This window comes from Lotus japonicus, chromosome 1 (assembly GCF_012489685.1).
Source record: "Lotus japonicus ecotype B-129 chromosome 1, LjGifu_v1.2".
Classification (NCBI taxonomy): Eukaryota; Viridiplantae; Streptophyta; class Magnoliopsida; order Fabales; family Fabaceae; genus Lotus; species Lotus japonicus.
The window spans coordinates 29807433-29878848 of record NC_080041.1 but is presented as its reverse complement, the minus strand read 5'-3'; the positions used below and the strand labels follow the sequence as shown (position 1 = coordinate 29878848).

The 71416-nt window shown below is 40.5% G+C and overlaps 5 protein-coding genes across 5 annotated transcripts; 2 read left to right on the top strand and 3 right to left on the bottom strand.

Moving 5' to 3' along the window:
- Positions 1-3792: 3792 nt before the first annotated feature.
- Positions 3793-6035, top strand: LOC130732262 (uncharacterized). Its single transcript, XM_057584353.1, has 9 exons — positions 3793-3853; positions 3993-4519; positions 4630-4736; positions 4848-5031; positions 5121-5210; positions 5297-5434; positions 5534-5658; positions 5741-5837; positions 5898-6035. Exons 1-9 carry the CDS (start codon positions 3793-3795, stop codon positions 6033-6035), a joined length of 1467 nt encoding a protein of 488 aa, XP_057440336.1.
- A 5924-nt stretch (positions 6036-11959) lies between these two features.
- On the bottom strand, positions 11960-12703 carry LOC130732252 (uncharacterized). The gene has a single exon (XM_057584345.1). The coding sequence runs from the start codon at positions 12701-12703 to the stop codon at positions 11960-11962; it is 744 nt and encodes a 247-aa protein (XP_057440328.1).
- A 35383-nt stretch (positions 12704-48086) lies between these two features.
- Positions 48087-50000, bottom strand: LOC130734357 (polygalacturonase-like). Its single transcript, XM_057586723.1, has 4 exons — positions 49809-50000; positions 49309-49620; positions 48692-49210; positions 48087-48526 (listed from the first exon to the last, which is right to left on the bottom strand). Exons 1-4 carry the CDS (start codon positions 49932-49934, stop codon positions 48299-48301), a joined length of 1185 nt encoding a protein of 394 aa, XP_057442706.1. The 5' UTR covers positions 49935-50000; the 3' UTR covers positions 48087-48298.
- Positions 50001-58125: 8125 nt separating this feature from the next.
- On the top strand, positions 58126-61788 carry LOC130734356 (WAT1-related protein At4g08290-like). Its single transcript, XM_057586722.1, has 7 exons — positions 58126-58417; positions 59070-59132; positions 59336-59452; positions 60150-60384; positions 60629-60790; positions 60922-61073; positions 61378-61788. The coding sequence occupies exons 1-7, from the start codon at positions 58206-58208 to the stop codon at positions 61604-61606; spliced, it is 1170 nt and encodes a 389-aa protein (XP_057442705.1). The 5' UTR covers positions 58126-58205; the 3' UTR covers positions 61607-61788.
- Positions 61789-65262: 3474 nt separating this feature from the next.
- Positions 65263-67311, bottom strand: LOC130734355 (uncharacterized). The gene has a single exon (XM_057586721.1). It carries the CDS (start codon positions 66704-66706, stop codon positions 65402-65404), a length of 1305 nt encoding a protein of 434 aa, XP_057442704.1. The 5' UTR covers positions 66707-67311; the 3' UTR covers positions 65263-65401.
- Between the last annotated feature and the right edge of the window lie 4105 nt (positions 67312-71416).

The following is a 71416-nucleotide window of genomic DNA, read 5'->3' as shown; positions in this document are numbered from 1 at the left end:
TGCATCCCTAATCTCACTCTCTTAGGGCTACCTTCCACCAAGGCTAACCTTTAGTGACTGATTAGGGTACCCGATGGCGTAGGTGGACCGAATCGAGTGTGCATCCGTGAGTTCTTATACTTAGGTCAAGAGCGGCGTGCATCCCTAATCTCACTCTCTTAGGGCTAACCTTTAGTGACTGATAGGGTACCCGATGGCGTAGGTGGACCGAATCGAGTGTGCATCCGTGAGTTCTTATACTTAGGTCAAGAGCGGCGTGCATCCCTAATCTCACTCTCTTAGGGCTACCTTCCACCAAGGCTAACCTTTAGTGACTGATTAGGGTACCCGATGGCGTAGGTGGACCGAATCGAGTGTGCATCCGTGAGTTCTTATACTTAGGTCGAGAGGGGCGTGCATCCCTAATCTCACTCTCTTAGGGTACCTTCCACCAAGGCTAACCTTTAGTGACTGATTAGGGTACCCGATGGCGTAGGTGGACCGAATCGAGTGTGCATCCGTGAGTTCTTATACTTAGGTCAAGAGCGGCGTGCATCCCTAATCTCACTCTCTTAGGGCTAACCTTTAGTGACTGATTAGGGTACCCGATGGCGTAGGTGGACCGAATCGAGTGTGCATCCGTGAGTTCTTATACTTAGGTCGAGAGGGGCGTGCATCCCTAATCTCACTCTCTTAGGGCTACCTTCCACCAAGGCTAACCTTTAGTGACTGATTAGGGTACCCGATGGCGTAGGTGGACCGAATCGAGTGTGCATCCGTGAGTTCTTATACTTAGGTCAAGAGCGGCGTGCATCCCTAATCTCACTCTCTTAGGGCTAACCTTTAGTGACTGATTAGGGTACCCGATGGCGTAGGTGGACCGAATCGAGTGTGCATCCGTGAGTTCTTATACTTAGGTCAAGAGCGGCGTGCATCCCTAATCTCACTCTCTTAGGGCTACCTTCCACCAAGGCTAACCTTTAGTGACTGATTATGGTTCCCGATGGGGTAGGTGGACCGAATCGAGTGTGCATCCGTGAGTTCTTATACTTAGGTCAAGAGCGGCGTGCATCCCTAATCTCACTCTCTTAGGGCTACTTTCCACCAAGGCTAACCTTTAGTGACTGATTAGGGTTCCCGATGGCGTAGGTGGACCGAATCGAGTGTGCATCTGTGAGTTCTTATACTTAGGTCGAGAGGGGCGTGCATCCCTAATCTCACTCTCTTAGGGCTACCTTACACCAAGGCTAACCTTTAGTGACTAATTAGGGTTCTCGATGGCGTAGGTGGACCGAATCGAGTGTGCATCCGTGAGTTCTTATACTTAGGTCAAGAGCGGCGTGCATCCCTAATCTCACTCTCTTAGGGCTACCTTCCACCAAGGCTAACCTTTAGTGACTGATTAGGGTTCCCGATGGCGTAGGTGGACCGAATCGAGTGTGCATCCGTGAGTTCTTATACTTAGGTCGAGAGGGGCGTGCATCCCTAATCTCACTCTCTTAGGGCTACCTTCCACCAAGGCTAACCTTTAGTGACTGATTAGGGTACCCGATGGCGTAGGTGGACCGAATCGAGTGTGCATCCGTGAGTTCTTATACTTAGGTCAAGAGCGGCGTGCATCCCTAATCTCACTCTCTTAGGGCTACCTTCCACCAAGGCTAACCTTTAGTGACTGATTAGGGTTCCCGATGGGGTAGGTGGACCGAATCGAGTGTGCATCCGTGAGTTCTTATACTTAGGTCAAGAGCGGTGTGCATCCCTAATCTCACTCTCTTAGGGCTACCTTCCACCAAGGCTAACCTTTAGTGACTAATTAGGGTTCCCGATGGCGTAGGTGGACCGAATCGAGTGTGCATCCGTGAGTTCTTATACTTAGGTCGAGAGCGGCGTGCATCCCTAATCTCATTCTCTTAGGGCTACCTTCCACCAAGGCTAACCTTTAGTGACTGATTAGGGTTCCCGATGGCGTAGGTGGACCGAATCGAGTGTGCATTCATTTATTTTTTTAAATTTGAACAAATTTACATATTCAATTCATTTATTTTATGGGTATTGAAAATTCAGTGCATTAATATTTTACTAGTTTACAAATTTTGTATTTTTTTTATTTTTAAAAATCAAAAGTTGTATTTACGTTTTATGCATTATGTATACTTTCAAAATACTCTTTAGTATTTAGTATTAATATCGAAATTTTTTAATATATTTAAGTGGGTTTTTAAATCAAATAATTGAGGCAGAGATTTTTTATATAATCAAGTGGGATTTTAAACCATTTAAGTGATGCACAGATTTTGCAGCCCTAATTAAGTGGGTTTTTAAATCAATTTTGGAAGAAATCACATTTTGAAGACAAAAATTATTTAAAAAAGAAAAGTGTAAAGGTCATTATGAGCTGTTCAAACGTGACCCTCGAATCACGAGTATACCCCTATTATTTCACGCAGGTGGGCGATTTCGCCCCTATTAAATGGCCTATTATAACGAGTATGCCCCTACTTTTTTGTCCCAGAATATCCATTATGCCCCTATATCAACACCGGAAATGACCAGTTTGCCCCTACTTTTGGCTAAAAATGTCAGATTCAATGTGTTGGAACGCGGGAAGTCATGAGTGCAACAGGCGGCATAGGGTACAATCAAATCAATCAGAAGAAGAAGTGGAAAGGTTTATGGAGTTGGAGTTTATTTTCAATTTTCAATAGCAATTTACACTTGACCCACTTCATTTTAGTGAGAAATCATCAGCCAAGCCGTCGTTTGGCCTCAACCATGCCAGCTAGCGTGATGAGGCTATATAAAGCTTCTCTAGACTCGAGTCTAGACGTTTTGACACCCAATCCTCACCGCAAAACCCACCGGAAAACCCACCACCACAAAACCCATCATCGCCGGCGAAGACATGACTGGAAGAGGAAAAACCCCTCGGAGAATGACCACGAGGAAGAGAAGGACTCGAGATGTTGACTCGATCACCTCTCCTTTGAAGTCTCGCACCCACCCAACCCTTTCCATCCATTCTGTCAGGCCAAGGAAGATACCGTCCATCATCACCATATCTTCCAGGTTTGTTCGCTACTAAGGTGGTTTTGTTTTCTTTGAAATACATCGTCATGTGATAGTGGATTCTAACTTGTATTTTTTTTTTCTTTTTGCATGACATGGTTCGTGAAGCCGTCATGAGGTGAAAGGAAAAGGTATCGACCATGATGAACACCCACTGCTTAGGCCTGAGGTCTGTACAGGGAAGGAAAGCCCCAATGAAAAGGTATGTTCAAGTTTAGATTTGTAGGATTTCTGTTGTTATGGTTTTTTAGGGTTTCGGTTGAGGTTTTTGGCACAAATATTTTCCTTATTTCTGATTCTGATTTTGTCATAAACCAACAAATCTACGACAAATCTGCCATATCTTTTCATTATCTTCTTCCACTGAAGTTGACAAATGTATTTTACTATTAAGTCAAATGCGAAGTCAAAATGGTTTTTTTTTTATTCAAGGTCAAAAGGGGGGTTTATTTAGGGTTTTGAAAGTGATTGTTGGTATAGAAGGAAACTCCCATGTGAAAGTGATTTTGTAGGGTTTCGGGTTTGTTTGTTTGTTTTTTCCTATAAAGTGATTGTTGGTATAAAAGGAAAAGGAAAAGGAAGGCCTAAAAGGAAACTCCCATGTGTGTGCAGTATCTGACTTTGGTTTAAAAGGACCCTACCTGGCTTATTTGTTCTTTATCATGTGATGTGTCTTGTTTGTCATTTACTTGTGAAGAAGATTCTTCTTCCTGACTTTTCTGTCTTCACATTTTTTGTCATATACAAATGACTTCCTTTTCACAGTACTTGGAAACCTTTATGGCACCAACCTCTATTACCTTACCATGTGTTTAGTGTTTAATTTAATTATTTGTCCTTTGCTGACAACTTCAAAAAAACCTTCTGTGATAAAGAGTGAGTGAGAGAGAATGAAAGTGGTGGCATTTCTTTCTCATAATGATGTCTGACTGTGACTCTGATTTCAGTTTTAACTTTTCTCATTATTTATGCCCACCTTGCAATAACTTTTCTCATTATTTCTGACAACCCTGTGCAGGATGTTCTAAATACAGTGACTGGATTGAAGGAAGATGTCAACAAGCTCATGCATGTTGTTGGGTTCTTAGCAAATGCTTGGTGCAGCCAAAACACCATAAGTTCTCATACAGCCACACCAGAGAAACCAATTTCAGTAGGAACTGAATATGTTATCACCCCAAAGTACTCTCTCCGAACTGCAGCTACTGAAGAAATCCTTCACAAATTCTTGAAGACCAACCCAACAAATGAGAAAGCTAAACCCACAGATGTAAGTGGACTGGTGAAGAAGCTGTTCTCTCCATCTGAGTTTCAAACCATACACCCTGTTCCACTAGGCACCAAGACAGCTACCCCTTCCTTTAAGCCAAATGACATGGATCCCACCAAGACAGCAACTCCTTCATCAAAACCAAATGACAACACTCCTTTGTGCACTCCAGTCCCTCCAATTGATCCATTATATATTCCCTCTGTAAGTTCTTTATGACTCTCTCCATATGTGAATGACTATTATTTATTTTAATTTTAGCATTTTAGCAGACATTGACTACTTTATTTATAATTTATTTGTGTTTGAATCAGTGGCTGCTTAGCTTGTTTGGACCTGCTGTGACAGAGTCCCTAAGCTACATGGAGGCTGCTGTGGCTTGCTATATCTTTAAGAGGTGTACTGCTGGAAGTGCAGACAGGTAGATAGTAGATTAGTTTAATAATTTTTCTTATACAATATATATCTACAATATATATCTTTTAGTATTTTATTTTTAATAATTATTAATCTTTATTATTGTTAAACACAGCAAGGAGACAATCATCAAACCAATCCTGAATAATGTTGATGGTACTCGCCGCATTATGCAATTCCTGAAGCCCAAAAAGAGTGTTGACCAAGAAATCATAAACTTGACTGCCTGCATGTTGACATACACTGAAAGAGCCTTCAACAAGAATCAAACCACTTGGTTCTTGCCTACTTACTTCTCAGTAAGTTTTCCCTCTGTAGTAGAAATATGTTAGTTAGTTAATGTTATATTATTCCATGCATTAATTGTCTGCCTTTTCTTATTTGACAGCAATACATCCTTGGTTGGACAACCCATCCCCGAAGCATGACTATCCATCAGCAAAGAAGCTTCATGGGAAAGATAGAAGTCTTGACAAAAGTTTGTTACCTATGACTTCTATCTACCTATGTCAATGTAAATAAAACTCTAACTATCAATGTATGCATTTTTTGACATTATGTTAGGTGTTTGTGCCGATGAATGACAACAACGAGCACTGGTACTTGATTGTGTTTGACTTTGAGAATCAAGAAGTAGTCCTATTAGACTCGTTCCCTCAATCTGATAGGCTACAGTATAGGATAACAGATGCAAAGCTAGTTGTAAGTCTTCACATCTATTTTTTTTTTGTCTTATCCGCTGTGGTTCAGCTACATGTGTTTATCATTAAAGCTACACTAATTCACTCTGCATTCATTCAGGCACTCTACATGGAGGTCATGCTCAGGGACAGCACATTCTACCAGCTTGAAACAACTCCAAGGCCATGTTGCTCCCAGTTTAGGGTTGTCATACCCCAGGGATTACCAGCGCAGAGAGCTAATTCGTAAGTGCCTCTCACTTCTAACTTTTTGTTTCATTTTAACCACTTCTAACTTTTTGTATCACTTTCATGATGAATTTTGTAGAAATGATTGTGGCATTTGGGTCGCATCTTGGATGAAGGACAGTAGAAGATGTGGTTACAATCTTCAGTTTTCTTACTTTTCTGAAACTTTAACAATTGTGCTCTGAGACTTTATGAACTGGGTACAGAACTGTGATCAATGTATGTATTTTTTGCAGGTTAACAATGGGACTCGTTTGACACTGGCATTGCAGCTTGCTCTCCACCCGTTCAACGAAATGCAGGATGTGTTGATAAGGAAGTCCTTTGACAATTATGGGACCCTGGTGAAGTCCATGTTCACTAGGAAGAATTGAACCTGCCTTTGCAAAGCTTAGCATGTTTTGAGGATGGGGAGAAAGCTGCGGTTTAGCTTTTGTGCATGTTGTTTGGAATTCTGTCTAAAATGCCCGCCCCCATGATTTTGTGCATGTTTAATTATTAATCTTGCTCTTGGACAACGTTGGCCTGTGTGCCATTATTTTCTGATCTGATCTTTGCTTGGATGTTGGAATCCTTTAACTTTATTTTCGGACAAATCTGATCTTGATCTTGCCATTTGGTTTTGGTGTCTATTTGATTTTACTTAATTAGATGCATTAATCCACTAATGATCTCGCAATGAGTTGTTTTTGGCTCATGCGTATACATTTCATTCGTATACATTTCATGTTTCATGTTTCCATACTAAACTTCATGATAGAATAATCATGCGTATACATAATCATACTTACTTCACTTCTTTTTTCAAAAAAAAAAACATAACATTTCATGTTTCATGTTTCCATACTAAACTTCATGATAGCATAAATTATGGTTCTGGGCCAAATGTAGATCATTACATAAAGACATATAAGCTACGTAGAAACATGGAACCAAAAGCTATTGCAACAAAACATATAAGTTTCAAGTCTTAAATACGTACTACATTTCAGACACTTAAACTTAACCCATTTTGCTTGCAAAAGCTATTGCAACAATCACAAGCACAATACAAACCAAAACAAACACCCAAGTGCCCCTAATAACCTGCTCATAAGCTTCCTCCCTCCTCCTTGCATCAGCTAGCAAAACTTTAAAAGTGGCTTCCTCAATCTGAGCAGCAGTGGTCTCCTTGTTACTTTGTGAATTACTCACAGTAGAATGGTTCATTTGAGGTACTTCATCCACAGCTTGAGTAGGACCTTCAGCCCAATCAAAATAATTGCACCCCTATACATTGAACTTAAACTAAGATCAAGAATTAGGAATAACACAGTATATTTCACACCAATTAGTTTAGGTTTAGTTTATTTACCCCAGTAGGGCATTGATAAAAAGTGCGCCCATAGTTGAACTTAGTCCATGACGTCTTAAGGGTCGGATAAACACCACACTTGCAACGCCTTCCATCATTAACAAAATTTCCAGATCTAGGGGAAGTAAATGATTGGGAGGCCATTTCTTAAACTACAAAACAAATACTAAGCATAAGCATAAGCAGTAAAATATAAAACTTATTTTAAGCGCAGTGCAATAGAAAACATCATTTGTCCTCAACATGAAATCATGGCCACACAACTACTAATCTAATTGCCATTGGCACCATTGCCATTATGGCGCTCAATCCTAACATGCAGAATGTTATTGGACCCATTAACAGTTCTGAAAAACAGCCGGTCGTGTTCGGCTAAAGAGTTGTCAGTGACAAACTTGTAAAACCCATCGCCAAGATGGCAATCAGTAATTCTTCCATTCCTCTTCCTCCAACAGAGCTTGCAAATGTACCACTCTTCATCCCCTTCATTCTTCAATAAAACAGATTGCCAGTTCTCTCTAAGGTGGCCACGGACATATGACCGTGGCAATGCCTGAAAAAAATAAAGTAAAAAGTTGCATTAGAGAGACATATACATATACTACAAGCATCTATCTAAAAAATACAAACATCGATGCTTACCACAGTCTGACCACCACCAGCAAGAGAACTAGTCACATTCTTCTCAAAGGTTTGAATTCCATTTTGAGGTTGGCCAGGTGCAGCAACTTCTTCCGCAGCCACAACCTCTTCAGCAGCCACAACCTCTTCAGCAGCCACAACCTCTTCCTCAGCCATAACCTCCTCCTCATGAACAAGCTCTTCCTCAGCCACAGCCACATCCTCTTCATCATTGTCAGAACTCAAGTATATAACCTCTGGGGTTGGGGGTTTTGGAGAAGGGGAATGGGTTGGTGTTTTGTTCTTCCCTTTTTCACTATGATTTGGATACGGGAAATGCTTTTTATTTTCATCATAAATTTCAACTTTGAACCTATTCCCCCCTTCATGTATGAAAACCATATCATGATCTTTTTGAAGACCATAAAATGAAACCAATATAGGAATAGCCTCAAAAAGAATCCCTTCAGACGGCCCCACCAAAACTTTCAACTTCAAACAGTTTCCCATAGGATCAGTCAGCTGCACCTCATTCTTAATTTCGTTTTTCTTACTTTCATAAAAAACCTTTGGCAATCTCATGTTAAAATCTCCCAGAATTATAGGGATTGAAAACTTTGGGGCATTTCTACGAGAGGAAGAACCACAGGGATCCATTGCTTCACAATAAAAAAATTTAGGTAGATTAAATCACCTAAAAAATTATGAATCAAAAAATTATCCACAAGCATATGTCATACACATTACCATTGAGCCACATATGTCATAACTGTAAACAACATCTACAACAGAGAAAAACCTCAACCAAAAAACAACAGAGAAAACTCAAAGAGATTACCAACCACAAACCCTATCCCAGATCAAACCCCATATCAACAAAGATTGGATTAACCCAATAATCGAAAAACAAAACCTCAAACACTAAACCCATGGCCAAACACCGCAACAATATCAACATGCAACAAAAGGATCGTCAGATAATGAAAGAGAAGCGACAAAAGGATCGTGCTTTACCACCCTTCACGAACAAGACACGAACACGCACCAAAGCATGTAAACAAAACAAAAAACCAAACGATTAAAACGACAAGTAAATGGAAACCGACATCAGAGACAAAACGGAAAACTTAAACTGAAACTGAAAAACGTAACGACAAAGGAGGAAGAGAGGGGAAAGGGAAAGAGTGAGACAAAACACTAAGCGGTACCTTGAAGTTCAGAGGAGAAAGGACCGGCGGAGTTGCACTGAGCTTGGTCTTTGTTTGGGAATAGTAAAGCTTCTCCGGGAAGATAAAGCTGATGCAAGGGAAGATAATTTTGGGAAGGTGAAAAGTGGAGTAGTCATTCAACTCTGACTACCTGCCACCTTGGGTTAACTTCGGTTAACTAAGGTTAACTTTAATTTCTTTTTCCCTTTTTCGGTTATTAAAAATTGAAATAACTTAAAATAAATTCCTTGCCACCTGCACCTTTCTAATTGGTCCACGTCATACCCTAACTTATTTCTGTATCATACCTGACTCACTCGTACTTCTTAGTTCTGTATTGATTTCACTCTTTGCATGCTTTGTGATACTTGTACAATTCTTGAGACTTGTAGGTTTTTGAACCTCAGAGTTTGTTGGCTTGAAAATTTGTCCCTAGTTGTCCCTCTTGAGCTAATTGAAGATTTCTTTGTTAGCTAAATGATTGGGATGGATGATAGGTTGGATTTTGGGGAGTGTTGGTCCTTGCATTGTTTTGGAGCTAAGTAAAGTTGAAAGTGTCTCTTGCCCTAAGTGAAAAATATTGAAAAAGAAGAAAAATAAGAAGAAAAGAACTCCTAATCAAAGTTGGAGTGCAAAAAAGGAAAAGAAAAGAAAGTTGAGAAAGGGGTCAAGAGACTGGTATTTGTAAAGTTTGTTGATGAAAGCTCCGGGGTTATGTGATTGGACCACACACAATAGTTTTGAAGCCTAGTCTTCCTTAGGAACCAACCACCTTGTACTTCACCAAGCCAACATTTCAACCCTTTGAAGTCTCATTGAATTTGTGCATATTTGATCTCTGTTTCTCTTGAGTGAATGATATCCAGAACCTATGAACAACTTGTGTGCTCAGTGCACTTAATATATATCTCATTCTAGGAATTTTAGATCTATATGCTTATCATGATGGACTCTACACTCTCCTTTGTCTACAAGGTGCACGAAGTGGATTGTTGTGTCTTTCTTTTGGAACCAGCTGTAGTTGCTAAATCCCCTGCTTTTGTGTGAAGTGTTCCTTGTTGGGCACTTGTTTTGGGAGCATTTCTTGCGCTTGAGGGCAAGCGAGTATTTTTTACGATCGAGGGCGAGCTGTCGTTGAGTATAGTGGTGTGATGACCTTAGTTTAGTAGTGTTTTTAGGGTCATTTCTTTGTTTGTTTTAAGTCTTTTTGTTGAGTCTCATGTAGTGTTTCATGCATTCTCATGCATTTTTATCTTTCTTTGAGTCTTTACTTTGTTTTGGTATTTTTGTAGTTTTATAGGGACTTTTCTTGCATTTGAAGTAAGTGTAGGACTTGCATGATTTTCTTATGTTATTTGAGGGTCCTCTTTGCTAATGAGCTCTTTGAGCTTCTGGATATTTCCTTGGCTTGTTGGTTTTGTTTTCAGATCAGAAACTGAAGGAGAAGGAAGGCCAAGAAGCATGGAATTGAAGGAGGGGTTAAAGAGGCTTGAAGAAGAGTTACAAATAAGCTAAAAAGTCTTTCCAGCGAGCTTGGAGCGCCTAGGCGCTGGGAATTGGCGCCTAGGCGCTAGTTATATTTTTTGAGCCTTCTGGAATTGGCGCCTAGGCGCAGGGAATTGGCGCCTAGGCGCTGGGAACCTTCCAGGGAGCATGTTTTCAGCTGGAATTGGCGCTCAGGCGCTCTGAATTGGCGCCTGAGCGCCCAGACTCGCCTATTTTGCCTATAAATTGGTTTTTAGACATTTCTCTTGGAACCTTTTGTCATTTTATCATATTTTCATAAGTTAGAAGAGAGGGTTTGAGTTCTGGAGCTTGAGGAGCTTTCTCTAAGCCCTATGTTTCAGGTTTCATCTTTATCTTCTTGTATGGATTCTATAGCCATGCTTGGCTAAACCCCTTTTGCTTTGGGTTCTTTGTAAGACTTATGATGTTTTAATCTTAATTCCTATTTCTATTCATGATTCCTCTGAGTAAACCCTTGAATCCCATATCCATGCTTTATGTTTCAAGTTAGAACATGTGCTAGCTTATACTTTTCTATAATAGAACAGAAGTTTGTTATAGATTAGGGACTTGTTGTGGGATTACCTCTTCTATACTTGCTACTAGGAATAGGGAAGGGTTGGGGTTTGTTGGCCTGAATTGCATGCTTAATGCCTTTAGCAAATGTTTAGGTTATCAAGGAATTGTGCTTATCTTTTGGCTTGAGAGGATTGTCTATGCGAGACATCGATAGATGATTGATTAGGCTAGAACATCAAGGAGAGACTCGGAGTTTTGTGGATAGAATAGGTTGATTAGAACTGAATTACTCAAGCAAGAACCCAAGGCATTCTCACCATTGATTATCACACACTTATCTTTGTTAGCTTTCTAATTAAGTATCACAACAAGCAATCAAACTTTAAAACTGAATTTTACTCGCTTTTTAACCTTGAACTTGACTCTTAAACTGAATTCACATTCCAATTCCCTATGGTTCGATAATTTAAAACCCGGAGATATCTGTGCACTTGCAGATTGACCAACACTAATTTAGGTCTGTGTAATCCACACACATTCGCCATTTTCCGTTTGCTTTCTTGACCATTACCACATTTGCCAACCAGGTAGGGTACTTGATTTCGCGAATAAAATCCGTTGCAAGTAGCTTGTTCACCTCTTGCTGGGTCACCTTCTCCTTCTCATCGCCCATTCGTTGCCGAGTTTGGGTCACTGGCTTCGCCCCTGGGATTCAGTGCTAATTTATGACAAATGAAATTTGGGTCTATGCCAGGCATATCCCTGTGACTCCAAGTGAAAAGGTCATGGTTCTCTCCCAACAACTTTGACAACCCCTGCTCTTGGCTTTCACTTAACCCGGTCCCTATTTTGAGCGTCTTATCGCCGAACCTCAACTCTTTGGTTTCCTTTATCAGGGTGGGTCTATTGACTCGCCCCTCGCCCCTTGGATCCAAGCTTTCGTCTGGAGCCTCTACTTCATTACAACGATGTCCTGTTGAGGCGTTCTTCTTACCATACCGATCCACAGCGTTACAGTAACACTCTCTTGCAACCCTATGGTCCACCACAATCCGTCCTATTCGCCCGCTCGCCAATGGGTACTTTATTGCTAGATGAGATGAGCTGTTGATATCACTGCGCACAGACGGTTTAAAGTGTTCCTACCAATGATCGCGTTATATGACCCTTCCGCCTCTAAAACCAAGCATTTTACTGTTAGTTTTTTGGAATTCTCGCCCTCGCCGAATATGGTATCAAGATCTATGACTCCTTTCACCCACACTCGTTCGCCCGCGAATCCTACCAAGGTCCCTTCATACGGGGTAAGGTCACCTTCCCTTATTCCAAGTTGCGCAAACGCCCCTCCGTAGATGATATCTGTTGAACTCCCCTGGTCCAAGAGCGTTCGTTGTACGTCGAAGTGGTTAACCCGAATGGAGATCACGATCGGGTCTTCTAAGTGTGGTTTTAACCCGAAAAAATTAGCGGGTGAAAATGTGATGTCCGGATGCCGGAAACCGAAAGGTTCTTCTGCAACCGCATTCACCGTTCTGAGATATCGCTTGCGCGCTGCACTAGTGATTCCTCCTCCGCTAAAGCCTCCGACGATTGTGCCTATTTCTCCGATTGTAGGAGGTTTATTACGCTGCGCTTTAACAGTCTTTCCTGTTGTGATCAATTTCTCAACAGCATGCTGTAAAGCTCTGCACTTCCCGGTATCATGACCAGAAACTTGGTGATAAGCACACCACTCTCCCGTCACCCTACTCTTCACCGAAGAAGACTTTAACTTCCTCCTGGAACCTCGGTAGCTTTCCCTGTATAATCCGCTAGGTCCTAACGTCGCGTCCATTACGGTAACTGCCTCATCCTGTTGTTCCAAACGGCCAACGACTTCATAAATCAACTTTTGCCAACTTTCGCTAGCCTCCAACTCCGGAAATTGCGTGCTTACGCTTGCTGGCACTGCTCATCTTGCTCGTCTTGTTCCTGCGTGCTTACGCCTTGTGTTGGTTGATCGCGCTCACGCCTTAATTGTCCTCCTCGCAATCGATGATATCCTTCCATCGTATCGATTCCAATAATGGTTCCTATCAACTCAAGAAAATTCTACAAGAGATTTTACACCTTCCTTCAAATCGTGATCCACGTTGTCCGGGAATTGAAATCTACTGGTCCCCACAGACGGCGCCAATGTTCTCGCCATGAACATAGAATCAAGGCATAGTGCCAAGAATGTGTGGAATGTGATCGGAGATTTTAGAGAGATGAGCTCATAACTGCTAAGAGAGAGAAAATATAACTGAATTTCAATATTGTTATTGCCAAATGAGCTAAGAGTCTCCTACAAATGGTGACCATCCCCTATTTATAGATTTGGGGTTGGGCCTCCGTGCCTTTAATCTGTCTAAATGGGTCGGTTGGGGAGAGCGGCCCAAGGTCCAGGCATGTTCCGCGCCTAAGGCTGAGTCCCCTGGGCGAGGGACCCTGGGGTCTCGCCCAGTCCATATTATTAGATTGTGAAAAAATTGAACTAATGAATTGTGTTGTTGCTACCAATAGGAAGGTCCAGGTTTTTGTTGATGGAAATTTGGTTCTAGAGGAGCAGGTGAATGGTGGTTGGAATGGGTTTTTTTTTTAGGCTAAGGGTTGTGGGCATGGGGTTGCTTATGAGGTTGTTGTGTCTGAGGTTGTATCTGTGGCTATGGAGGGGGTTAAGAGTGATGGGAATGTGGTAGTTTCTGAGGCTGAGGGTGTGGGAATGTGGTTGGTTCTGGTGGTGATGAGGATGATAGTAGCTCTTCAGATTATTCTCCGAAAGGAGTCCGCTTTGATGATGATGATATTGAAGAGGAGAAGGCAATGGATATGAATGATGGGTTTCCAATTGAGTGTATTGTTAAAATTGAGGTTCAACCCATAACAGAGTCTGCTGCTATAGTTCAAACTAGAACATAGCCTACTGTTGATCATCAAGGCACACATGGGGCGGTGTTGGTGAACCCATCTCAGAGCCTACGGTTTTTCATCAAGGCACACATGGGGTGGTGTTGGTGAACCGATCTTAGAGCCTACTGTTGTTCAACAAGACACACGGGGGAGGGGGGGGAGATGGGTAGTCAACCAAATTCAAAACCTTCTATTGTTCCTATGAAAATACCTCATTGATGTTGAGCATGAACTTGAAGATGGTTATAATAGTGGAGAGATTCAGATTAAAGATGGTTATGATAATGACATTGATGATAAGGGTCTTAATAGGCCCAAGTATCCTAAGTACAACAAGGAAGAGACGTGCAAGGACTTTATATTTATGGTGGATTCGAAGTTCAAAACTTAGGGAATTCAAGGATGCAGTAGCTCATCATTCAATTCAGAATGGGAGAGAACCCAATTATTTGAAGAATGATAGAAAGAGGTGCAGGATTGGATGCAAAAAGGAGTGTGACTTTCTTGTCATGGCTAGCAAGGTTGGGGGAAGCCAAACTTTCAAGATAAAAAGTTGGGTCTCAAAGCATACATGTGGACGGGTATGTGACAACAAAAACGCTGCCTCAAGGTGGATTTCTAACATGATTATTGTGAAATATATGCCTATTATTAATGTGAAATTGAATGAGATTGTGGATGATGTGAGGCAGAATAATTCAGTTGGGATCACACCTTGGAAAACATTCAAGGCAAGGAAAATGGTTAAAGAGGTTTTGGAGGGTGATTCATCAAAGCAATATAGCATATTATGGTCATATTGTGCCGACTCGAAAGATTCATGTGTTGGAAACACAGCCAAAATAGACATGATAAGACCTACTAGTGGTGATTTGCAGCCTAGATTTGACAGTTTCTACATGAGTTTTGATGGCTTCTAGAAAGGCTTCAAGGCAACATGTAGACATTTCATAGGAGTGGATGGTCGCCATCTTAAGAGTAAATATGGTGGAATCTTGTTGATTGCAGTAGTTAGACTTCCAAATAATCAATACTACCCACTTGCATTTGGTGTGGTTTAGAATGAGAGTAAGGATTCTTGGAGATGGCTCCTCAATCTGCTGCTAGAAGATATTGGTGATATCAAGGATAATAGGTGGATATTTATATTCGACTAACAAAAGGTGAATGGCCCATTTACTATTTGTGAATTGTTGAATTCGTCCTCATTCTTACATTCACTAACCATGCTTTTGCGTGCGGCATCTATATGCAAACTTCAAGAAAAAATTTGGAGGAGGTCTGATGATCTAGGACTTGATAATTACAGCTACTAAAGCCACTTATTTCCATTGTTTTTAGGAAAAAATGATGGAGATTAGGGCAATGAATCAACAAGAATATGATTGGTTGATGCAGATTCTAACAAAAGCATGGTGCAATCATGCTTTCTGCTTCTACCCTAAATGCGATGTTTTGATGAACAAACTTTCAGAAGCATTCAACATCACAATTCTCTTTGCAAGGGACAAGCCAATAATCACAATATGCAAGTGGATCGAGCAATATCTCATGAGCAGGATTGCAAAAACAAAGGCAAAGGTGGAAAACTATAGAGGTGAAGTGATGCCTAAGCCAATGAATAGGTTAAACATGAAGGTGGAGAAGTATGGCCATTGGATCCCAAGACCTTGTGGTCGTGAGCAGTTTGAGGTGAAATACACAATGGGCACTGAGCAATTTGTGATAGACCTTGCTAGAGGAAGATGCACATCTAGGCATTGAGAGCTTGTTGGTATATCTTGCAGGCATGCAGTTGCAGATATCACATACCTTGGAAGAAATCCTTTGAAATCTATGCACAAATGCTACAGTAGAGAGACTTATGGGTTTTGCTACTCTTTTAATGTTTCACCTATAAATGGTCAATCTCAGTGGCCTGGGACTCCATATCTTGACATCCTCCCTCGATTATTTAAAGTAAGACCGCGTAGGCTAAAGAAACTAAGGAGGAGAGAGCCTGATGAAGAACCCAATCCGAAGAAGCTAAGAAGAAGTCATACCTCTAACAGGTGTAAGTGATGTGGATCTATAGGGCAAAATAGGAGAACATGTAAGGAACCTCCAACACCACAGGAGGTTGGAGAGGAAGCGAATGACAATAAGCAGAACCAAAATGAGGAAGGGCAATCAAGCCAGCTGCCACTGAATCTGTAAGACCCGGATTTGCAGAACTGGTTTAACTATTTACTTTTCCGACTCACGCGTAGAATCAGTGTAAGCGTGACAGGAGTTGCCGTTTGAGAAAGTTTAATGAAGAAGAAAGTTCAGGATTTGCTTGAGGATTGTTTCATAGTCGTTTTAGGAGTTAGTGCGAGTCGTCTACACACCCGCCTTATGGCGAGAGTGTCCAGAATAGGCTAATTCCGCTCTTAAAGCAACGTTTAAGTGAAATTTCAACTCCTTGGAAAAATAAGAAGTTCTCTTTATTTTTCCTTCGACCAGTGTTTCATTTCGAAACTCTGGACTGTACGTACGATAGGTTTCAATTCTCGGAAGTCCGACGACGCTAAATTCTTTTCTTTAAAAACCCTAAATTCAATCACTGAATGAAGACTTTTTCTATTCAGAGCTTTTAACGAAGTTTCCATTCGCGTAGCCAGATTTCTTTCGACGTTTCCAATCTTTCTTCAGAACGAAGTTTTCTCGTCTGACCTTCACAGCAAAAAGTAGTTTTTCGTGGCAAATCAACTTACACCGCTTTTGGATCGTTTTTCCCTAATTCTAGAGATTGGTTTTGAGTTCTGGAATTCTGTCGCCAGAATCTCGCTTAGAATTCACTGATGGACGTACTGCAAAAATCGGAATCGCGAAATATTCATTTTCCCACGATTTCACTCTCCTATAAATAGTAAAAAAATCACAAAACTCACCATTCTTCACCATTTGGGGCTGCGGGTCTGAAGGGGAGAAGAGGGAGGAAGAACTTCGTCGTTTCTCGCCCGATCTTCAAGCAGTTTGTCTCTATTTCACGGCATCGAGGTAACTTGCTTGATTCTTACCTCTGATCATTCTTTTTATCGCGTTTCTTTATCTCTTTCTGAGCTCAAAGTTTCGAGCTTTTCGTAAAACTATCCGATTTTCCCGATTTTTCTTTAGATCCATCTTCTATACTTACCCAACAACCTAGAACACTCGCCGTTGTGCGCCGATTTCGATCGAGTCACCGAAGATCTGAAAAACTGTACAAAAACCCTTTTGCGCACTTATTGAAACTTTATCGTCGAAAAGCCACAATCCGACTTAGTGCCTTTAGGATTAGTTTCTACAAATGTCGTTGTGAACGTTCCCATCAAATTTTTTTTCCGAAGTTTTAACTTCGAGTTTTTGAGCTTTAATTTTGGATCAAAATGCCCCTAACTAGTCGTAATTCGACCCGATCGTTCTAAAATTTTTCCGACAATTTCTTTACCCTAGTTTTACCCTAAAACTACCTAGGAATTAAATTAGATCGAAGAAAAAGCGCTGAAATGCTAAATTGGAGAGTGGCCGAGACCTATATGTGTTAGGACAATGAGGAAACTCAAATCTGGGCAAGGTTGGCCTTATGCTTACTGTAGCCTTTCGAGTCACCGAAATTTTGGCTTTGGTTTCGTGTCATTCCGAGTTCTGTAGCTCGAGATATGCGCATTTTGGTGAGCAAAGGTAAATATTAGAATTTCTGTTTGGTTTCACTAGTCAAAACTCATCCATTCGGGAAAGCCTTCCATTCGTGCATAAATGTTGTACTCTGAAGCTTCAATGCTTTGTCTATCGTTAATTAGTTGTATTGTGATCGAGCTAATCGATTTTGTTTGGATTTCTGCTTTGTTTTCTCCGAGGTTCAGTTGAAGGAAATTTGGGTTTTACGGAGCATTTGTGTGAGGAGAACCTTTACCAAGAGGCTGGAACAACTCGAGGTTAGGGCAACTTACCTATTAGCTAAGATTGCATGATAGGGGTTGATAAATTCGACTTGTTTATTACTTTGATATTGGATATGATGATTAATTATTGTTATGTTGTTTTCATAACTTATGATGTTGGTATTGTATTAAATTGTGCGCCTTGAAGCGACTTCGAAGCGAAGAATCACTGAACTGTTTCCTTTTGATCTTTCGGGTTGGATGAACAACCCTAGGCAAGTCCAAACCGAGGTTTGAGACCTAGCCATTCTTTGGTATACTTAGACTTTCCCCGGGGGTTTACATTTGGTGGGATTTTGGCAAATTTAGAATGACTAGAATCTTGGAACTAGAGACCTTAGGGACTTAATTTTCGAAAATGAAACTCATAACTTGACTAATTCAACTTGAAACATTTTTTATTAATGAATAAAATCATAGGGAACTTAAATGGGTTATGATTGCGAAAGACGGGGAAATGTCGACAAGTCTTGTAGCTATTTGGGAATTGGGGGAAACCACGGATGCGATCCACGGTGAAGACGGGTGGTCACCGAGTACTCTAGTACTCTTTCTTTGGGGTTTGTGTCGTATTGACCGACATTAAACACGTGGGTTTTTACATTGGGATCTTCTGTTAGTTAAACACGTACGGGTGAGGACGATTCGATGTTTGGCTAACCATATTGCATCATGCATACATTCGAGGTTTGTACGATCGAAAGATTGAGCCTCGGTGAAGTTTGGACGGCTTCACGAAGGTTGGGACGACCTTCATCGAAGAACACCTGGGTCTATCTTCGGCATAGCGGGCAGAGTGGCACGACCTAGGGTGGTTGGGGCTGATTCGACTATGCATGGGTTTGTAAGCGACACCCGAGCGGAAATGATTAAACACTAGGCCGGTGTTAGGACTGACTCGATGGTGCCCATCCCAAACAAGTATCCGGATCATATTGAATTGCATTTCACGCATACATTCACCCTGACTAGAATTGTATGCTGTTTGAATTATCGAAGTATTGTTAGAGCCGGTAACATGCTAGGATTATATTTATATATATAATAACATATATATATATTCCCCAATCACCTGTTGTTTGTATAATTACTTTATTCCGTGAGTTGACCCTAGCGCCTTGGTTTTGGTTTCATGTTTGTGTTTGGGCGGTCGGCCTGCTGCTAGTTGTCGATGGCGGTTTGGGTTTCGATGGTCTCTCCCTCGGGGGGGTCAGGTTTGAGTTGGAGGACCGTACTGACGAGCGTGGACGTCTGACGAAGGGAGTTCTACGACGCGTGGAGCTGAGCTTCAACCTACCGTCTTCAGTTCGCTGTGGACCAGGCACTGGCCGGAGACCACCTTCGACTTCGTCTTCGTCTGACAAGGGGGAGGAGGAGGATTTGTGAGCAGTTCTGGAGGGTAGATTCGGTGGGCACCATATTTAGTGTAGAGCTCTGATTCGTCTTACTTTTGGGACAGGGTAAGTTCCCAATGCATGGCTTTTTGTGTAGTTCTCTTGTTGAGGAACCACAGAGAGTCTATCGGACTATATGGGTCTTTTGTTTAGGCCATTTTGAGGCCGACTTTCTCCTAGTGGTTTGTACTTATAACTTTCTCACTTACACTACTGGATCTGTATATATTTGCCCACGGGCGCACTACTTTGGAGTCACTGCGAGTGCGCGTAACGTTGGAGTGCAGCTGAGGCTGTACATGTTTATATGATGTACATCGGTTAGTTTAGTTTGCTGGTTTATGTCTTTATTTTCCATCACTATAATTGAAAGAATCAAACACAACGAAAAAAAATACCTTCTTTTCCGCGTAAAGTTTATTGTGAGTTACTAAAGTTGAAGGTATGAAAAACGGTAGAAAGGGGGGGTTTGAATAACGTTTTCAGTACAAAAACTACCACCTTAAAGATTTTAACAAATCTTTTCGAGAACTAAGTGCAAAAGATAGAGATAGAAAAGCACACAAGGATTTTATCCTGGTTCACTTGATAAATCACTCAAGCTACTCCAGTCCACCCGTTAAGGTGATTTCTTCCTTCTTAGAATGAAGGCAATCCACTAATCAGGTAAGAGTTACAACTGCACTTGAAACCTACAAGTGACTAACAATTACACTGACTTAGCTCACACTAAGATTCACTCTCTTAGTCTTCTCTAGGATCCGATCAACCTTGATCTCCTAAAGGAAAAATCAAACAACTGTTTGAGGTTGGTGTTTACAAGGGTTTGCTTCTGAATAAGCTGAGTGTAAACTAAAATAAATTACAAGATGAAAGAAAGCTTAGAATATGTCTTGCGCGTGTGTTGCTTCTTGTATTCACTTCTCTTCTTCTTTTCTAGCCGCTTCTTTCAATCTTCAGCCTCTATATATACTCCAAGGATTAGGGTTGAGCGTTGCATGGAAATGCTACCGTTGGAGGGCAGTTCTGGAAAATCCAGCTTCTGCTGTGGCTGAGAACGTTAGGTAGGTCGTCAGGAAGGTACACTTGCTTTTGTACTTGGATAGCGACTTGACCTTTTAACCTAGGAGACTTCTGATCAGAGGAATGCTTCGTATTGGAACTTGTGAAGCAGGTTGATCAGAGTCAGAGGGATAGCACAGATCCTCTGACCATTGTATCTTCTGATTCTGAACTCAGAGGGAAGAACATGGCCTTCAGAGTTTCTTGCTTCTGGACTTCAGAGTTTCCACTATTCAGCTTCTGGATCTTCAGAGTCTTCTACACCATCAGAACATCTGAACCTTCAGTGTTTCTTGGTTGTCAGAACTTCTGGATCATCAGAGCTTCTAGCGACTGAGTCCTCATCAGAGTTTGTATAGCTTCAGATCTTCTGAAGCTTTTCCACTGTTCATACTGAACATGGTGAATGCGAAAGCGTTGCTTGGGTTACCCTTTATACACAGTGCTTCTGATTTGTGTGAAATTGAGTCAGGGTCAGAGCCTGTAAATAGCACACTCAGAAAAACACGTTAGAGTACCACAATTGTTCATATCAAAAGGTTAACTTGTAATCATCAAAACATAGAGTTGTACTACTAGATCAAAACTTGATCTTACAATCTCCCCCTTTTTGATGATGACAAAACTAAGATTTTTGATGAACAATTCTTAAACATTAAACTGAATTCACTCAGAGTTTAGAGATATAGAATAAGACTTATCCTGATGTGAATAGTTTATCTTGCTCATTCTGAATTCAAGTCACTGCTTGATTCTGAGCTTAGCTCCCCCTGAATCTAATACTTGATGAAAACGTTAGTAAAGTCTAGATTCTGAGCTAAATCATATAAGAGTTCAGAGTGAAAAGCTTATGACATAGATGAAAAACGAATAATCAGAGCGCATAAGTGATCAGAGTCATGGACAAGGTATCAGAGTCTTGGGTATCAGAGTCAACTTAGAGTCACTTCAGAAGAAGTGAAATGTATTCCTTGTATTTGCCCAGTGACACATCTATGGTCATGAAGGTGGAACTCTTAAAATCTCCAAAGGAAAAATAAGTCACACTAACACATCTTACACATCAAAAACTGGGTTTACTCCCCCTTTTTGTCATAAGCAAAAAGCTTGGGGTGTGAAAAACTTAGCTTGAAGTACAAGGTACTCCCCCTTAGAGAAGGTCTAAGTTGAAAGAAAATGAAGATGATGTAAGAATCAGAGTGAGGCGATAATAAATAGAAGAGTTAATGCAAGGGATGAACGTTTACCACCGGTCAAGTGAGGAAATAGAAGGGTCAGTTACCAAGTACTTAACCTCGAGAAACTGTAAGAGCATTAACTTTCAGAGAGAAAGTGAAGCCTATAAAAACGTTGGAGAGAAAGGTAAGCTTCACACCTCGAATAAGATTCAGAAAAAAAAATGGCATCATACAGAATGGCATTAGAAGAGCTCAGAAGGAAGGCGTTTGAGGAAGATATGTTCCTCAATATTAGGCATCCCGATGGTACAAAGACCATACAAGAGCTGACGAAGACACTGCTGGAAGAAGATCTTGGTCCAGAGATGGAGAAAGATCTGAAGGAGTTCCTCTGCTTCGTGGAAGAGATTCAGGAGCTTTGCCAGCGGGAGCTGAATCTGCTGGAAGAGAAGGAGACTGTGGAAGAGAGACTCAAGACGACAGAAGATAGTCTAGAAAAAGATGATCTGAGCATCAAACTTGGCAACATAGAGTATGCATTGGATCGTCTGGAGAAGGAAAGAGTGGAGCAGCGCCAAGAATGCAGAAGAATGAGGAAGGATCCTCCATTCTAGATATAGGGAATAATGTATGATGGAAAGAGTTATGATGTAAACATAGAACAATGATGAATAAAACAGGTTTTGCAAACATATGTGACACAAATATATATAGATATATGCATATAGAATCACAAATGAACAAATTAAAGTAAGTAAATAAGCAGAGTTTAAAGAAAACAACGGTAAATAAAAAGGAAAAGGAAGAAAAAGAAGAGATCCTAAAAAAAACTAAGATTTGTCAGTACGGCGCAGAAGTTCCATCATCATGTGCTTCATCTCAATCAGCATGGATTCATGAGTGTCAAGACGTTGTTCCATGATGTCGAGTCTGGATGAGCTTGTCGGAGTAGAGCTGGAAGGAACGTTCTGAGCAGCTTGAGGTTCTGGAATGGAAGTAGAAGCAGCAGGAATAAACAGAACTGGTGCAAGTCGCTCTGCCTCAGCCTCAGCTTCAAGACGTTCTGCCTCAAGTCTGGCTTGTTCAGCCTGAGCTGCTGCTTGACGGGCAGCTTCTTCTTCTTGTTCTTTCTGTCTCTTGGCTTCTTCAATGGCTTCAAGAAGCTTGGTTCTCTGTTCGAGTTCATGAAGAGCCACCCTCCTAGCAAACCTTTGCTTTGCAGCCTCAATGCTCTGACTTCCCTCTGCATGCAGGAGCTGCAGCATAACGGGAAACTGAGCCACCAGCCAAGTGCTCAAATTGTTCCACTCATCAGCCACATTTTCAGCATTCTCACTGAGGTCAGTCTGACCGTGCACATTGCGGAGCCTCAAGGAGGCTTCATGATTGAAAATATTGATGCACTCAGAGAGAGATGTGGGTTGAAGGTGAGTATAGGGAATGATGGAGAGGTTGGGTGCAGGAGAGGTTGGGTGATTGCTGCTATGAGCTTCAGAGGCACCTTGTGGAGAACCAATGTTAATTATGGGAGCATTGGGTTCAGAGGTTCCACGGTGAGGGTCTGAAGTTTCAACCAGAGGGTGAGGTGATCTAACCGAGGATTGGTTAGATACTGATTGTTCAGGTTCAGGGTCTGGTTGAATTGGCTCTTGTTGGTCAGGGACAGGGTGAGCCTGTTGGACTAAGGGGTCTGCCTCTTGGATAGGATTGGCCAAGATAGGTTCATCTGGGTCAACTAGACGTTCAGGTCTAGGGCCAGGATATTGCCTAGGGCTTGGACAGGAAAGGTAATATTCTTCCAAGGCAGATACCTTCTCTTTCCTAACCTCCATGAATTTTCTAAGTGATTCAGAGGTATTGGAGGGAGGAGAGTCAAAGACATTGATGGGGAAGGATACAGGTGTGAAGGCTGATGAAGAGTCTGTATCCGTGGTTCTGACAGCAGGACGTGCTGATGCTCTGGGAGCAGAGTGATCAGACGTTCTGGGTTGTGGTTCTGTTGGTTTGGGTTCTGGTTGGTTGGGGATGATGGGTTCAGAAGTTAATGGGTCGTATGGAATGGTAAGGAGAGAGGTTGGATCTTCTGACCTAGAGGGTTGGTTCTGAAGCAAATTCCAGAGTGGTGCTTCAGTAGGAGAAGGTTGAAAGAATGAAGATCTTGGGGAATGTGGTGGAGTGGTGGTTTGTGCGGCTGGCTGGGATTCAGGAATAGGAGTGAGGGGATTTGAAGAGTGTTGGAGTAAGGCAGAAATTGGGAGTGCATCAAATAAATTCAAATCATCATCAGAGGTAAGTGCAGGCTTACTTGTATGTGCTGATGATCGAGTCACTCTGGCAGGAGGTTCAGTCCTTCTGACCTCTGCAGCAGCTGGTTCCACCCGAGTAGGCTTCACCACAATTCTGACTTTCTTCTGCTTCTTCTTTGGAGGACCATCCTCACTATCATCACCATCATCATCATCAGGCTTGCTCTTCGCCTTCTTGACCAGAGGGACATCAGATTCCTCTGAGGATTCGTCCAGAACCATCTTCCTCTTGGTTTTCTTCTTGGGAGGAGAAGGAAACTCTGGAGCTGGTGGAAGTCTGCTGACGAAATCATCAAGGTCAATCTCGAATCCTTGAGCCCTGAGGTCTTCAACATAGCATCTGATGGCTTCAGGATGGTCTGCTTGAGTCCACAGAGGGTAGTCATTCAGAGGCATTCTTCTTCCTCTGATCTCAGAAGATGTGTCCTCATGAGCAGGAGCAATCTTCTTCTGGACTAAGCCCATCTTCTTCAGAGAGTTGGCAGTGAAGACATCGCTAACAATTGTGCTCAAGTCCTCTGTGCAACCAGCATTGATCAAATCTTGCACCAAGTTGCTTTCAATGAGAAAGTCTGAGAGCAGCCTCCCAAAAGGGATATATTTGATGGCTGACTTGATGGAGGAGGTGGTGCGAGACTTCCGGATGCATTCCTTCAAATAGGAGAACAGGAAGTAGGGAAGGCAGATCTTCTCCTTGTCTTGAATGAAGAACAGCATCGCCTTCTGATTGAAGTTGATGTAGTCTGGAGAACTGCCCTTTGGTCGTTGATTGATACAGTTGAGCAGGATCTTGTGCCAGATTCGCAGTTTGGGGTGAAGGTCCATCACCTTGTAGCTCGTCTTGCCCGGTTTGAAGGTGGTGTACAGGGCCTTGTTGACGATGTCCTTGGTTCTGGGTTTCAGCTTCGATTCCGTCAGTGAGAACCGATACCCATGAGCAGTTTCTGCACCTAGCAGATTCACGAATGACTTCTCCGTGATGATGATCTTCCTACCCAGTATGTAAGAGACCACCTGAGTGTCATCACAATCAGCGTGCTTCCAGAATTCCTTTACTAGCTTCTCATACACCGGTCCTCGAAGTCGATTGAAGTAGTTTCCCCAACCTTGAGCTTGGACTTCAGGACGAAGATCAAACCCATTTGCAGCCAAGTTGTCGAGGTTGAATCTCCATTCTGCAAGGACTTGGAGTTCCTCAGGAGGAAATACACAGTGAACGGCACAGCCCCGTTCTGCAATAGGAACAATCTCCTCTTGAGCTTGAGCTTGTTCTTGTGCTGGGTTCTCAGAGCCCCGTTGACCCGTTGCCAACCCGACTACCATGTGAGGGAACTGAGGTGCATCTGCAGTAGATCTTCTGGTTTGTCTCACCATTTTGAAGAGGTTGAAGGTTTGAGGTAGAAGATGAAGTTTGAAGGATGAAGAGAGATCGAGAGAGAAATCACGAAGGAGGCGGTTTTGAAAAGCAGGGAGTGCGAGAGTGAAAACCGGAAGTGAGAGAGAACGTGTGTGTATAGTGGGTTTTATCAAATAACCGTTGTTGATTCAAAAAGCACTTTAAGATCAACGGTTGAAAATTAAAGATAGATAGTAACAGTAAACTACACAATCACACACAGGAGATAAGCATATCTACACGCAGTCATAACAGACTGTCACACGGGCACAAGGAACTATGCATCAGAAATTCTGACGCACGTGTTGTTGTCTCAGCTTCAGAGTCAGTACCAGTGGGCACACACACTCTGATTGAGTTACCTTCTGGACTAGACATCTTCTGATCAAGAAGTATCATAGTCAGAGGTTCTGATCTATCTTCACTCTGGACAAAAGTCCATGTTTAGATTTTTCAGAATAAAATTAAATCTATCTTCAGCTAAGGGCTTTGTAAAGATATCTGCCCATTGATGGTCAGTATCAACAAACTTCAGAAGAAGTACGCCCTTCTGCACATAATCTCTAATGAAGTGATACTTTACCTCAATGTGCTTTGCCCTTGAATGCAAGATAGGATTCTTGCTCAACGAAATTGCAGCAGTGTTATCACAATAGATTGGGATATTGCTCTCAAGGATCTGATAATCCTCCAGCTGATGTTTCATCCAGAGCATCTGAGTGCTGCATATTGCTGCTGAGATATATTCTGCCTCTGCAGTTGATAGAGCAATGGTTGATTGCCTCTTGCTTGCCCATGAGACTAGATTGCTTCCCAGAAATTGACAATTTCCAGAAGTACTTTTTCTCTCTGTTCTATCTCCAGCATAATCAGCATCACAATAACCTGAAAGCTTATACTCTGATGTTTTCTTATACATCAAGCCAAGGTTAGTGGTGCCTTTCAGATACCTTAGGATCCTCTTAACAGCAGTTAAGTGGGTTTCCCTTGGATCTGATTGGAAACGAGCACATAAATGAACACTAAATAGTATGTCTGGCCTAGATGCAGTTAAGTACAGAAGTGAACCTATCATGCCACGATAGAGCTTCTGACATACTTTACCACTTATATCTTCTTTTTCCAGAATGCATGTTGGATGCATTGGAGTCTTGGCCACTGTAGATTCCAGCATATTGAACTTCTTCAGAAGTTCCTTAGTGTACTTGCTCTGATGGATATATGTTCCTTCTGGTGTTTGATCAACTTGTATTCCCAGAAAGTACTTTAATTCTCCCATCATACTCATCTCAAATTCAGCCTGCATCATCTCAGAAAATTCTTTGCATAGAGATTGATTAGCAGAACCAAATATAATATCATCAACATAAATTTGCACAATTAAGATATCATCTTTATAAGTCTTGCAAAAGAGAGTTGTATCTACTTTACCCCTTACAAACTCATTCTCCAGAAGGAATGAGCTAAGTCTCTCATACCATGCTCTGGGAGCTTGCTTCAGACCGTAGAGTGATTTCTTCAATTTGAACACATGGTCTGGTTTCTTTTCATCTTCAAAACCTGGGGGTTGATGAACATAGACTTCCTCTGAGATATAACCATTTAGGAAGGCACTCTTTACGTCCATCTGATGTAGAACTATGTTGTGATTTACTGAGAAAGAAATCAATAGTCTGATTGCTTCCAGTCTTGCTACTGGAGCAAATGTTTCAGTGTAGTCTATTCCTTCCTGCTGGCTGTAGCCTTGAGCAACTAGCCTTGCCTTGTTTCTGACTACATCTCCTTTCTCATTTAGCTTGTTTCTGAATACCCATTTCGTTCCAATAACATGGACATTCTCAGGCTTCTTCACTAAGCTCCAAACATCGTTCTTGGAGAATTGATTCAATTCTTCTTCCATGGCCAGAATCCAATCCTTGTCCTGAAGAGCTTCATCTATGGACTTGGGTTCAATTAAGGACACCAATCCTTTCAGACTCAGCAAGGTCTCTTCAGAGGGTCTGAAGGCAGATCTGGTTCTGACTGGTTCATCTTTGTTGCCCAGAATCAATTCCTTAGGATGAGCTGCAGTGATTCTGCTCTTCTTCAGAGTTTGTGAGTTAGAGGGACCAGCTTCTTCCTCTGGTTCATCTTCCTCTGGCTCAACTTCCTCTGGAGCTTTGCCTTTGTCAGAAACATTAATGCTTAAATCTGCAAACTTTTCAACTAGCTTTGACTGGTCAGAGTCAAGCTTATCATCAAATCTAACATGAATAGATTCTTCAATAGTCTTAGCATCAGTATTATAAAATCTAAAACCTTTAGATCTATCAGAATAACCAAGTAATAGACACTTAGAAGATTTAGCATCAAATTTATGCAATCTATCCTTAGTATTGAGAACATAACAAACACAGCCAAAAGGATGAAAATAAGAAATGTTGGGTTTTATGTTCTTCCACAATTCATAAGGAGTCTTATTCAGAATTGGTCTCACAGAGATTCTGTTCTGAATGTAACATGCTGTATTTACTGCCTCTGCCCAAAAGTGCTTAGCCATGCCAGTTTCTTGGAGCATGGTTCTAGCCATCTCCTGAAGAGTTCTATTCTTCCTCTCAACAACACCATTTTGTTGAGGAGTTCTGGGACAAGAGAAATCATGTGTAATTCCATAGGAATCAAACAGACTCTCAAACTTGTCATTCTCAAACTCTCCACCATGGTCACTTCTGACACGCACAATTCTACAAGCCTTCTCGTTTTGCACTTGAGCAATGAAGGTAGAGAACACAGCATGAGACTCATCCTTGCGGGTTAGAAACTTTACCCATGTCCAGCGGCTATAGTCATCAACGATAACCATCCCATATCTCTTGCCACCTATAGACTCAGTTTTCACTGGTCCAAACAGGTCGATATGCAGAAGTTCTAACGGCCTTGAGGTTGAGACAACATTCTTTGCCTTGAAAGGGACTTTTGTGAATTTGCCTTTCTGACATGCTTCACAAAGAGCGTCTGAAGCGAACTTCAGATTGGGTAAGCCCCTGACAAGGTTTAGCTTGCTCAGCTGAGAAATCTTTCTCATACTGGCATGCCCTAACCGTCTATGCCATACCCACTGCTCTTCATTAACAGACAGAAGGCACTTCACATTCTGAGCCTCCAACTCAGATAATCTGATCTTATAAATGTTGTTCTTCCTCTTGCTGTTAAACAGAACAGAGCCATCGATCTGACTTACAGCCCGGCAGGACTTTTGATTGAATATAACATCATAACCCTTGTCAGCTAATTGACTTATAGACAATAAGTTATGTGTTAAGCCGTCTACCAATAAAACATTATCAATGCATGGACTACTATCTACACAAATAGTACCAGTACCAATAATTTTACCCTTTTCATTTCCTCCAAAGCCAACTTCGCCTCCAGGCTTAAGTTTCAGCTCTCGGAACATACGCTTTTCTCCCGTCATGTGACGCGAGCATCCACTGTCCAGATACCATGATTGGTGTTTCAGTGGAGCTATCAAGGATATCTGCAACATAGATAATCTTGTCCTTAGGTACCCACTTTCTGGGTCCTCTTTTGTTAGTTACCCCAAAGGTTCTGATCACCTTGGGTGTCTCAACATGATATTTTAAAGGAATATTTGCATGATATTTAGTCATAGAGAAAGATCCCTTTTTAAGAGGGTTTTTAGCAACTTCAGCAGGTACAGGATCAGGCAATATGGTACCAGAGGGAACAAAGCATTCATACAAGGATTTAGCTTTAGACACAGAAGGCTCATTTCTAATTGGTTTAGAATAGCCAATGCCATGCATTCCATTTCTGCTTACACCATAGATCATTGAAGCCATTAAGCTTCTATCTACGCTTTTAGCCAGGAATCTTTGAAAAGATTTTTCATACTTAGATTCATGCTTACTATCAGAGGCATCGCAGGCAATAACTTCTTCTAACTTTGCAATTTGATTCTTAAGCACAGAGTTAGAATTAACTAAAGCATGGTTATCATTTTTCAAATCAGATATGATTTTCTCATGTTCAGAAGGAGTTTTAGAAACAGCAGATAAGTTCTTTTTCAGCTTCTTATGCTTAGACAACAAGGAGTTATACTTATCCATGATATCAGACAAAGCATGTTTCAGTTCAGAGGTAGAGAAGGAAGCAAATACCTCATTTTCATCGTCAGAGTCTGGATCTCCTTCTGATTCTGAGTCAGAGTCAACAGCTTCCTTTGACTCTGTTCCTTTGTCTTTGACAATAGCCATGAGTCCTTGGACTTCACCATCAGAGTCAACATCCTCTGACTCTGATTCATCGAATGTCACCATCAGACTCTTCTTGGTCTTGAAGTGCTTCTTTGGCTTCTTGTCCTTCTTCAATTTTGGACAGTCACTTTTGTAGTGCCCTGATTCTTTGCACTCAAAGCAAGTGACTTCCTTGATTGATGACTTCTTCTGACCTGAGGATTCAGACTTTCCTCTTGCCTTTCCAGAGCCTTTGAACTTGCTCTGCCTGTGCTTCCAGATGCGGTTGAGTCTCTTGGAGATCAGAGTCAGCTCATCTTCATCAGAATCTTCTGATGCTTCTTCAGATTCTTCTTCTTCAGCTTGAAGAGCCTTTGACTTCTCAACCTTAGCCTTTTCAGATTTGGATTTCAAGGCTATGGACTTTTTCCTCAGATCTTGCATCTCTGAGCGCTTCAGCTCATGGCATTTCAAAATGCTGATGAGTTCTTCTAAACTCATATTCTCAACATCTCTCGTGAGCTCTATTGAAGTCACCAAAGGCATCCAACTTTCAGGAAGACACCTGATGACCCTTATGACGTGATCTTTTGTTGTGTAGCTCTTGTTGAGAGGACGTATGCCAGCTACAAGCAGTTGAAATCTGGAGAACATTTCTTCAATGGACTCATTTGGCTCCATGATGAAGGATTCATACTTTTGGATCAAAGACAATGCCTTTGATTCTTTGACTTTCTTGTTTCCTTCATGAGACATCTTCACAGAATCAAAAATGCCTTTAGCAAACTCACGATCTGTAATCTTCTGGTACTCCTCATAGGAGATAGCACTTAGAAGAATTGCTCTTGCTTTATGATGTTGTGAGTACAGCTTCTTTTGATCTGCAGACATCTCTGACCTTGGGATCTTTTTGCCATCTGCATCAACTGGACGCTCATAGCCATCCACAATAATATCCCAGAGATCTGCATCGAAACCCAGAAAGAAACTTTCCAGTCTATCTTTCCAATATTCGAACCTTTGACCATCGAACATAGGAGGCTTTGCGTTGTAACCATCTCTTTGAGTTTCACTGGTGGTGGCAGCCATTGTTTTTCACACCGGCCCGGATCACTGAACACTGTTAGGTGTGGTAATCAGAACTTGCGCTCTGATACCAATTGAAGGTATGAAAAACGGTAGAAAGGGGGGGTTTGAATAACGTTTTCAGTACAAAAACTACCACCTTAAAGATTTTAACAAATCTTTTCGAGAACTAAGTGCAAAAGATAGAGATAGAAAAGCACACAAGGATTTTATCCTGGTTCACTTGATAAATCACTCAAGCTACTCCAGTCCACCCGTTAAGGTGATTTCTTCCTTCTTAGAATGAAGGCAATCCACTAATCAGGTAAGAGTTACAACTGCACTTGAAACCTACAAGTGACTAACAATTACACTGACTTAGCTCACACTAAGATTCACTCTCTTAGTCTTCTCTAGGATCCGATCAACCTTGATCTCCTAAAGGAAAAATCAAACAACTGTTTGAGGTTGGTGTTTACAAGGGTTTGCTTCTGAATAAGCTGAGTGTAAACTAAAATAAATTACAAGATGAAAGAAAGCTTAGAATATGTCTTGCGCGTGTGTTGCTTCTTGTATTCACTTCTCTTCTTCTTTTCTAGCCGCTTCTTTCAATCTTCAGCCTCTATATATACTCCAAGGATTAGGGTTGAGCGTTGCATGGAAATGCTACCGTTGGAGGGCAGTTCTGGAAAATCCAGCTTCTGCTGTGGCTGAGAACGTTAGGTAGGTCGTCAGGAAGGTACACTTGCTTTTGTACTTGGATAGCGACTTGACCTTTTAACCTAGGAGACTTCTGATCAGAGGAATGCTTCGTATTGGAACTTGTGAAGCAGGTTGATCAGAGTCAGAGGGATAGCACAGATCCTCTGACCATTGTATCTTCTGATTCTGAACTCAGAGGGAAGAACATGGCCTTCAGAGTTTCTTGCTTCTGGACTTCAGAGTTTCCACTATTCAGCTTCTGGATCTTCAGAGTCTTCTACACCATCAGAACATCTGAACCTTCAGTGTTTCTTGGTTGTCAGAACTTCTGGATCATCAGAGCTTCTAGCGACTGAGTCCTCATCAGAGTTTGTATAGCTTCAGATCTTCTGAAGCTTTTCCACTGTTCATACTGAACATGGTGAATGCGAAAGCGTTGCTTGGGTTACCCTTTATACACAGTGCTTCTGATTTGTGTGAAATTGAGTCAGGGTCAGAGCCTGTAAATAGCACACTCAGAAAAACACGTTAGAGTACCACAATTGTTCATATCAAAAGGTTAACTTGTAATCATCAAAACATAGAGTTGTACTACTAGATCAAAACTTGATCTTACAAAAGTGACACCCGGAAATCGGGGTGTTATAGAATCAGGCAGTTCAGCACAATGATGCAGGGCAATCAAGTGCACAGGCTGTGAATGAAGCAGCTAAATATGTATACATACACCTTTAAATACAGTTCATTGATGCAACCATTCAGCTATATGTACTAATTGTACTATGTTGAATGTCTATTTTCGCAGCCAAATGAAACACAAGTGTATATAAGAGGAGAAGACCAAGGAGGACACTAAGTACATCACAAGGATGCAAATCAGAGGGGAAAATAAGTTGTTAATGAAGCAACTGAACATGCATACACACACTAAGGTACCGTTTGACCCACCTTTTTTAGAGCTTAAAAGCTACTTATAATTTAAGTTAAAAATAAGAGCTTTAAAAATAAAGCTAAAGATGTTTGGTAATTTTCATATTTTTACAACTTAAATGTAACTTTTAAGTTAAAAGTTGTTTGATCACTACTTTATATCTTTACAAATTTACTCATCTAAACATTTCATCAAATAGTTGGAATGAAAACTTATATACATACAAAGTTTGATATCATTCGTCTAACTCAACATCAGAAACATTCCCCATCCATGAAGCACTTGTTAACATGATAATTTCTTTGAGAAAACCAACAAAATTAACCTTTCATAATGTTAAATTCTTTTAAGAACCAGAAGAAAAAAAACGAAAAAGTTGAAGAAACCAGAAAAAAAGTGAAGAAGGGGCAAAGACCACAGAGGACAGCAAACCAAGACCAAGCAGCACATGTATGACAATTTGTAATTGATGTAAAGTTTGTAATTGTTACTAATCATAAACCCTAAAATATACATCCAATAATTCCTAGACCAAGAAAGACAACAAATTAGAGGTGGTGTGAAAGTATGAATCCAATAACATTAACAGTCAATCATGTCTAGTAGCAGGCAGTGAACTGAGGACAACAACAAGTTATCAACCAAGGACAACAAGTGGTTGTTAATCAATCTCAACAGCAGGTGAGATTTCATATAATTTAACACGTACTTGATCTCATGAATGCAGTTAGTTGAAAAAGTATAACCAAGTGCAATAACAACCAATGAATAAAAGAAATGAAGCAGTGAGTCTGAGGCAATAGCATGCAGTGAATCAGTACAATCTAGGTAGCAGCAGGGTAAAATACAAAGACAACAAGGGGGAACTCAAAGGCAGATGATTGACAAGGTAAATTCCTTATTGCTGGTCACAATAATATTTATTGTCTTCAAATATCAAACTTTCTAATCTTCATATGTTGCATTTTGTGTTTAGAGAAAACAAGGAGAAAGCAGCTCAACAGTTTCAAGGCTGCCAGCACAACTTCTTCTAAGTCTTCCTAGGTAGGCTGAAAACAGGACAATTGCACAAGTCATGGATATTATGTCACATGTATTCCGCTTCAACAATAGATGACATATCATGTTTATGATGTTCAACAAGGCTAACACTTTCACTCCTTCATTGAATGTGCACGTGCATCAAGGGTGCAAGGACCTCAAATTATGAGTCAAGAAGTTAGTAATGAAGCAAGAGTTGAAGTGCCACAACTTCTGATTCAAGGATGAAGCAATGGATGTCCAGACGTCTTGAGTCAACAAGGAAGCAGTGATAACCAACTATCAACACAAAATAATGTTGTTAGGAAATGACAATGGTTGGTGTAAAGTACTTTTTGAAAAATGTGTCTACTGTCGGCCAATTTGGTTTGTAGTGTTTGTCTTGGGTTTTTTTATTATACTTTTGAATGTGGACCACTAATTTCAGGGGTTGAAGCATATAAAATGACGCACATAGTTATGTTTTCTTGTGTTTGAGAACATCTCATTTTGTTTGGTTTTGTGCCATATAGAGATGTCAAGACAAATTAGGTTTAAGTACGTGGATTACTTTAAAGTATGTTAAAGATGTTAAGACATGGTTCTGTGACATTTTCTTTGGTTATGTGACATTGATGGTGGGTATGTGACACTCTTGTTACTTTACATTTCCAAATCTTGTTATTTTCAGTTTTTAGTTTTCATTTCACATGTTATTTGAGCACATGCATAAGAAATCCTAATCAATTGTTGGCCTAAATTGTTAGTTCAATAATGGACAATCTTGTGGCAACCAGTAACCAAGTATTCAAGGAGGGGCATCTTGTAGGTGAAAAACATATACTGCACACACATGTTAAACTTACATTTTCAACAAAGCAAAGTAGATATATGCCAATATCCAAAGCAAGCCATACATTTTCATGATAAAAAATTTACGAGAGAAAGTTCAAGAAAACATAAGAAATTTCTAACACATAGTCTTACATTTTCCTTCAATCCCACAGACTTAATATTTCTATCTGAGTGGGGAGGCGGCGACAAAATATTTTATAACAAAATATTTAATTGTTTTCACTTTTTATATAGAGAAGCTAAAGATATTTTATAAATATTTATAATATAAGAAGATATTTATTTTTTGGTCATAGGATATTTTTTTTCATCTTGTTTTTTTAAAGCAAAAGATATATATATATATATATATAATAAGTAAATAAATCCATGAGAACAACCCTCTCATAAATAGGACAAATAGCCTAAACCTTACTCTGTAAACCACCATAAAGACCATACCAACGGAATGTGCCTCATTAAAACCTTTCAAGAAAAAACCAAATGGGAAAAACCCTAGTGAAGGAAAAAGAGTACAAAATTCCAGAGAAACGCCTTTGAGGCATGCAAGGAAAAATAAGACATCTATTCAATAAAACATAACAACCTAAACCTAACCACAATAAGACAAATAAAAAGACCCCAAAAGCAAAAACGAAAACCACCCAAATGCTAAGAAAAAACCAAACCACAAAGAGTCAAAAACCACAAGATGATCCATACTTATTTGGGTGAGTACGCTTGAGATGTTGCACTCATCCCTCCATTACTTCCACTTCAGACCCATCCCAAACAAGTATAAGCTCCTTACCAACCAACCACATCTTGCGTGCTCGTTCAAAAACACAATCTCGGGACTGAGAAGACACCAAATCCACAAGATTCACCCTACCAGACAAAGTGTTAGACACATCTGATACAACTACGGCATCAGAACCAACAACCTGAAGCCATTGTTTTTTCATTCCCCGCTTAGTGACTTTCTTGGGTCGACCTCTATTTCTCCCAACATAAACACATGGGCCAATAACGGGCTCCTTCTCCACAGAAGGACAACGGGAAAAAGGCTCAAACCAAGAGAAAATCACATCGAGGGGAATCAACGAGGGAACGCCCTAGTCCGACAATAGACACTGATCAAGTGTAATCACCGGATCATCCAGAACTATTGTCTCAGAAACAACATAATCATGAACCAATGCACGATCTGAACCATCAACTAAGTCGCCACCCAAACCTGTATCCCAAAAGCACTCAATCTCCATAGATGAACCATCAACATCATTAACATCACTTGGGAGAAAAAGAACATCATTGTTCTGTACTAGGGAAAGCTTTCGTAAGAGAATGACTGAAAGTAAACCCTAGCAGAGCACTAAAATGGCAAAAATATCATAAAAGGAATATTCTCATTAAATGTTTTAAAGGTACTTTTTACAATGTGTTGACCTCTCCTTTTATAGAGGGAGTGATCATGATGTGGACCTTTCCTGTACTTGGGCCTGACAACCGGGGCCCAAGCCTCTATGCATATAAGACAAATCTAATGGAATCTTCCAGCTGGCTTGTGGGCCCATCTAAAGGAAGGGGCGAGATTCTTTGTTGTTTGGCAAATTCCGCCCTGGCTGCATTCGTTCATCTGATTTCCTGATTTGGGCGGGCATAAGGAATCCTTATGTCCCGCCAAGTCCACATGCCCCCAAGACATGAGGCTCAGGTAAGTTGAGTCGAAATGTCTTAATATGCTACTTCGTCGTCTGCTCTTATCATTCACTTTGTGTTTCTTGTATTTATATCGCCATTCTTTACAATCAGGATATGTCGCCACGTTCCTGTTCATGGATATGTCGCCACCTTCATGTTACTCATTACCCCGCCATCTTTATTTTTGTTGACGCGTCACCATCGTCACAACCGTCAATCACGTCTTTTCAACTGACACACGAAATCCTAGTTTTCCGGGATTTCGTCATCATTTGCCCTGAATGTGCGTCTCGAGGAGTTACACCTTTTCACTTCATACCTTTTCAAATTTCAAATCCCACGACTCTTCACTATCTCTCCCACTCATTCTCTCTCCAAATCCCACGACTCTTCACTATCTTTCCCACTCATTCTCTCTCCTCCCTTTTCGTCTATAAAAGTCCCTTTTTACTTTTCACTTTTCACTTTTCCGAAACTCTTTCCCTGATACTTCTCCGAAATTCTTGCTTTTTCCTCTTTGAACTCCGGCGAACCTCCGTTTACTCCGGCCGTCGTCATTGCGCGTTGTTCTCCCATAGCTGACGTTCTCCTTTCCCAATCCTCCATCTCTTCCTCCAGTGAGTTCTTTACATCTTTCTCCTCTCGTTTTGTGTTCTCTTTCTGGAAACTGTTCATCTTTTTTATCTTCTTGAACCTGTTCACCTTTTTTTTTTTTTTATCTTTTATGAAATTACCCAACATGTCTTTGAACAATATTAGCATTTCTTCCCTGGAGCTTTCTTCACCCTCCACAGAGGGGGAAATTTCTGCCCCCATTGCCCCCACTGTTATTGAAATTCAATCCTCGCCCTCTACTCACGATGATTCCGGCCCCGCCGGTTCGGTTGATTCTGTCCTTTCTTCAAATGGGGATTTATCCTCGCCCGAATGGCATCAAAATGTGCAGTTAGTTGAAGATAAACGCCTGTGGCGTTCCATCTGGAGCAGTATTGGGAGCATCAACTCGCTTCGGATAACTGCCCAAGGGTTTACGAAGATAAATCCCGCCACCTCTAGTAACGAAGATCTGCAATTGAATGTCCTTTCATGCGGCGATGATGACTGTGTTCTTTTACGCAAAGAATCGTCAAATGAATCGCCCGATTTCTTTTTCGTTTATGGTTATTTTTTCACTGACTTGAATATAAAACTTCCTTTCTCACCTTTAATATGCCACGTTCTATCCTTTCTGAATGTGGCGCCTTGTCAACTCCAGCCCAACGCCTAGGGCTTTATCTATTGCTTCGAAATTCTTTGTGAGCATTTGAGCTTCACGCCCACCTACCCCTTGTTCTTTCTCTTCTATAAGTCTGTTACCAAGAAACCTACGTCTATAAAGTGGGTCCCACTTTTAGCTCGCAAGAAAGTGAGCCGATTCACCGCCCTCAAGAGCCATTACAAAGTGTGGCAGAAAAAATATTTTAAGGTTGTTGAATCGCCTGAAATAAAAAACTTGTTCCGAGATTCCGATAATAATCCTCTCTTCCCCTTTTATTGGACGAGAAATCCTCGTCGAAAAATCTCCGTTTCGTGTGACGCCTTGGACGATTCCGAGCGAGGGGTCGCCGACTATCTCCGCTCATTGCCAATAATCTCTGGTCATGATTTGACTGAGGCGTCGAAATCCGGCACCTGAAATCAATTCTTTAGTAAGTTTATAATCTTCATCTATAACTTGGTTTTTTGTTTTTCATATGTGATGTCTAACTGATGCTTTCCTGTGCAGCCACGATGGGTAAGGGAAAAACCGATGCCAGCCCGCTGAATATGAAAGCATACCTCGCCCAATCTGCTGAAGCGGCGAGAAAAAGAGTGGCGGAAGCCGAGCAAAAGAAGAAGCTTGAAGGCGCTTCAGATGCTAACCACCACAGGGATCCTAAGCGCCAAAAAACTTCAGCGCTGGTGAAAAAACTACTGGTGGTAAACCTCTTCACCAGACAACTCTCAATCCAACTGGTTCGGGCTCCAAGAATAGACCGATGGAGAAAAAGAAAGGAAATGACAACGTCCCGCCACCCCAAAAAGATTCAAGCATGATGATTAACCGCCCGCCAACTCCATTTAGCCATGCTGGCACTAGCTCAGCCATTGGTGGCGAGGCTCCTCCCCCTTTGCTAAACTTGTCCGATCCTCACTTCAATGGGTTGGACTTCATGACTCGAACTTTTGACAACCGGATTCACAAAGATATTTCCGGTCAAGGTCCCCCCAACATCGCTTCCCTGTCCATTTACCATGCGCTTTCTGCCGCCAGCACCGTGGCGGGCATGGCCCACTGTGTAAAAGATTTGCAGGCGGCCAAGAATCGTTTGAAAAGAAAGCGACTGATTATAAGGTTGCATATGAGCGAGCGAAAGTCGATGCTGAGACAGCCAACAAACATTTGAAGTCTGCTGAGGAGAAATGCGCTAAGTTATCTGATGACTTGGCGTCTTCTAACCTGCTCCTTCAGAAGACTAAGTCTCTGAAAGAAGCCATCAATGTCAAACACACTGCCGTTCAGGCTAAGTGTCAAAAGCTGGAAAAGAAGTATGAACGCCTGAATGCTTCCATTTTAGGGCGCGCATCCCTCCAATTTGCTCAAGGCTTTCTGGTGGCCAAAGAGCAAATAGTGTTGTTGAATCAGGCTTTGATCTATCCCGTATCGGGTATCTAAAGGAAATCAAGGATGGTCAAGTGATTGGTGATGATGATGTTGACCTTGGCCTCCTTCCTCAATTTAATTCTGAAAGTGAGTCTGAGGAAGGAAATGGCGAGGATGGGAATGACCAGGACAAGAATGAGGATCAAGGGAAGGAGGACCCTCAAACTGTCACCAGCCAAGACAACAATGCCAACAATGAGAACCTGGCTTAAATTTATTGCCTGTTTTTATTTTGTTTAAGTGTCTTTGTTTTTGGGCTTTGCCCTTTTTCTTTCTTGTTGTATTAAGAGATGTTAGGGCCACGCCCTTTTCGTTATCTTAATGAAGTTCTTTTCAATTCAACTGTTGTTATCGTTTAACTCCACTGTTGTTATCTCGGCGTTGTTTATTTACTAAACCGTTGTCGTTTATCGGTTTATATACCTTAGTCGATTTTTCGACGTGGCTTGGTTTCTAGTGGCCACTAGAATTGCCAAGGCTTTTAATATTTGGTGGTGACACTTTCTTATTCCGAAAGGTTCGCGGTATTTTGATACCCTGATACGACTTGCGCAGCATAAATTCGCCATATAAATCAAAAAATAACAATATCTTAAAATGATTTTTTAATTTTTCATAATTGGGAGCAATTGCCCCTTCATTCTTTACATATGCTGCCTCATTAAAAACCTTTCCAAAAGATAGGGAAAAAGAGTGCGACTTCATTCATTTTTGTTGTTGTCCTTAGCTGAAATACTGCTTCAAATGAGAGGCGTTCCATGTTCGGGGAATCTTTTGACCATTGAGTTGTTCCAATTTATAGGCTCCTCCTCCAACATCGCCAATTATCCTGTAAGGCCCACCCCAATTGGGCGAAAGTTTGTTGTGCTCATCGGGTATAGTGTTCTTTCGAAGCACTAAGTCCCCCACTCTCATAGTTCTTGGAACTACTTTTGTTGCAAATTTTCTGGCAACTTTGACTTTCCCTGCCTCATTCCTTAGTTGTGCCTCCCGTTGTTCCTCAGGCAGCATGATTAAACTTGCTATCAAGTTTTCCTCATTAAACCGAGTTGCACGCCAACTTTGATTCTCAATTTCAACAGGGAGCATTGCATCAGTTCCATAAGTCAAACGATATGGGGTTTCCTTCGTGCTTGTCTACTCAGTTGTGTTATATGCCCATAGGACGCTTGGTAGCTCCTCTGCCCAAAGACCTTTCGCCTCATCCAACTTCTTCTTTAAGCCTTTTAAAATAACCTTGTTGGCTGATTCGGCTTGTCCATTTGTCTGTGGATGTTCTACTGAAGCAAACCTCATTTCAATTCCCATATCTGCACAAAATTCTCTGGTGATATTACTTGTGAATTGAGTCTCATTGTCCATAACCAAAGCCATGGGAACCCCATATCTGCACACAATACGTCGCCATAGGAAACTCCTGACCTTGGCGGCTGTGATAGTCGCCACTGCTTCCGCTTCTATCCACTTGGTAAAATATTCAACCGCCACAATGATATACTTCAGTTGAGCTTTAGCTACTGGGAAAGGTCCTAGAATGTCAGTCCCCCACATAGCAAAGGGCCAAGGTGCCATCATGGTTGTTAACTCTTCAGGCGGGGCTTTATGTAAGTCAGAAAAAACTTGACACTTTTCACACTTCTTTACATATTCTAGACAATCCCTCTTCATCGTCGGCCAGTAAAATCCTGCCCTTAACACCTTTACTGCCAACGATCGCCCCCCTATGTGGCTAGAACATACCCCTTCGTGGACCTCCGCCATGACTCCCTGGGTATCTCTCGTGTCGATACATTTAAGCATAGGAGACATAATTCCCCGTTGATATAGTTCACCATCTACCAACGTGTAAAAACTAGCCTCCCTACACCTTTCTTTTGTATTCAGGGCATTGTCCTTAGGAGGATCTTTGAGGAAAGTCTTGATTGGCTCCATCCACGAAGGTTCGCCTTCGATAACTGACTTCACTGACTTTAACCTTACTTCCACCAAGTCAATACCGGGGCGAGGAAGAGTTTCCTGAATAACTGTTTGATAATTGCCCAATCGCCCCGTGCTAGCCAATTTTGCTAGCACATCAGCCCTTTCGTTTTGACTTCTTGGAACATGTTCTATTCTGATCTTCCCTATCTCCATCATTAATCTACGCACCACTTCCAGGTACTTTGAAAGTTGCGGATCCTTGACTTGATACTCGTCATTTACCTGTTTAACAACCAGCTATGAGTCGCCCTTGATGAACAATTTCTGAACGCCTAATTCAATGGCTAGCCTTAGTCCGGCAATTAGAGCCTCGTACTCTGATTGGTTGTTGCTTGCCTTGAACTCGAATTTCAAAGATTGTTCAATGACCATCTTATCCGCGCTTTCAATAGTTATTTCAGCTCCACTTCCAGTGTTGTTTGAGGATCCATCAACAGACAGGATCCACTCGCCTTGGGTTTTCTCGCCTTCTGTGGGTGTTAATTCAGCCACGAAATCGATCAAGCTTTGGATTGTAACTTGTCCCCTTGGCTCATACTGTATATCATACTCAGACAACTAGACTGACCAGCTGACTAACCGCCCAGACAAGTCGGGCTTCTGGAGTACCTGTCTTAAAGGAACATCAGTTTTAACCCTGATTGAGAAACTTTGAAAATATGGCCTGAGGCGTCTTGCAGTTTTTAGAACTGCTAAGGCTGCCTTCTCAATTTTCTGGTAGCGCAATTCAGCACCCTGTAGGGTATGACTCACAAAATATATAATCTTCTGCTTCTTTCCTTCTTCCTGAAGCAACACCGTGCTGACCGCCCTATCCGTGACCGCCAGGTAGAGCATCAAAGGAACACCTGGCGTTGGTTTGGATAGCACCGGCAACGTTGCTAATGATTCTTTCAACTTGCAAAAAGCTTGCTCACATTCCTCTGTCCATTGAAACTTGGAATTCTTTTTCAAACAGGTAAAGAACGGAGCCGCTTTGTCTCCCGCCATTGGCAAGAAACGTGCTAAAGCAGCCATGCGTCCCGTTAATCGCTGTACTTCCTTGACACTTGTTGGACTTTTCATTTCCAAGATCGCCTTGCCTTTATCTGGGTTTACTTCAATCCCCCTTGATGTTATCATGAAACCCAAAAACTTTTCCCCTTGAATCCCAAATGAACATTTCTCAGGATTTAACTTCATTTGATATTTTCTTAGCTGAGCAAAGGCTTCCTTAAGATCGTCGCTGTGATCCTTCGACTTGGTTGACTTAACAATCATGTCGTCTACATACACTTCCATATTTCTTCCAACTTGCTTTGAAAATTTTTTATCCATGAGGCGTTGATATGTGGCTCCAGCATTTTTCAAACCAAAAGGCATGGTTTTGTAACAATAATTCGCCAAGTTAGTCATGAACGTCGTACTTTCCTCATCCGACGGATGCATCATTATTTGATTGTAGCCAGAATATGCATCCATTAGACTTAAAAGTTCGTTGCCAGAAGCCCCGTCTACCAACTTATCAACATTGGGAAGAGGATATGAATCTTTGGGACACACTTTGTTCAGGCTTGTGTAATCCGTGCACATTCTCCACTTTCCATTAGGGCCCGTTTGGTGCGACGTATAGTATAAGGCCTGATAGTATAAGACCTGATAGTATTAGGCCTGATAGTATAAGCCCTGATAACTTTCTTATACTATCCAGCGTTTGGCCATACTCTGTATAATTTACAATATCATTTAAATTAATGCAATTTTATGTTTAGTGAAATATTGAATAATGATATAATAAAAATCAAATATGGAGGTGATTATAACGGTGGTGGCGGTGGTGATGGAAGTGGTGGTAGGTTGGTGGTGGTGGTGGCAATGGTGGTAGATTGGTGTTGGTGGCGGTGGTGGTGACAGTGGAGATAAGTTGGTGGTGGTGGTGGCAGCGATGGTGGTTGTGGTGGTGGCGATGATAGGGTGGTGATGGTGGTGGTAAGGCGGTGGCGGCTACGGTGGAGGGTGGACGCAATGGTGGTGGTGGTGGTGATAGGGTGGTGGTTGTGGTGTCGGTGGTGGCGACGATTATGGTGGTGGTGGTGTCGGTGGTGACGGTAGGGCGGTGGTGGCGGCGGTGGCAGCGATGGTGGTTGTGGTGTTGGCGACGATAGTGTGGTGGTGGTGATAAGGCGGTGGCGGCTGCAGTAGCGCGGCGACGACAGTGGAGGGTGGAGGCAATGGTGGTGGTGGTGGCGATAGGGTGGCGGTTGTGGTGTCGGTGGTGGCGACATTATGGTGGTGGTGGCGATAGGGTGGTGGTTGTGGTGTCGGTGGTGGTGGCGGCAACACCGGTGGTGGCGGCGGCGGTGGTGGCAGCGATGGTGGTTGTGGTGTTGGCGACGATAGGGTGGCGGTGGCGGCTGCAGTAGCGTGGCGGCAACGGTGGAGGGTGGAGGCAATAGTGATAGTGGTGGCGATAGGGTGGTGGTTGTGGTGTCGGTGGCGGCAATAGAGTGGTGGCGGCGATTATGGTGGTGGTGGCGATATGGTGGTGGTTGTGGTATCGGTGGTGGCGGTAGGGCGGCGGTGGTGGTGGTGACGGTTGGGCGGCGGTGGTGATCGGGTGGTGGCGGCAACACCCGGTGGTGGTGCCAATGGTGGTGTAAGTTGGCAGCAATGGAGGTGGTAGTGATGGTGACTTATACGTCACAACCTTATCATGTCTTATCCATCACTCACATGATGGATTAAATAATACGTCATTTTAACGTATAAGGGGACTTTGATGGATAAGCTTATACAATACAATGTCATCACCAAACAATGGATAAACTCATAATGTATTGTATAAGCTTATACTATCATGCCTAATACGGCGTGCCAAACGAGCCCTTAGCTTTCTTGACCATCACTACGTTGGCGAGCCAGGTTGGGTACTGCACCTCATGAATAAATTGTGCCTTGATCAACTTCTCAGTTTCTACTTGTACCGCCTTGTTCTTTTCATCGCTCATCCTTCGCCTTGGTTGGATGACTGGTTTTGCTCCTGGCTGTATTGCCAACTTATGAGTGATTACGTTGGGATCGATGCCTGGCACGTCATTAATTGTCCATGCAAAAAGATCTAAATTCTCGCCCAACAAGGTGATCAATCTTTCTTCTTGTTCCTTTGTTAAGCCGCTGCCAATTTTCAGAACCTTATCTTTAATCTGTACTGATTTTGTTTCTTCCAAAGGTTGTGGGCGGAAATCATCAGCGTCATCTCTTGGGTCCAAGCTAAACCCTTCGTGTGGAAAAATCTCTGTAATACGGTGGCTTTCCTTGGCGGCCTTTCGCCCATAGAGAGCCACACTTCTAAGGTAACACTCCCTTGCTGCATTCTGATCCACTCGCAGGACGCCCACCTTCCCATTACAAGCTGGGTACTTAACAGTTAAATGTGCGGTTGAAATTATGGCACACCACTTGTTAAGGGTGTCCCGCCCTAAGAGTACATTGTAATTGGCTCTACATGCCAATACCAGATATTTCACCTGAAATTTTTTAACAAAATCCCCCTCGCCAAAAGCCGTTGGTACTTCAACATATCCTCGCACATTGACCCGGTCCCCCGTAAATCCCACCAAGGTTCCATTATATGGTTTCAAATCTGACTCCTTTAACCCCAGGCGATCAAAGGCGTCCCCGTAAATGATGTCCGCCGAAGATCCCTGGTCCAAAAACACTTTCTTCATCATGTAATTGGTGACCCTGATGGTCACTACAATCGGATCGTTTCCATGAGGAATAACCTGTGCAAAATCCTGAGTGATTCAACCAGCACTCGCCCTCATACGCTTCATGCACGGAATGTACAGCCGCCACATAACGCTTTCTAGCCTTGCTTGAAATCACGCCTCCTCCAAATCCCCCTGCAATGGACGAGCATTCTCCAACAGGGTCGCCCAACTCTTCCACTATCTCTTTTCCTTTGCCTCTGTCCCCCTGAGTTACCTTAGTGGCCTCTGTTGTTGCTGCCTCTTTAACGAAATTCGCCAGATGGCCAGCCTTGATCAACCTTATCAATCTCCCGCCTAAGGTTCCAACAATTATTAGTGGTGTGCCCCAACGTTTTGTGATACTCACACCATCGGTTTGTATCCACATTAGCTGGTGGTCGCCTAGGCGGTGGCGGATATTGCACCGCATTTGTTTGTGCAACTGCTTTTAAGATAGTGCTTAGAGGAGCATTCAATTTAGTAAGTGGGACAGGAGTGGGCGAGGCTCCTTGCTGGCCAGCCGGGGTTGCAGTGGTTCCTTGGGGATTTCTGTGCCACGTATTCTGGAACCCAGGTTTGGAATTTTGATAGGGGCCAGGTCTTGGAATACGTGGAGTTTGAGCTACCCTTGTTTCCTTTCCAGTCTTGTGTTTTTCCTGCGAAACTCCGCCAGGCTGGACGTGTTTTCGCCCCTCCTCCCTTTCTTGTTTATTTTGATCATCTTGCTCAATCAAAATGAATTCCTAAACGCGAGCACGAAGATCCATCATGTCCTTCGCCGGTCGTCTGGTTAAATCTCGATTCAAGTCGCCCGCCCTGAGGCCATTTTTGAAGGACGCCAGGCACACATCCGGGTTGTCTTCCTCCAGTTGAACAACCATTTTACTGAATCGCGCCATGTAGTTCTTGAGCTTCTCTCCTAGCTGTTGATGTATGCTGATAAGGTCAAACATGGTTGCTTTGGTAGTTTTGTTGGCGGAGAATTGAGTTAAGAATTTAGTAGACAAATCTGTGAAGTTGTCAATGGAGAAGGGCGGATGTCGGATGAACCATTGCATCGCCATCCCCTTAAAAGTTGATGGTAACAATCTGCACTTTACCTCATTTGTTGCCCCACCAATGACCATTTTGGTGTTAAAGTAACGCAGGTGTTCCACAGGGTCAGATTCGCCTAAAAAGGCGTCCAAAGCCATTGTCTGCAGATGCTTTGGTATACCCACCTTTGTGATGGCGGGAACAAAAGGCTGAAACTCGACGACGTCTTCAGCCTCGAGCCGTTGTCCTTGCTTGTAATCTTGCCGCTGGGTTAAATACTCCACCTGGGCTTGCAACTGCTCGTTTTGGCTTTGTACTTTTAGCAAAGTATCCAACATTTGTTGCAAGGCCGCAGATGTGATTCCCGTCACTACTTCTTGTGTTTTTCTCCGAGCGCTATTTTTGAGGTCTTCTAGATTCACATATTCAGGCGGCGCTGATCGTCGCCTGACGCTGGGATCTGATTTAGCTACCAGATCTGAGGGTCTCCCCGGAGGTACATTCACCAACGATGCTGGTGACTGCGCCACTGAGTGAACCCCTTCCGAGGAAGCCTCCTGCTCCTGCACTTGAGGTATTTCACGGTTGTTGTATCGTCCGCCGCCGCGGCCGCCCTGACGACCACCACCCCTCCGGCGATGATCACGGCGGTCCACACCGCACGAACGGGTTTCCATGGATCTTAACGCTCACCCTCTACGTCAACTAGTAGATCGAGGTTAGACGGTTCGATCCCCACAGACGGCGCCATTGTTCTGTACTAGGGAAAGATTATGTAAGAGAATGACTGAAAGTAAACCCTAGCAGAGCACTAAAATGGCAAAAATATCATAAAAGGAATATTCTCATTAAATGTTTTAAAGGTACTTTTTACAAGGTGTTGACCTCTCCTTTTATAGAGGGAGTGATCATGATGTGGACATTTCCTGTACTTGGGCCTGACAACCGGGGCTCAAGCCTCTATGCATATAAGACAAATCTAATGGAATCTTCCAGCTGGCTTGTGGGCCCATCTAAAGGAAGGGGCGGGATTCCTTGTTGTTTGGCAAATTCCGCCCTGGCTGCATTCGTTCATCTGATTGCCTGATTTGGGCGGGCATAAGGAATCCTTATGTCCCGCCAAGTCCAATCATGTTTCTCAAATGAAGAATAATCCCCACGACCAGAGCAAATGTTTTAGCCTCAAAATCCTTCAGCGCGGGATAAGTAGCCAAACCCCCATAAGTAGTCCAATCCATTCTATCTAACACAACCGAAGCATGAGGCCAGACAAAGAATTTTACCTCACCATCAATAATAAACTGATACGACTCACCTACACCTCGAACCAGGCGCAAATCAACCGGAGACTTCTCAAATAACGCCAAACACGACGAAATCTCATCCACATCCCTTGAAGAGTCACCACCAGCGTCACTCAAAGATACCATTAAATTATTAGATACCGCATAAATGCCTTCACTAACAAGTTTCTGGAAAAAGAAAAGCCTTCGGAGCCCGCTCCTCGAAAACCAAAGGCCTAGCCACTGAAAGCACGTCCATCTCTCCTTCAAAACCCGAAGAAAAAAGAGCACCACACCTAGACAGCTCCCCACAGAAAGAGCTTGGCATAACCTTAGTATTTCCCACCAACAATCCCCAATTATGTCGCACCCATAGCTGACTCATTATCCACCTCCATCCCAATATGATTAAGTTTGCGCTGTCGTTTAAAGTTTGCGCTGTCTGTGACGCCCGGGGCCGACGAGGGCGGGGAGTGATCGTCAGTGCAGTGAGGCACGGACAAGGAGCGGCTCCTGGCAGACTTCTAGACGGAGGGGCACATGAATGAATCGATCTCGCACCCGAACAAGAGGTATTCCAAGGCTGTATAGGTGTGGGACTATATAGTCAAGGAGGGCGTAAAGGATTTGATTTGTACTACTCATAACAACAAGATGCATCTTCTTTTCGGGAGCCCAACTCATAAAAACTCCATAGTTAAGTGTGCTTGACTTGGAGCAATATTGGGATGGGTGACCTCCTGGGAAGTTTTCCCAAGAAGTGCGCGAGTGAGGACAAAGCGCACTAAAAAGACTCGTGTTGTTACCGTGAGGCCAGTCGTCAAGTCGGGATGTTACAAATGGTATCAGAGCCGACCTCTCCCAGAACGGTGTGGTTCGGGGACGAACCAAGCGGAAGCTGTTGGGCATGTGACGCCCGGGGCCGACGAGGGCGGGGAGTGATCGCCAGTGCAGTGAGGCACGGACAAGGAGCGGCTCCTGGCAGGCTTCTAGGCGGAGGGGCACATGAATGAACCGATCTCGCACCCGAACAAGAGGTGTTCCGAGGCTGTATAGGTATGGGACTATACAGTCAAGGAGGGCATAAAGGATTTGATTGGTACTACTCATAACAACAAGATGCATCTTCTTTTCGGGAGCCCAACTCATAAAAACTTCATAGCTAAGTGTGCTTGACTTGGAGCAATATTGGGATGGGTGACCTCTTGGGAAGTTTTCCCAAAAAGTGCGCGAGTGAGGACAAAGCGCACTGAAAAGACTCGTGTTGTTACCGTGAGGCCAGTTCTCCAGTCGGGATGTTACACTGTCGAACCCAGGTCTGCTAGAAAGCAACCAACAATGCATCCACAAACAACAAACACCAAACTAGGAACTTTTTTGTCATCCTATTTAGTATTTATATTTTAACTGATGAATTTTGATTTAAATGAATATTTTGTTAATATCATTTGTATGATGTTAAACACCGTCGATGGATTTTAGATTTTAGAAAGAAAAAAAAAAGATGAGTGTTATTATGAAATTAAATAATTGGGGTGGAATGTTGATTTTGCATATAAATTGAATTGGGTGTTATTCAAACAAATCTTTAAGGGTGAGTATATTTTAATCTTAAATAAAAGATTTGTTTGTATTAAATATTTGAGGAATAGTTTAGATACTAAAAGAAAAAAAACAATATGAAAGATAGGAAATCCAAAGTCATTATAAATAAATTTAAATGTGATTAATTAGTTAATAACAAATTATATTAATAAGAGATAATTTCTAAAATTTTCAAATTAAATAAGAATAAACAAAAAATTGTATCCAACAAAGGGAAAACATCTTGTAATTATTGTGTCAACTGATAGAAATTAAAGTCTTGGAAAAATTGTTTACATGAACCCGCATTTCGGGACTAGAATCATTAGCATCCTCGTTTTATGGGGATGAGTTCTATACCCTTAAAAGGAAAATAGAAAGTTAAAGAAAATATTATAATCTTGGACACATTATGCCATGTTAAAGTCATTCTAAGCTGCCGGTGCTACACATGTAGGAGCTTTTCCAGTAACTATTGGCTTGACATTAGCACATTTGGCGGTTGCTGGGGCTCCATTGAAAGTAAGATCAACACCATTTAGCTCTACAGTGTCACAAGGTACACCACTGCTGCAAATAAGAATTACTCCTTCCGGAGTTGCTGAAGTGCCCCTAATGTTCTTGAACGAAACCTTGCTTATCTTTATTTTAGATGGACTCTGGCTCATTTAAAGAAACCAACAAATGGACAACAATCAGTCATATAAATTACTTTAGTGTATGGACAATTAAATTACTAAATTTTAAACTATGAACATTATTTTTTAAAAATGAAAATATATGTTAACTTTTGCATTAATAAATATAAGTTTAGGATTAAATACCTTTTTGGAGCATTGGTTCCATGGACAATACTCTTGGTCGATGATAATAGGGTTCTTTACATTGACCATGATAATGTCTTCGAAATGCATATCGGTTATAGGAGCTGTTCCTGGGGTGCTAGGCCAAGTCTTGATCCTCACACCATTATCAGTGTTTGTCAAAGTGCAATTCTTTACATAAAATCCTTCTACAGGCTTTTCATCCGGGTACTTTCCGAGGCTACCAACACTAATACCATGACCTGGTCCGCAGTTGACATTTTGAACAAGTACATTTTTTATTCCATCACCTAATGAGACGCAATCATCTCCGGTACCAATATTTGTGTTAAGAATCTTCACATCAGTTGATCTTCCAACGTGGATTCCATCTGTGTTCGGACTCAAAGCAGGGGCAACAATTTTGAAACCATCAAATGTAAAATTGTTGCAACCCAAAACATTGACATTGAAGCTTTTGCTATCTTTGGAAGTAATGTCACGAACAATTGAATTATTGACGTAATTAAAAGCAAAATTCTGTTGACATCAGACAAAAAGATCAATTGTTGATTTATTATTGTTTGATAAATGTGTAACATACTTGGAATGAAAATGCAAGAGTAATCTATATTTACCATGGGAAGCAAGGTGCAATGCTTGTTTTTTGAACAATCATTTCTTTTCCAAGCAGTTTCACCAACACCATCAAAAACTCCTTTACCCGATAAGGTGAAAAAGCTAATATAACTAAACTGAACCCATGTGCCAGCCCCTTTGAAGTTCCTTGGATTTACAGGTGCTTTAATTGTTCCATCAACTTGAACTTCAATATGGGCCTTGCAAGGACCTTGGACCTGTACTGCACCCATCTTGTATGTACCATGAGGAATCACAATTTTGGCTGAAGTGGTTGACTCACATGCTTTTTTCCAAGCATTTGTAAAAGCCTTAAGAATGTGTAAAACTCGAATCAATTATTTGATTATAAACTAAAATAAATAATATATAGTACTTGCTTGTGATATCACCAATTTAGTTGGATAAAACTAAGTTTCGAGCGAAAAGTGAAATAAGTTTTTTCATTTCCAAAAGTGAAATAATTTTTTTCTTAATATAATCAATGATAAGATAATACCTGTGTTATATCTGCATTCGGTGCTCCGCCAAATTTTGATATCTCAAGGACCCATGATTGAGCTGTACTAAAGCCATAAAGAAATGAGACAAAAGCAATTATCGCGATATTGAGCTTCATATCCATTATAATTGTTTTTGTTAACACGCTATGTCCTTGCACTTCTTTTCAATTCATGAATTTGATTTTGAAGTATGTTCGAGCACTATTTATACTTGAATAGCAAAGCGTTAACATTATGAGAAAAATAAGGAACCTCTTACTAAATATATGATTTTTCCAATATTAGGTGTTTGTTATGTTTAGTACTATTACTAATAATCATCTATCACTCATTAATTAATAAGAAATTACTATTAATAACAACTTAGTTTATAGGAAGAGGCTATTGTGAGGCATGTTGGTATATGGTGTGTGGGTGAAGGATGATAATAACCTACAGTATAAGGTTTTCTGGATTAAATGTATATTTTAATTGTCAAATGAATTTTGAAATATACAGGTTAATGTTAATGTTTTTAAATTAAAATTTTTCCCTTTACTTCCCACATAAGCTTCCCCACATCAAATTTTTAATCCCTCACCTTCTATTTTTTTAATCTGCATTGTACATTTTAAAAGTAACACTTTCATAAGTTTTATTGAAAACAAATGAAGATAAATTAATCAACAACATTCAACATGGGAACAATCTCTCCCATGTGGGAAAATAATCCTTGATAGGCTATCCAAACAAAAACCAGTACAGAAAGAGAATAACCCCAAAAACTCATACCAGAACTCAATATAGCCTACAGGGAAACTTTAAACAAGCAAGAAACAAAACCTTGGGGAAAACCCCACTATTCTATTGCACAGACACACTAACATTTCATAATTAATAATTAACATTAAATCTACTCGGTATTATATGAATTTTGCCTCCAATTTTTCATAATTGTTTCCATCATTCTTATTTTCCTTAACTTCAAATAGCACATTTAAAAACGATGCCTCCTTATCGGTTCATCTTACAATTCTTTCCTTTATCTCTCATCCTCAGCCATTCTCTACCAAGTAAGACTTTACTTTTTTTTTTTCTAGTCCTCCACACTCTTTATGAGCGGCATATCCATTAAGGAGTTGATCAAGTGTGCTCTTCATCCTAATCAAATGGCTTGGTGTGAGTTCATGGAGGATAGGTGATTAATAGTTAGGGAGATGATATTGTGGTGCCCTAAAATGTTTTCTCTTATGTTTTAGTGTGTTTCCCTTTTTTTATAGAAAGTTCATGTTTTCATTTGTTTGTTCTTATTTTTCATTCAATTCATTATTCTTTTTATGCTTTTAGTTTTGCAGGTGGATCATATCTTTCACCATTGTCGATTTGCAATAGGTTGAATTCAACAGAATTATTGCATCCTTAAAAAATCATACATGTGTCTCACTTCATTCTTTGACAACAAGATATCAACTAGGAGTTTGCATGATAATATCCCTCATCTCTTGGCCCGAACAATGGTTAATTTATAATACATCAAGGAGATCACGGTCAAGCACAAGCCTTCGTAGCTTAATTATGGATTCTTCAATCCTAGGCTCTGATTGAGCAGTTTCTGTTGGTGTCATATAACGACAATTCTGAGATGAAGACGTAAAGGACAAATCGTATATAAAGTGATCTAAATCAAGTGTTGGGTTCTTGTCAACTTGAGCTCTAAATGTTTCACGATCAATATGTGCTGAAGGCGTGTGGAATGAAGTCAAAGACTTGGTACTGGATACTAGAGCCACTCTCGTAGTTATTAGAGAAGCGGTCTTCAGAGGATTATTTTCTTGATTAGGGTCTCCATATGCAATATCCGCTTCAATATCACTTGCGCATTGATCTAGGAATTCTTCGTCCCCTTCATCTCCTTGAACATTTTTACCCTGAAGAAGAAAATAAAGAGGATTATTTGTATCAGCGAATTAGGAAAGATAAAGTATCTTACGTTTATTTTGACACCCAATCTAAAGCGATGGAAAAGAGGACGATTTCACCACCTGAAGTACTATTATCACTTGATGTGATGTAGGAAGAATTAAGATGTAAGTATTTAATTAAGGTGGTGGATTGGCTTTCTTCAAGGCCTTTGGAGTAGGGGTTCTTTGCAAATGAATGAAGTAAAGAAGAGTTCCCAACAACAAATTGTAAATTGTGGAAATAGATAAGGACATGGGAATAATACCTGGTAAATTTCATCTTTTGCGGGTGCCAAGTTCTTGGAACTCGTGTATGTAGCTACGCTTGACGTTGATCTGACATAACTCTTTGATGGAATCTCGTTAAACATGATCTGTGAGGTTTCGACGAGAAGTTGGAGGTTTATTTGTTGACTTCCCCTTCTCGCCGCGAGCTGAAAAGGAATAAGGTCATTTATGCAAAATATTTGATTAAGGCCTACGCTGAAGGTATGAAAAACACTAGAAAGGGGGGTTTGAATAGGTTTTAAGTTTAAAAACTTTCCCTTTAAGATTTTAGCAAATATTCTAAGTAACTAAGACAAAACGTGCAAGAGATAAAGAGAGGAGAAAATCACATAAGTGTTTTATCCTGATTCACTTGATAAATCCCTCAAGCTAGTCCAGTCCACCCGTTAAGGTGATTTCTTCCTTCGTAGAATGAAGGTAATCCATTAATCAAAGATTGTTACAACTGCACTAGCACACCTTGCTCAGTGACTTACAAATCTAAGAACTAGCAACACTAAGACAAACAAGTCTTAGTCTTCTCAAGGAATCTGACCTACCTGGTTCCTTAAGGAAATACAAACAAAGTTTGTGAAAAGTTTGGGTTTACAATGAGTTGGTTCTAAACAAACAGGAGTAAACACAATAAGAACAATGAAAAAATATTTCTAAGGTATTCGCTGGTAAGTTTCACTTGGATTGCACAGTATTTTCTTAGTCAATTTCTTTTCTCTTCAGCCTTTAAATACTCCAAGGTGAAAGTTTTGTATCCGTTGGAAGGCAATTCTGGAAATTCCAGAACCTGTTGTGGCTGAAGCTCGTTAGGTAAGGCGACAGAATAGTACACTGCTTTTGTACTATTGAAAATTACATTTGCCTTATCCTAGTTGACTTCTGATCTTTGGAGACGCTTCGTGTTGGAACTTGTGAAGCAACTTGATCAAAGTCACGAGGAAGCTTGGATCCTCTAACCTTCATAACTTCTGCATCTGAACCGTTCACTCTGAACTTCTGGTCTTCAAAATCAGAAGTACTTTGGTCTTGAGAGCCAGATTTCTCTGGGTCTTGAGAATCTTCAAGTCTTCAGCTTCTGGACCGTTCGCTCAGAACTTCTGGTCTTCATAATCTTCAGCATCTGAATCTTCATAGCCCACATCAGAGCTTTAATCTTCAGAACATCTGAAGCATTGACAACCGTTCAGAAGAACGTAGTGAGTGCAGAAGCGTCTCAATGGTTACCATTTGGTCTTTATCTTCTGATGAATATGTCTTTGGATCAGGATCAGAACCTGATTGTCAAACACTTAAAAGATAAACGTTAGAGTACCATAATTGTTCATACACAAATATAAGCTTGTTATCACCAAACATAGAGTTGTACAACCTGACCAAATCTTGGTCTTACATACACATTATGAATATTTCTTGGCTTCCTCATATTTGTCTTCTTCTGCATCAAGATTCATAAACTCATATTTTGATTTCTTATTTCTCTCTAGAGTAATGCTTTAAGAGTTCATTTTTCGAGTCTGTATAGAATTTGACGAATGGAAAATGTGAAGACTCGGTAAGGTAAAATAGAAACGTTTTTCAAAAATAAGGGGAGAACTTTTCGTAATTACATGAGATCGAGTTCGCAAGGCCCTTCTTTTCAGACTTTGCTTCCTGGGCCGGGAGTTTTGGTTCTTGCCACTATTGCTTCCAACATTCGATAGTCTCTATTGGGTTTGAATCGAGATAGTTGTGGTTTTACATTAACAATCAAATATGAAGAAGTGGAAAAAATATGTTAAACCCTGAATGGGAAGTTTACTGCGGAAAATATACTTGAAGTAATGCAAAGATGGTGCTCAGCAAAGTAGTACATTGAGCATTTCTTCAAAGTTACCCTATCACAAAGTGGCTTAAATGAATTATCGACTCTGTCTAAGGAAGAAAACAAAATCCACTTTCGGAGCACAACGGGAAAATCCAAAGAAAACTTGAAGTTTGGAAAAGGCAGAAAGTTGGGGAAATGCATCCTCAAGGAAAATTTGTATTTGTCTTTAAAAGGAGGAAATCAAATTTTCAAAACACTTGCTTCGAGTTTCCTTATTATAGCTTAAGCCGCCTCGTGAAGAGTATTCTTTATTTGACAAGGTATGTACAAAACTTGGAAGTATCTTTGAAATGATTGAATTTATTTTACATGCGTACCTCGACTATTCCTAGAGGGATCTCCTTTCTACACACCAAGAGTTGTTGTTATATTATCGAGACACACCTAAAGGGGTATCTTGATAGGATCATAATAATAAGTCTACCAGTCCTCAAATAATTTAGTGCAAAAGTAAGATAATTCAAAGGGAACTTGAGTAAGTTCAGGGAATCTTTCCGTATAATCCTAAAGAGTATGCGCCCAACTTTCAAAGCTATCAACAAAAACATCAATGGGAATTGTTTCTTTATATGTGAAGAGTTTTGCAGGACGAAGTTGGCTCAGCTCAAATTTGTCTGATACAAGTTGAGGTTGAAGGTCAAACAGGTCTGAAGGTAAAAGAGAAACTTTTGCGAGATAAAACGATTTGCAAATTTAAGTCTCGTTGCTGAGTGGGTTGAAGGATTTCTAAACCACGCTAGGTTTTTTAAACTCGAGGAAGAGTTTCTAAACCACGCTAGGTTTTTTAAATTCGGATGCTAGAAGGCGTTACCTTCAGGAAGAGTTTTTTAAACTCGAGGAAGCAAGCCAAATATATTTTGAAGTCTTCCCAAGCGGATCTTTTATCATCTAAAGGAGTAAGGTGAGAGAGTCTTTGACCCTCAGCATACTGAAGAACATCATCAAGAGCAACCATAAGGAGTTTTGACTCAAAAATGATATTCATCCAGAGCTTCATCCAACCATTCCTAAAAACCGTCGTTGATCATATTCGAATGGTAGTTACTAGTAACTGCTACAAAAAGCAAACTGAAGCGGTTTGAACTACTGCAAAATGTACATATAACTGTTGAAATTTGCCTATTTTATTGTTTTGTCTTCAAGCTCATAATGTCTAAAATTCTAATCCATCAAAAATTTCTTACCAACATGTTGTGGGAGGTGTTTCTCCTGCATGATACTTACCATCTCAAATACCCTCAAACAATGACAAATGACTCTAAGTTCATACAAATATTTAGCCTAAATTAAATCTCTTCCAAAATTCAATTGGTTAATTTTCATCATTAATCAATTTTGTATTGATAAAAGACAATTGTTTTATGTTGGTTCAGGATCATAGATAGGAAAAATGACCATGGTAGAAGGGGATTATATTACTGTCATCAAGGACATAGAAAAATAAAAGTAGAAGTTTTTTTCCCCATTAAGTAGCATTTTCATCTGCAATTGAAGGGGTTATTTATATCTAAGTCAATTTAGTTACTAATGCCTCGTATGTGCTCGAAAAAAATTGTCGTTAGTAGGTTTCCGACAAACAAAGCCACTAGTAAGTTACTAACGATCTTATGCAACTGTAACGTATATACTACTTTATAAAATACCATTAGTTATTGTTTCCTACAAGGTGTCTACTAATGACCTTGTGGTCATGGATAACCTCTTGAATAAATTTGTTATTACATACAACGTCCGATTGTTACCGACGGTCTTTAGTCATATAAGTAATGACAAGTTTTTTTTGTATTGTATTGAGCTGCAACAAATGTTTTTCAGATTTCATGCTTAATTTTAATTCAGGCTTAAATATGTTTTTGGTCCTATGTATAGGAAATTTTTTGTTTTGGTTCAAATTTTATTTTATTTTGTTTGAATCCTCAATTTTCTCTCATTTTGCTCGATTGAGTCATAATTTGGTTATTATGCTCCCTACTTTTTATGGCAAAGAACTATTTTACTTTTAAATAGAACATACTTTCTTGCCATTTCAAAAAAGATTAGTTATGTTAAAAATATGATACTAATATACCTCTAGCAGTGAATTGTGCATTTTATATGAACCTTACTTTTGTTACATTGCACAATAACCACTAGAATGTGGTAATAATATACATAACATCCCTGCAATACAACTCAAATTTCAAGCCATGAACATATCTTCTTCTAAAGAAATTTAGATCTAAGCAACTACCCGCGATAAAGGTTTCTTTTCTTTCTTCTCAGTAATCAACGACGATGTTCTATTCTATATTTGAGGGTTGCAAGCTACTCATCAAACATACTTTAGAATATTTTGTTTTGTACTAAGGTTTTCCATAGGGTGGTTATGAACGGGTTCAGAAAAACGTCGTGGTTCGTCAAGTTAAAACTACCACAGGCCCATGATCGCCACTATTCCTTTGCGTCCTTTAGTTTGGTCGTATTTTAGGTCGGGTTTTGCACGTGCGGTGAAGTTTGTCTAATAAATGGTAACCGACGAGACAAAAAAATGGATGAGGAGGAAAACAAACTGATTAAATTTGATGGAACCGAAAAAAATAAAGTAGAGTAGTTCATTGTCATATATGTCATATTTCCATAAATCTAGAAAATTGTTTAAAAAAAAGATCAAAAAAAGAGAAAAAAAGATCACATAAAAAATACAAGAGGATGATGATCAGTCTGACTTTGTTGCGCTTTCACCCCATCATGTGGTTAGTACCTGGTGGTGGTTCAAGGAGAAAACACGGACATTGGTGCTCGTAGATGACAAAAAGGTAGCGCCTTCGTATGTCGTGGCCTGTGGGGAGTGGATTTACGTGAGAAGACAATAGATCCAGAGATGACAAGAGCATTGAGCGGATTGAACGAAGCATAAATCGTCTTCTTCTGTGAAGCTATTTCTAGATCTAGAGATGGGAAGTGCAAAAAGACGGCATGACGGCATATCCAGAGATAGGACTTGCGGACAACGGTGATGCAGCGAAAGAAAAGCGAGCTCGATCGAGAGCTCCCTTCGCGATGGAAGCTTGTGATGATTGCTATTCGTGACGACCAAATCGAGCAGCACGGTGGGTTGAAGAAGCTAGCACATGGCGGTTGGTTGCGGCATACAGGAGAGGGTTTGAGTCCTATAGGCTAATAGAAGCAACTAGTTTTTGTTTATTGTTGAGAGATGACAAAAGGAGAAGAGAAGTTGTGAGGCGCCACCGTCGTAAGGAGAGGAGAAGAGTAGGAATCAATGGATTTTTTATTTGAACTGAGAGAGAAAGAGGAGGCGTGGTTATGGCTAGGTTAAATTAATTAAATGAGTGGATGTGACTAGGTTAAATCTGATAGGGTCTTTTTTTTAACACTTCCTCAGTAAGAACGGAGTTAGGCTTAGCTACCGTCCAAAGTCCAAACCCACATGAACCCATAGAATTGGACTAGTTAAATCCGTGGCCGAAGTGAATCGGCCCATTCAGTTAAAAAACCACTAATATGCTCGGGTTTGGTTCGCTTCGGCCCCTTTTTGATACAGCAACTAATAAAACTTGTGTAATCCACCAAAATTTCTATCTAATAGTTTTTATTTTTCCTAAGGACCTAACAAACCAAAATTAAATTGTAAGGTATAGGACTTAATAGTGGGCAGAATATGTTTTAATCTCCTCCATTCAATAAAATAATATTAAAACCTAATGGTTCTAAATCTTTGTCCATGGGTGGACCAATTTTTTCTTGATCCATATACTAGACAAAGTCCGGAATAAAACCCCACAAATTATTTGTTAAGAGTTGTTATCTTTTTGAAAGGGTTCTTATCTAGCTATATATTAATTAAGCTCTTAATTTGCTAAGTTTCTACAATGGGGTGTTTGCGTCTTTAGCATTATCTTGGCCAATCCACAAAACTGCCAAAATCACTTGCGGATAAAACAGGCAAAGCAAATTAGGTATGAAAAGGACATAATTAACACACGTATGTTTATAATTATTTCAATCATTAATGTAACCGGATAATAGAAACAATAGATTCTACAGTTCAAACATTTAACCACACATTCACTTATTTCTCTTTTTTGGCATACACCTTGCTGGAAAGTGGAACATAGAGAGATTATTGTGCGTCTCTCGTCATAGTGGGTTTTCATTTTCGAATTAAATAAGTAATAAGTTACTCAACATATCACTCATCTTAAGGGTATAAATATGGAGAATGCTAGTGTAATCAAAGCACACCCAACTTCACTACTACTTCTCAAAAACAAAGAGATCTATCTAGAGAGAGAGGTAATAAATTTAAGATGGGTGTGACAACGTGTTGTGACAAGGTGCATTCATGGTTCCGCGATTCAAAAGCGCTTTTGATAATCATAAGCCTGCAATTTGGCTCTGCTGGGATGTATGTTATCACCAAGGATGCTCTTAACAAAGGAATGAGTCATTATGTGTTTGTTGTTTACCGTAATATCATCGCCACTATAGTTCTTGGTCCCTTCGCATTTTTTCTTGAAAGGTTATAATTTCCCTTCTTCTCTTATTCATACATAACATCGAGCATGCATGCGTGCATGTTCCACACACATTTTTACTACTTGATGAATATAATATGCATAAGACCTAGCTTTTCATTGTGTGATCAATAGTTGGAAGAGAGGGTGTTTCTATTTTTTACTTCCAGAAAAAACGGTTGGATTGATATTGACTACGTATGTCACATGATTTTGTAATCGTATTTGTTAAAATTGTGCGTTTCTTTTTAATTATATGAATATTATAAGATTTTACTGAAATAAACTCAACTTCAACATCATAAAATCATATGAATTTTGGGTTGTCTAAATGACCCATGATAAAGTTTGGGTTAAATAACTCATCATCCAATCACGTTGGAGATAAATGAGTTGGAAATAAATTAATAAATAAAATATAGAAATTTCAACTCACTTATCTCCAATGTGATTGGATGATGGGTTATTTAACCCAAACTTTATCATAGGTCATTTAGACAACCTCGAAAATTTTGAAATAGCACTTCTAATGTCTATACATTTCAGTATATAGATATTATCCATTACTTTTACTATTATTTCACCATGCACCAACCATTTTTTTAGGTTACTTAGTGACTCGTGTAACTAACTATAAGTCTATTTTACCTTTTTCAGGAAAACAAGGCCCAAGATGACAATTCGGATATTTTCAGAAATTATGGCTGTGGCTTTTGTCGAGTAATATATCATCTTTAACTTGTCATATATTGTGTAAATAGATAGAGTTTTGATTTTAGTCTACCTAATTTTTAAATTTATATACGTCTCCTTTCTATTTTTGTATTCCTTTTAAACTCATATCACCAATTAATTTTCAATCATATTGTTGGTCATTTATTTTTTAGCATACATATTAATTATGCTATGTCAATTATATACAGGATAATACTTGATCAGTGCTTCACCTTCCTTGGGATGAAGATGACATCAGCCTCTTTTGCATCAGCCGTGATGAATTCCGTACCATCCATCACCTTTGTACTCGCAATCATTTTTCGGTAAGAAATTTAATCAAATTAAATTATTAATTAAGTTTTATCTACCTGAATCAAGAAAATCATATTTAATTTTAAAGTTAAAAACAGAGTTTCTCTATAAATTAATTTAAAAACATAACAAATATATTATAAATAACATGTACTGAACATGAATTACAAATATATGGTTTATAAGCGAACATGTTATTAACATGATCCATCATATAATTGGTGTACTCGTTTTTATCACTTGCTTTATTTGCTGACACATGTAGAATGCTTGAACAGATAAATAAGCACGTAGCATGTGAATCCTACATAGATTCCACCACCAAGTTTAGGGGGTAGTTCCTAATGACTCTTGGACATATTTAATTTTGTATAGTGATAAGTGTACGTTACCGCACTCACGTATATATGCGGCATGCCGGTATAATCCATTGACAAATATATAGGTCACTTTCTACCTTCACCAACTAATTAAAGAATTGAAACTGTTTTTCTCAGATTTACAAGATAAGTATGTTGCCTTATTTTCTATATTACTACAAAAATCAGTATATGTTTTTACTGCTAATATTTAATACATTCTATTATAATGTTGAAATTAATTTGCATAGTGTTAACTAAATTTTTCTTAGTCCACCATAGACATGACTCTTTCAATAAAATATACAAACTCTTGCAATATTAATTTACGTGGTTCATATTTAATCAGATTGGAGCGCATGAAGTTGAAGGAGTTAGGATGCCAAGCCAAAGTGTTTGGCACTGTGGTGAGTCTTGGAGGAGCATTTCTAATGGCACTCTACAAAGGTCCAGTTGTTGGATCATCAGCGAGCCACGTTGCTCAATCTCAGAATGTGAGCAACTCGAGTGGCGATCAGTGGCTCATTGGTGCATGTTTCCTCCTCATAGGTTGTGCTGGCTTCTCTGCTTTCTACATCTTGCAAGTAAGTTCACTCATTACAACATCTTAATTTTAATTTTGGTGTAAGACATTTTAACTATCAAAGGATTCTTAAATTTACACAGTCATATAATTTAAGTCTTTCGATCAAAATTAGACGGCTCAAATATTGCGTTGATCAGTACCAACCGATTTGCATATTTTTTTATTGTGTGAATGTAGAATTGTCGTGATTGCGGGGAACCAAATCCTTGTATGGAACTTATGCATGATTTGATCATTTGCAGGCCATAACATTGAGAAAGTATCCAGCAGAGATGTCTCTAGCAACATGGATTTGCTTTGTGGGTGCACTTCAAAGCAGTGCATTAACAATTTTCATGGAACACCATGACCCTGCAGCATGGTCACTAGGATTGGATTCTAAGCTTTTTGCTTGTGCATACTCGGTTAGTAAAACCTTGCACATTGACCCAAAAGTCCACTAAATTGTGGCCCATTTTCCTTCACAAGTTACATTAATTATTACCAGTTTCTAGGACCATAGTCTTTTATTTCTAACGTTTTTTTTATTGCACAGGGTATAGTAACTTCAGCAGTCCAATTTTACGTGCAAGGCACTGTTATTAAAACAAAAGGCCCAGTCTTCGTCACTGCTTTCAATCCCCTGCGTATGATCATAGTCACAGCCTTGGCCTGCATCCTCCTCTCAGAGAAACTCTACCTTGGAAGGTACTATTTATTGCACTACAACAACAATTCAATTAAAACTTCTCATTCTTCATACTTAATTGATTCTTTAAGTATTATATTTTTATTCTTAATTTGTCTAAATCATCATAGCTTAAGTAGCTCAGTAGTATATTAACACGTGTCTTAAAAAAATTCAGCTCATGACACGTGTTAAAATTACTTGATCACTTAAGGTTATAGTGATTTTACTTGATATCATATTTATTTGAAGTGATTTTCGGAACATCATATTAACCTCATTTTATCAAGCTTATGTTGATTTTGTTATAATTTTTTGTATCAGCCTTATTGGCGGAGTAGTTGTGGTTATGGGGCTTTATCTAGTTGTGTGGGGCAAAGCTAAAGAACAGAAAAATTTGATACCACCTTGCCCTGAAAAGGAGATATCACAGCAGCTGCCAGTTATTGCCCCAAAAATTGAGAACAATGAAAATAAAGCACAAGTGGTCATAAATAGAGCTGGAACCATTGATGTGGAAGCCAGAGGTTCATCAAGTACAGAGAGTAATTGATCTGTGACAAATGAAGTGTGCACCTTAATGGGATATCAATTTTCATAATGTAGTACTGACTCTGGTCTAAGACCAAATGTAGTGTGAATTACGAGTTTATGTTTTGAGGTTATTTTGTTCAAGTTTTGAGGTCCCCTGCTGCAAATTGCAATGAATGAAATATGAGTTGCATGTTTTTGTTACATTCCGTCCAAAATATCATGACCATCTTCTAGTTTGGCTCCCTCTTAGTGTTAACAATCTTAAATGATTTCATAAGTGTTAACCATATAGGGACACCATTGCACTCTCCCAATGCAAACTTGAACTCATGCCTTGAAGGCCCATGAATCAATGAATTACGATTAATAAAAGAAGGCTTAATTCAGTTTTTGGTCCCTAACCTTTGTCATAAATATGGCTTTAGTCCCTCGCCGGAGTAAAGGTGAGGATTGGTCCCCAGTTTTTGGCAAAATGATTGGCTTTAGTCCTTCCGACCGGTTGGGTCAACGCCGGAGCTCCGCCAGCTGATGTGGCCCTTGCCACGTCAATTAATGAACCTCGCTGGAATTTTTTTCTCTTTTTTCATTAAATTAAAACATTAATTAACTCTCACTAATTAACCTCCGTTTTAATTAATTAAAACTATCACCCAGATTTCTTCTTCATCATCATCAAAACCATCATCCTTCCTCATCTTCTTCTCCTCCTTTACACTCCCAAACCCAGAAATTTACAGACACTCCATCCCCAACCCCAACCACCACCCCCACCACTGATTCTTCACACAACACCAATCCCACCACCACCCTCAACCCCATCTTCCCTTTCTCTCTTTCTCTGCTCGCTCTCTCCTTCTTCTTCTCTTCTCTGAAACCGTAGCCACCTCTCTTGCGCCGCCGGCCTCTTCGTCCACGCTTCCCTGGCGAGCTCATATCGTGCCAAACCCTCTTTTCCGTCTCCTTCTTCCTTGAACTCAGACCCGCACCCAGATTTTCAGATCCAAACTTAGTTTTTTAGATCTGCACTCAGATTAGAACATGTGTTGTTTCTTTCTTTCTTCTCGCTTTTCTGGTGCTAGTTTGGGGTTGGGATTGAGGTTAAGGCTGAGGGTGGGGATGGGGAAAGGAGGGTTGGGGTTTCGGTTGTATGTGAGGTTGAGCATAACGCCGTAGAATCTGAGTTTTCTCCACTGCAATATAATCAACCAATCTGGGTTGTAGACCAGTTCTTGGTTTTTTCTTTACAGGTATGGGTTGGCTTTTTCTCCACTGCAATCTCGTTTCATTTTACATGTCATAATTGGTTTATCCTTACTTTATGCTGCTGAACTGATATACTAATTATTCCGGGTCTCTCTTCTTATTTCCATTTCAGAACCCCAACTTTCTAGCTCTGTACACTAGGTTTTTGGAAGAAACTTATTATAGAATCCTTTGTAATCGTTCCTGCCTACTTTGATGCTCTCAAAGTTTATAGCTTTAATTTGCTCCTGCATACTTTGATTTTCATTGATGCACCATAATATTCTTATTTTTATGTTTTTTATTTACAAATTTTTGGTGTCTTAATCACTTTGGATATTTGAATATGCATCTGGTTGATTTTTTTTTTTTTTTTATGATGATGGGTTGAAGATGATGTTAAACAGTAATGATGAAGAGATGCAATGAATGAACATGATGTTGTAAACTAATTTAACAATTAGTGTTTTAATTTTTTTAAATGGAAAAGAAAAAAATCCAAGTGGACTCATTAAATGATGTGGCAATGCCACATGGGATTGCCGGAGCTCCGGCGTTGACCCTGCCGGCCAGAAGGACCAAAACCAATTATTTTGCAAAAAATTGGGGACCAATCTCCACCTTTACTCCGGCGAAGGACTAAAACCATATTTATGGAAAAGATTAGGGACCAAAAACTGGATTAAGCCTAAAAAGAATGCCTTAAGAACACCTTGCCTGCGATAGCAACCTTGTTTTGCTACAGAATTAGCAAATCAATTCACCTCCTTAAATACATGAAAACACTCAGGCAAATAACTTCCACGGTCAACTGGTCAATTTTGTTTAAAGAATGTAGTAATTAACAGGGTCTATTGGCCTTGTTGTTGACTCGTTCTATTGCAAGAGATGAATCACTCTCAATGATTACTCTTGAACTAATAAATTGTTGGCAAAAGAGAAGAGCATTGAGAATGGCTATGACCTCGACCACATAAGCCCATAAGTTCTCGACTTGGGCCCCGTTTGGAAGAGCTTATTTGAGCTTATCTGATAGCATAAGCTCTTATGTCAGTGTTTGGGAGAGCTTATGCAAACAGCTTATGGTAGGCCATAAGCTATTTTGAGCTTATTTTCATAAGCTACTCAGGATAGCTTATGAAAAAGAGCTTATGCTTATATATAGCTTATTTTCGATTTATTTCAATAAATATTTTAAAATAGCTTATGAATAAGCACTTATGTCATAAGCGCTTATAATCATAAGCGCTTAATTAAGCTGTGTTTCCAAACGGGGCCTTGTTTGGAGAAGCAACCCATAACATTATGATTTGCATATCTGATAATGCCCCCAATTAACATTGAACTTAAACCTAGAAGAAGGGAGGTCCATATTGAAAAGATTGCTTGCAATCTGTACTATGGAGTACGGACATTTCGGCTAAAAAGCTTTAATCCAACTTGCTACCCGAGTTTCAAACAATTCCCAAATATAGTTGTCATCAAAAGGCTTATGAAATCGTTCCTACCCAGCCATAGGGACCAGCACATGGAATAATAAATGCAATTCCAAATAATTTGATTGCACATTCAAGTCTTTCATAGACAGTTTCAACTCCTCTAGAGATTTTGGAACTACCCTTGCTAGATTCAGCTTAAAACAGATTATGCAATAAAGGTGCCAAGAGCGATAACAGTGTAACAATACATGGTGAGATGTTTCTCTATCCTTTCCACACGAAGGGAAGCCACCTCCATCTTCAGAATTAAGTATTCTCAATGACTTCTCCTTACAAATTTTCTAAATAATTGCCACTTTTTTTGTTTGGGAGAAGGTTTTTTTTTTCTACTTTGATTCTCCTATGAAGAGGGATGTAGAAAACTTAAGCTCAATTTTCTCTCTTGTACTTGAATGAAATTTGACTCGTTTAAATGTACTTAAAAGCTTTTACAAAGAAAGGATAATAAACGTGTGTGGAGAAAGTATTTGATTTTGAAGCTTCTTTGATACTCTTTGATTTTGTCGAAGTTGGAAGATGTAAGTTATTTTTCTCTGATCTTCAAGAAGTTCCTTTTATGCTTGCTCTTTAGAGCAACTCCAACCCCAAAATTCTTATCTGGTTTCTTAACACACTATTCAGCACTATTCAGCACTATTCCTGTGGGCCCTGTCTGCCACATCAGACTTAAGAAACTCCTAAGAAACTGAAGCAGATTTTGCTCCAACCCATGGTTTCTTAAATTACTATTTGAAGGGTCCCACCCGTGTCCCACCATACAACATAAATTAATAATATTTATTTTCACTCAATTTAGATTTAAAATTTAATACTAAATCAATACTTCAACTTAAAAATAATTTAATTAAAATTAATACGAATTTAATTATTAATTACTAATTTTACTTAATATTTAAAACAATTAAATTTAAATATCGGCATGCTAACTTGAAACAAAAATAAAAAAGTACATTGTGTTATTTCTAGCAAAAACAATTTTATTGAATGATAGAAATAAAGACGAAAGAAAATACATGACAATGAAAAATAAGCAACAATACATTTGAAATGAAATACATAATAACACTTGAAGGTTAATTTTCATTATTCTCGTTTTCGGGAAGCTGCCAAATATGCTCCACCAAGTCTGCTTGAAGCTGGTGATGAATTGACCTATCAATTTGATGTGCTCTTCTTTCCAAGATATTTCTAAAAGCGGGAATAGGACCACTTACTACTTCAGCATCCAATATGTCATTATTGACCTGATCATAAACAAAATTACCTCGGTACGTGTTGCGCTCATCTTCAACAATCATGTTGTGCAATATGATGCAAGCATACATTATTGACTTCATCTCATTCGGATGCCAAAAGCGTGATGGACCACGAACTATTGCAAACCGAGATTGGAGAACGCCGAATGCACGTTCAACGTCCTTTCTTGCTCCTTCTTGTCTTTTCGCAAATTTTTGCCTTTTTTCTCCTTGCGGCATTGGGATGGTCTTCACAAATGTAGCCCACGGGGGATAGATACCGTCTGCTAGATAGTATCCCATGTTATACATTGTTCCATTCACGCTAAAGTTCACCATGGGAGCATTTCCACTCAAAACCTCATTAAAAACCGGAGATTGATTTAGCACATTAATGTCATTGTTAGAACCTGCAATGCCAAAAAATGCATGCCAAATCCACAAGTCTTGTGATGCCACTGCTTCAAGCATGATTGTGGGCTTTCCATGATCACCTCGGGTGAATTGACCTTTCCACGCAACTGGACAATTCTTCCATTCCCAATGCATACAATCAATAGAACCCAACATACCTGGAAATCCACGAGACTCGCCCCATTGAAGTAAGCGGGTAATGTCTTCCTGGTTCGGGCGCCTCAAGTATGTTCCACCAAATACTGCACACACACCTTCCACAAAATTCTTTAAGCACTCAATTGCAGTACTTTCACCAATTCGAACGTACTCGTCAACACTGTCAGCAGGTGATCCGTACGCCAACATACGAATAGCGGCGGTGCACTTTTGTAATGGTGACAGGCCTTGTCTTCCAACTGCATCGACAGACATTAAAAAGTACGGGTCATGAGACCCAAGGGCCCCTACAATTCTGAGGAACACATGCTTTCGCATTCGAAACCTTCGTCGGAAAAGCTCTTCCGTGTACACAGGATTTTCGGAGAAGTAGTCATTCCACAACCGCTCGTTCCCAGCTTCACGATCTCTCTCTATCACCTTTCTTGTTCGCTTGGGCCTAACGGTGTTGGCACGTCGTTGATAAAACTCCATCTCCTCCTGCATCATATCTTCTATAGTCGTGTCATTGATAAGTTCGTCAATGACAACGTCGTAAATGTCCAAGTCGGCCATATTGTTTGGATCCATTCTATGACACAATGAGAAACTATCAGTGTAATTGGATAGGAGGAAGAAAATATGAGAGGACAAAACAACTCTTGAATGTTGAGATGAATGAAATATGACATGTATAAATAAGAGAAACAACAACGGCTATATTCTCCAACGGCTATATTCCACAACGGCTATATTCCCCAACGGCTATATTCCCCAACGACTATATTCCCCAACGGCTATATTCTCCAACGGCTATATTCCACAACGGCTATATTCCCCAACGGCTATATTCCCCAACGGCTATATAGAACACATAAGTAGAAACGCAGTACACATTAAGAAAAATTCGAATACTGAAATTACAACATTAATGCAGAATACATAAGTAGAAATGCTAAAATTACAACACTGATGCAATACACATAAGTAGAAATGCTAAAATTACAACACTAATGCATAATCAATAAGTAGAAATGCTAAAATCACAACATTGGCACACGCTAAGAAAGACAACAACAAGAATTAAGACATTCCTAGTTCTTTCATGGCGAATTCAACTAGGCGCTGATGCGTTGCTAACTGCACCTCGTTCATTTCAGATGTGTCCTCCATAAGGATATCTTTGTATTCCTTCAATAACCGCGCCTTTTGAAGTTTGTTTTTTTCCTTTCTCACCTCCAGTTCTTCAGTCTTGAGCTTCTCAAAACTCGCAAGGAATCCCAGTTTAGCTTTCCCGATGACTATCATCTCGGAGTTAGGAACATAATCGAGATCACTTGAAGCTGTGTCTCCTACTTTGGCCTTCCTTTTCTGGTTCTTTTTTCCCAACGGGCGGGTTGCTGGTTGTGTGGCCTCATATTCGTCGCCCTCGATTGATGCACTCCGGTCAGACGATGTTGCATACACCCCATCTACTGACTTCTTCTGCCTCGTTGAACTGGTTGTCATAAATGTTCCCTTCCACTTTGGTTCATCCTTCACCAACCGCCATTCATTCTCATGTTTGAAATCTTTACCCGTATCTACATGATATAATTGATGCGCCGTAGCCATGATGTCCTTATCTGAGTGTCCACTTTTCCAATGATTGACGGCTTTAGTGTGGCAACCGACAAATTTTTGAAGATCAGCATTCAATTTATTAAAATGAGATTTCAGGGATAACCATGTCCTCGAAGGAGAGGCATCGTCGCGGTACTCCTCATATTGGGCTCGAATCTTATTCCAGAACAAATCTGACTTTTGCTCATTTCCCACGACCCGATCGGTAGAAACGTTGAGCCATGACTGAAGAAGAAGTATATTATCTTTACCACTCCATTTGGTGCGTTTATTTCCGGATTCTTCAAGATCAATATCATCTAGACCCCGTTGAGTAGAAAATTCAGGCTCCTCGGGCATAGCCTCACATTGTGTACTTGAGACTTTTGAACTACTGCTGCTACCAGTAGGAGGTGCTTGGTATTGTGGTGGATACATGCAATATTGTGGATTGTTTGGATAAGACATTTGTGATGGATATGATCCCATTTGACCCTGAGGTTGGTTTTGATGGTAGAACGATTGTGGAAACATTTGATACGAAGGATTTTGAACATTACCACCGGTGTGAGGAGGTTGGTTTTGAGGGTGACACATCTGCGGATGTTGGCTTTGTGGTTGATACATTTGCGGATGTGGGTTTTGTTGTTGGAACATCGGCATAGGTTGGCTTTGCGGGCGAATCACCTGCGAATGTTGGTTTTGTTGTTGGAACACCATCATAGGTTGGCTTTGCAGGTGAATCATCTGCGGAGGTTGGTTTTGTGGCGGAAACATAGGCGAAGGTTGCAAACCTTCACTTGTAGGAGGTGTTTCATTGTCGAGCAGTGGATAATATTGCTCATAAGGATTAGACATTGTGAGAAATTTGAGAATTTTTGGACAAGAGAGAAATTGTGGGAGTAAATGTTGGTGTTTCAAATGGTCTACTGCACTATATATAAGGTAAAGAATCTGAGAATTGAAAAAACGGTCGGAGAATTGAAAAAACGGTCAGAAAACGGGCAGAAAAACCGGTCAAACCGGTCAATTTAAAAAAATTCAAAAAAAAAAAGCCCAAACGGGCAGAAAACCGGCACCAGCCGGTGGGATGACCGGCTCAGCCGGTCACCCACTATATAATCTATTTTTCCTCACTCTCACCCTCAGACCCAACCCTCAACCCTAGCCGCTCCTCTCTTCTTCCTCTCTTCTCCCACGCTCAGCTTCTTCTTCAACCTCTCTCACTCACCTTCTTCCTCAAGCTCTCACTCACCTTCTTCTTTTCCCCTTCCTCTTTCCCCCTTCCTCTTTCCCTGACCTGCAGCGCCTCCTTTTCCCCTTCCTCTCACCCTGACCTGCAGATCCTTCCTCTCTGCCTCACTTCTCCTTTTCTCCTTCCTCTCGACACCTCCCCTTCTCCTTCCTCTCTCCCTCACTTCTTCTCCCTCGATCTCTCTGGTCCACTCCTCCAAAGCCCCAACCGATCACCAAACATCAACCGCCGCCACCAAACAACCACATGCAGTCACCATCGGCCACCAAACAACCACCACCGCCACCATACAGCCTCAATCCGACCCCCACAACCCCTGTTTGCAAGCTTCAAAGCCTTGAAGCTTGCAAAAATCCTTCCTTTTCACACATGCAAGGGCCAATACTCTCAGATCAGAGCTTCCAGAACTTCACCAGAGAAGATTTTTTTATTTATTTATGTAAATATCAATTTTTGTGTTTTAAGTTTCAATTTCTTCATGTAAAGTTTCAATTCATTCAATAAAATTGCAATTTCCGTCCTCTGATTATGTCTCTGTTGAACTTGAATTGTTCAATTTCATCTTTTCTGTTATGTTTGCCTCTGAAAGCTGTTGGGGGAGTGAGAGAAAATATATTATTTTAGTTAAGAAACTGAAAAAGCAAAGTTGCTTGCAGAAGCAACCATGGACTGTAGTTAAGAAATTGAAACTGCCAACTAAGCAAGCTCCAATGGCTTGAAAAGCTAAGAAACGGTTCTTAGCACCTCCAACCTGGTTAAGAAACCAGCGTTGGAGTTGCTCTTAGAGATGACTTGCTTGATATATATATATATATAGGGAAAGATAGGGGGAGATAGAGACAGAGACTATTCAACCTTTTCATGCCAATGTATCTTTTCTTGTACGATGACTTTTTTCTTCACACATGCTAACGTCTCCCTCTCTGCATTTAATGCATTTGACATTTGACAACTTATTACAAGGAGCACTTCCAATAAGGCTAGAATATTTGTATCGGTTCTCCTTGGTGAAAAAGACTATGTTGACAAGACTTCTTACGTGATGGATTGCTTCTCTTTTAACGATGTAAAGCGTATATCGAAAGGAAAGATCGTTTGTGATTTTCCACATCCTATAGAAGTCTTCACCTTACCGTTAACCATTATGATCATATGGTTTGCTAATTTACTATGCTTTCAGTGAACTATATCTTCAAGAGATTATTCTTTCAGCATACTAGACATTTCGTGTACCACATCTTCATTGTAGTGTACCATTCTTCTATTGGAATGTGTCTTCAAAAGATTGTTCTTTCAGCATACTAGACATTTTGTGTCCCATGTCTTCAATGTAGTGTACCATACTCCTGATTATCACAGAAAATGATGCAGCTTTGTAGGGCTTTGTATTCAATGTAGTGTACCCATAATTCTTGCTTCTTGATCCTTTCGATAGATTCGTTGACTTTATGCGCAATTCACAAATTGTAGGGTTTTATGCATATTGAATAGACGATTGAGCTTGTGTAGACTGGATAGACGATAAAACTTAAGCTCTTCAAGACTTATGTAGATGTTTTAGCTTCTCCCTTTGTATCGCTCAATTCTATATTTTATTTATTAATTTATTTATAAAAAATCCTATTGGTCAATGGGTTGTGGGTTAGTAATCCACATGGGGTCATTTTGATGTCTAAATGACTTATGAGAAAATTTGGGTTAAATAATTAGTGTTGTCTTTTTTTGGTGCTTCGGAAAACTAACAAAACAAGAGATAAAACTAAGGCAAAGCTAGAGAGTCTTGCAGCAACAAGACAGGTAATTCCGGCGACGGATGCTCCATACGTTGAACTCCAATGATGGCCATTGAGGATGCTTTCTTTGTCAAACAATTCGCAGCAACATTACCATCACGGTGTACCCAAGTCAGTCTAGCATTCCAGTTTCGATCCAGGAGGTCTCGGATTCCTTGGAGCAAAAGGGCCTGCTCATGGAACCGCCAAGCACCAGGACACTTCAGAACCGTTACCAACTAAGAGCAGTCAACTTCGCAAACGACATTCCTACAACCTTGATTCCAAGCGATTAAGAGGCCTTCTCACAGCGTCGTCGGCTCCGCCGTAAAGGGATTGCCACCAAGGCCACTTCAAGTAAAACCCCCTGCCAAGCACATGTGTTATCACGGAGCAGCCCCACGCCACCCATGATTCGCTCTACGTCTCAGAAGCTATCGTCGGTATTGATTTTGATTGTGTTAAGTGGAGGATCTCGCCACCGCTTGCAGAGCCAGTCGCCGCCATTAACCTCCATGGACGGAATTGCAAACCGCACGAAATCATCGTGCTCGTCCGTAATTTATTCCAGGCCGTGTCAATCGACCAAGGATTCTGGTCCAATAGAACATTATTCCTCCACTTCCAAGCTCCCCAAACCCCAGCCAAGAATCTCAACGCATTTCTTCCTCT

What these genes read in the sequence shown, in the direction of transcription:
- LOC130734356 (XM_057586722.1), top strand. Translation starts at nt 58,206, where the DNA reads ATGGGTGTGACAACGTGTTGTGACAAGGTGCATTCATGGTTCCGCGAT. An exon ending in CTGCTTTCTACATCTTGCAA is followed by an intron (nt 60,385 to 60,628) that starts GTAAGTTCACTC and finishes GATCATTTGCAG; the next exon opens with GCCATAACATTGAGAAAGTA. An exon ending in GAGAAACTCTACCTTGGAAG is followed by an intron (nt 61,074 to 61,377) that starts GTACTATTTATT and finishes TTTTTGTATCAG; the next exon opens with CCTTATTGGCGGAGTAGTTG.
- LOC130734355 (XM_057586721.1), bottom strand. Translation starts at nt 66,706, where the DNA reads ATGGATCCAAACAATATGGCCGACTTGGACATTTACGACGTTGTCATT.
- LOC130734357 (XM_057586723.1), bottom strand. Translation starts at nt 49,934, where the DNA reads ATGGATATGAAGCTCAATATCGCGATAATTGCTTTTGTCTCATTTCTT. An exon ending in CGAATGCAGATATAACACAG is followed by an intron (nt 49,621 to 49,808) that starts GTATTATCTTAT and finishes CACATTCTTAAG; the next exon opens with GCTTTTACAAATGCTTGGAA. An exon ending in GGAACCAATGCTCCAAAAAG is followed by an intron (nt 48,527 to 48,691) that starts GTATTTAATCCT and finishes TAAATGAGCCAG; the next exon opens with AGTCCATCTAAAATAAAGAT.
- LOC130732262 (XM_057584353.1), top strand. Translation starts at nt 3,793, where the DNA reads ATGACTTCCTTTTCACAGTACTTGGAAACCTTTATGGCACCAACCTCT. An exon ending in AACCTCTATTACCTTACCAT is followed by an intron (nt 3,854 to 3,992) that starts GTGTTTAGTGTT and finishes CTCTGATTTCAG; the next exon opens with TTTTAACTTTTCTCATTATT. An exon ending in TAACAGATGCAAAGCTAGTT is followed by an intron (nt 5,435 to 5,533) that starts GTAAGTCTTCAC and finishes GCATTCATTCAG; the next exon opens with GCACTCTACATGGAGGTCAT.
- LOC130732252 (XM_057584345.1), bottom strand. Translation starts at nt 12,703, where the DNA reads ATGGACGCGACGTTAGGACCTAGCGGATTATACAGGGAAAGCTACCGA.